At 47.3% G+C, this 72089-nt stretch overlaps 2 protein-coding genes across 2 annotated transcripts; both read right to left on the bottom strand.

Moving 5' to 3' along the window:
- Positions 1-3187: 3187 nt before the first annotated feature.
- Positions 3188-6336, bottom strand: TLR7 (toll like receptor 7). Its single transcript, XM_054715461.1, has one exon. It carries the CDS (start codon positions 6325-6327, stop codon positions 3193-3195), a length of 3135 nt encoding a protein of 1044 aa, XP_054571436.1. The 5' UTR covers positions 6328-6336; the 3' UTR covers positions 3188-3192.
- Positions 6337-36470: 30134 nt separating this feature from the next.
- On the bottom strand, positions 36471-71063 carry PRPS2 (phosphoribosyl pyrophosphate synthetase 2). The gene is made up of 7 exons (XM_008156581.3): positions 70840-71063; positions 63085-63268; positions 55262-55360; positions 54211-54335; positions 41917-42090; positions 40228-40387; positions 36471-38887 (listed from the first exon to the last, which is right to left on the bottom strand). The coding sequence occupies exons 1-7, from the start codon at positions 70959-70961 to the stop codon at positions 38795-38797; spliced, it is 957 nt and encodes a 318-aa protein (XP_008154803.1). The 5' UTR covers positions 70962-71063; the 3' UTR covers positions 36471-38794.
- Positions 71064-72089: the final 1026 nt, after the last annotated feature.

Here is a 72089-nt window from a genome sequence, read left to right as displayed (position 1 = left end):
TATTAAAGGGTCGCGGCATTAGAAAGGTTGAGAACCACTGAAGAGTGTTCAGACAGACAGAGCTAGAGAACCTGACTCAGGACCAGGGCTGTGATCAGACCCCTCCTACTCCCCTACAGTGGCAGACCTGTGCTTTGCCTCTTTATCAGCCATAGCATTGGCCCTGCCCAATGCCTCCCTTGTCTTGGACCCTAACAACGCCCGAGTCTTGCTGAGGTACAGCCTCTATCTGAGGAGGAAGCCACACCCTGGCCAGGTCCAGGGCTGAGAGGGGCTGGGGGCCCAGCCTGGATGGTGGAGTGGGATTTATGGAGAATCTGGAGTCCGTTCCAGAGCAGAGGCAACTAGAAGCGAGTCAGAGGATGAGCAGGACATTCCGAGGTTCGCAGGTGACCAGGCAGTCACCCTGTCCTGTAGCCTGACTTGGTGGCTTTGAACCGGAACCATCTATGAATGGCTCCAGTTGTTCAGAACTCCACAGGGGGCTCTCAGAAGGTTCAAGGAGTGACTAGTCAAGATTACTAAGGGCCCTAGGCGGTTTGGCTCAGTGGATAGAATGTGGGCCTGCAGGCTGAAGAGTCCCGGGTTTGATTCCGGTCAAGGGCACATGCCCGGGTTGCGGGCTTGATCCCCAGTGGGGAGTGGGGGGTGTGCAGGAGGCAGCCGATCCATGATTCTCTCTCATCATTGACGTTTCTCTCTCTCTCTCCCTTTCCCTTCCTTTCTGAAATAAAAATAAAAATACATTAAAAAAAGACTTATTGTTTTTTAAAAAAAGATTACAAAGGAATTAAAACTAAAACCATCTGTTCATGCACTTTGGGTTGTTTCCTACAACAAACCACTGTACTTGAACCCCATGCCAAAATGCGCTGTGGTTTCTAAGTTGCATTATTTTCTGTTTCCCTTCCTCTTTTTTTAAATATGTTTTTATTAATTTCAGGGAAGAAGGGAGAGGGAGAGAGAGAAACATCAATGATGAGAGAGTATCATGGATCAGCTGCCTCCTGCTCGCTCCCCACTGGAGATCGAGCCCACAACCTGGGCATGTGCCCTTGACCGGAATCGAACCTGGGACCCTTGAGTCCGCAGGTCGACGCTCTGGCCACTGAACCAAACAGGCTAGGGCTGTTTTCCTTCCTCTTGATGCCTTGCAGAAGATGTCTGAGTTGCCTTCAAGTGCTTTATGGTTTATAAATTGGCAAAATAGCTTCAACTTTATGTATCTGAAAGGAAGAAAATTTAGGATGGCCAAAAGCCAATGTTCTATGTTATTATCTCTGTTTTCACTGAAGAGGGAAGGCATCTATAAGTACAGCCGGCCCTGGCAATGTAACCATCCCTCCATTCTAAAGATTAATTTGGGAATTTGTGAGCCTTAGTAATTGATCACATGTCCTTTGGGAATAATTCATATGTTATGTATTTACAACCATACTTAAAACTTTTAGCATTTCCGTCTATGACAAAATACAGAACTAAATAACTCAGGTGAATTTCAACCCAGTTGAAACTATGTGTGTCTTCAGAATGTCTGGTCCTTTCTGTTGTTATTTGAGCTGTAAAGCTGAAGTTCAAGGTTGAAGCTCTCTCAGTGATAAGGTCTTTAAACCTCGGTTTTCCCTCCCCCTTCCTCCCTAATTTAAAGGAAGCCATACCATTGTCACCCTGCCTGATAACTACAAATAAATACATGCTTTGGCTCCTCTTTTAGAGTTTACCATCAAAGTCATCAAACGCTGATGGATCAAGGTTGCAGATACTTATAAATATACCGTAATAGTTAACAAAGCAGTTTGAAAGATCATTGGATAGGGCGATTTGAGACACAATACTTTGCAATACAGATAAAAATATTTATCTATGGCCGGGCCGGTGTGGCCCAGTGGTTGCGTGTCAACCCATGAACCAGGAGGTCAGGGTTTGATTCCTGGTCAGGACACGTGAGGGGGTTTCAGGCCCGATTCCCAGTAGGGGCCGTGCAGGAGGCAGCCGGTCCATGATTCTCTCTCATCATTGATATTTCTCTCCCTCCCCCTTCTTCTCTCGGAAATCAATAAAAATATATTTTAAAAAATATTTGTCTACGGCAGCTCGGGCTCCTATAATAAAGTACCGTAAACTGGGTGGGTGGCTTAAACAACAAACATTTATTTCTCACAGTTCTGGAGGGTGGAAGTCCAAGGTCAGAGTGCCCGGATGGTCTGGTTCCAGGAGGACCCTCTTCCGGGTGCAGGCTGTTGACTTGTCTTTGCATCCGCACATGGTGGAAAGGCAGCAAGCGAGTTCTCTGGCTTCTTCTTATCAAGGCACTAATCGGATCACGAAGACTCCACTTTCAGGGCCTTATCACCTCCCAGAGGCCCTCCCTCCTAACACCATCCCATTGAGGGTTAGGATTGCAACGAATGAATTGCGGGGGGGGGGGGGGGGGGGGGGGATGGGGAGCAAACAGAGTCCATACAATATCTAAGCAGGTAAATGATTATCAAAGGTAAAGAGCATCACCCGGTATGAAAACAGATCATTTTGCTTCCGTGTGTAAATAGACCGTGCCCATCAATGGGAAAGCTGCTCCTCACCATTCCCTCATGGAACCCAAGGGAAAAGAGCTAGTGGTATTTTGACAGGCAGCCAATACTCCGTCTGCACAGAAGGGGGCGCTAGATGACACTGAAGTAATTAGTTGAGGCGTTAAGGTTTTTACTTCACTATTTAACTCTGGTACATTCTGATGTCATGTAGATAGATGCCGGTTTTTTTGTGTGTTTTTTTTGTTTTGTTTTTTTGTTTTTTTACCCTATTTATATACATGCCAGTACTTCCTATGGGTGGAAGTGTAGTTCTTAATTTCATGATTGCGTGTGTACTTTGTAACCACAATTACAGGAGAATCAGAGCGAGCCCCATCTCCTCTACTTGCCACCCTCCTCCCAATAGGATTTCATCCAGGAGCAGAAGGGAGAGAATCAAATGGCAGCGGAGGCACAGAGAGATGAGAAAGACGACTCATTGCATTACATAAATCCCATTTCCCAATTCCTTTGTCATATATTGGTGGCGCCTTTCGGATGTTGGCAATCCCAAGTGTTAGAGAATTTAAAGCCACTCTTGGTGAGACATCTTTGAGAAAGTCTGGGCAGCCAAGCTTCTCCTTCGTAAGTTAGGCAGTCACATTTTTGCAGAGAAGAGCTAGACTGTCTCCTTGAACACCCGGCTATAGGTCACATGATTGTCTGTGGCCAGGGCATTCTTCAGACACTGCCAGAAGTACGGGTGAGCCTGTGGGTTTGTTGGCCACTCAAGGACAGAACTCCCACAGAGCCTCTTCCGGAGCTGGAGGAACTTGGACTTCTGAAGGGGCTTTTCAAGGAATATCAAGATAATCACATCCACTTTTTCATCTATGAGCCTCTGATGGGACAAGTAGAAGGCTATCTTAAAATTCTCAGTCTTTGCATACTTGTCTGTCATCACGAACACCGTCTTTTTGCTAAGCTGTATGCTCTGGGACAGGTTTTCCAGAACTGGCTGCCCTGGTAACCAGTCCCTTTCCTCGAGACATAAATTAAAATGTTTCTCTCTCGGGTCTTCCAATTTGGCTACCAGCTCATCCAAAACCCACTCTGTCACTGCTGGGTCTTTAGTGTCATATACAATGAAAGCATCATAGCAAGAGTCTGGGGATATCAGACGCTGATACCCCTTTATTTTGGCCTTGCAGAAATGGTAACTATACCACACATCCCAGAAATAGAGGTGGCTCGCTGTCATAACCACCATGAGAAAGAGAGCAGCCGACATGGAGAGCGAGAACAGAATCAGGTTGGTCAGATCTAACTCACAGGTATACAGATCCAGAGAGACCACACTTTGGCCCTTGTGTGTTCCTGGCCCCACACAAGTCACATCTGTGGCCAGGTGAGGAATAGTCACCTCTGTATGGTTAACCCACCAGACAAACCACACCGCATCACAGGTGCACAAGAACCGATTATGATGCAAAAGCAACATCTCCAGTTTATTGAGGACGTTTTCTGGAAAGCTAGTCTTTTGGATGATCTGTATTTTATTGGAGCTGAGGTCCAGATATCGCAACTGGAAAGCACCTTGTAGAAAATACTTTGTCAGATACCTGATTAGATTATTGTGAAGAATTAGTTTCTGGATGCTGCTGGAACAGTTGGATAATCTCCGAGGGACAGTCTTCAGCAGGTTGTAGCTGAGGTCCAAAGTTTCTAGATTCTTCAGATACTGGAGTCTCCCCCAGTTGAAAGACTTGAGCCCATTTTTGACCAAAATGAGAGTCTTTAGCCGTGGAGGCATACCATCAAAAACTCCAGGAGGCAAGAAACTCAGGGAATTTGCAGAGATATCCAATTCCTCCAAGTTTACCAGATTCTTGAAGAAATGTAGGTATCTGTCATCACCATCTCTCCATAAAATATCCAAATGATTTCCTCTGAATTCCAGAGTTCTCAGAGATTCGCTCTCCATGGTCCTGCTGGTGGAGGTAGAGATGTCATTGTCATTCATCATCAGTTTCTTGAGAAACTTGAGGTTCTTGGTAAAGTTTAGCATGTGAGTAATTCCTTCGGATTGAAAATAATGGCTGTTACTACTTATATCTAGAACTTCCAGGTTGTGTAACCCATCAAATGCTGTTGAGTAGAGTAAGTCAAGCCGGTTGTTAGAGAAATCCAAATATTGCAACTGCACTAGAGGCTGAAATTCACTCCCATTAAGACTTTGGCTGATGCTATTTCCGGACAAGTTTAGGCATTTGAGGAAAGAAAGATGCTGAAAGTCAGAGGACCTGATGAAAAATATGCTATTTTTACTTAGGTCCAAGGCCTGCCCATACTTGAAACACTCTTCATTAAAACTCAAGAAAGGAGGTTCTTTGTTTTTGTATCTGCAACTCCTTGCATCTTCATCATATTTGAAATAATGTAATTCTTCAAACAGCCGGGGCCCATGAGGTCCTACAGAAGTTCTGGTGTTTGAGCAGAAGCCAACTTCACTTGCATCTCCTGACGGTGATATTTTATTCACTGAAAGGTCGATCCTTTTCAATGTTTGAAATTGTTCGAATATGCTGAGGTTAGCAATTTTGATAAAATTGGTGCCCAGATCAAGAACTTCAAGCTTGGTAAGGCTATGTAATGGGGAGAGGTCAACGAATTTCAGCTCCTTAAAGACGTAGCCCCTGATCCGCAAAACTTGCAGGTTTTTCAGGGAAGAAAAGGCATCTGACAGTTTCATATACTCATGATAGACCTGAAGTTCATAATTGAAAGACAGATCCAACTGGACAAGGTTGGGAAGAAAATGTAAAAATTTGGCATCCCCAATTTCTCTGGCCAAGTAGTTTTGGGAAAGATCTAGCTCCTTCAGTTTGTTAAGGTTTTTAAACCATCTTTGGGGTACATTCCGAAGAGAGTTACTGTGTAGACGTAGAACTTGTAATTCTGTCAACGCGTCAAAAGCATTTGGATGGATCTGGAGGGGAGAATTATCTGCACAGGGTGTACAAGGAAATGGAACATTGTAACAGCGAGGGCAGTTTCCACTCAGGTCAAGAAATTGCAGTTGATTGAGGTTCTTAAAATCATCTTCTTGGATTTGTGTAATGATGTTGTTGTGAAGATAGAGTTTTGTTAAAGCAGATGGCAAAACAGCGGGGACGGCTGTAACATTGTTATCTTTTAGGGAGAGCAGTTTTAAATTGAGCAGTTTTCGGAAAGCATCTCTTTCGATGAAAAAGGAAACATTACAAGGATTGCGATAATAACAGTTTTGGCCCAGGTAGAGTTCCTCTAGGTTGGCCAGTTCCGTTAGATTACTCTTGTTGATGGAAAAGATGTTGTTGGCTTCAAGGCTCAGCAGCTGTAAGCTGGAGGGAAGACCCAGTGGTATTTCTAGAAGCTGGTTTCCATCCAGGTAAAGGGATCTTAGATAAGCGAGTCCACTAAAGCTTCCGGGTTTAACCTGCAGTTTCTTGGTGCAAATGTTGTCTTTTGGCCCCAGTCGAATAGGTACACAGTTGCATCTGAAGTCTATCTCTATCAGCTGGTCCAGCCGTTGGAAGGAGGCGGGGGAGATGTCCGGTATGTGGTTGATGGTGAGGGTGAGGTTGGTGGTGTTGGTGGGAATGCCTTCAGGAATCCCCGTCAAATGCTTGTCCGTGCAGTCCACAATCACTTGGGCGTTTGGATTATCCACACTGACATCGCAGGGCAAAGTTTTCGGAAACCACCTGGCCCCAAGTTTGGAAATTAGGATCATGTTAAAAAGGATAAGAAATTGTCTCTTCCAAGTCCGCATTGGAAACACCTGGAAGGTGAAGAAAGAACAAATCACCATTCGAAAATAGAACGAGAATCAGAACTGAAAATTCCCCTTTGCTGTCTCTCTTTTTAAAATAAACAACTCAGCCCTGGCCAGTGTCGCTCAGTTGGTTGGGCATCGCCCCATAACCAAAGGGTTATAGGTTCGATTCTCAGTCAGGGCACATTCCTGGGTTGCAGGCTCCATCTCCAGTCGGGGGCGTGGAGGAGGCAACCAATCAATGTTCCTCTCCCTCCCCCTTCCTCTTTCTCTGAAAATCAATAAACTATTCTTTCAAAAAATAATAAAATAAGCAACTCAGGTATTTTCTAACCTGTCTAAACAGCACCCCCACCCATGACTGTATTTGTCCCCATCACTGAGGTTCATAATACATATTTAGCTTTTAGCATCTTAGCTTTTCAGTTACCTAGCTTTTAAGGTGCTAGAAGCAGCATTCTCCTGTTCACCGTTATCTAAGTGCTACCATGGAAGATAAATCAATTAGCTGCCAAAGTGTGAAATTTTGGGGTGAAGGGATGTTAAAATGCAAATACATCTGGGAAGAAAAACACATTAAGACTTTAGTGTGGCCTGGTTAAGTAGCTCAGCTGGTTAGAGCACCATCCCAATACACCAAGGCTGTGGGCTCAATCCCAGGTCAGGGCACATACAAGAATCAACCAATGAATGCATTAAAAATAAGTGGAACAACAAATCAATGTTTCTTCTCTCTCTCTCTCTCTCTCTCTCTCTCTCTCTCTCCTTCCTTTCCTTCCTTCCTCTGTCTCTAAAATCAATAAATTCTTTAAAAAGACTTTAGTACAATTAATGTTTGCTTGCTAAGTTTGCTCTGGTACACATTACAAGAATCTTTCACAATATTTGAACCACTTAATATTTTAAGTAGGGAAACAGTTTACAGATTAAGACAGTTCAGCCATATTAGCTGATTTTCCAAGGTCAACCAACTCCTGCTATTTTGGCACTGACTTTCCTCTTGGATGAAAAATGATTTTTTAATCCTCACCTAAGGGTATGTTTTTATTGACTTTTAGAGGTAGAGGTAGAGATATATAGAGAGAGGGCTGGGGGAGGGAGAAACATTGATGTGAGAGAAACATCGATTGGTTGCTTCCCATACATGCCCCAACTGGGGATCCAACACACAATTTAGGTATGTGCCCTGACTGGGAATCAAACCCACAATCCTTTGGTGGATGGTATGACACTCCAACCAACTGAGTCACCTGGCCAGAGCTCCTCTTGGATGTTTTTTTGCAAATCATCTCCAAGGTGATTCTAGGATGAACATTTTCACAGTGAGTTTATATTACATAAATTTGGAAAGGAGTAGAGAGTCAGGCATTGCCTAGGGACCCCTAACTGATGGAACAGGATGGATACTGAGGCGAGTGAAGGCAGGAAAATGGGGATATCTGGAGACCTAACCTTAATGATGTTTCTTGGGCATTCGGGTTTAACACAAGAGACACTTAGACCCCGGGGAGAAAGACCTTACAAGGGAATACGGAAGCACTGAAGAACTTTACTAATCACCCTGTCACCTTGAAGCTGCCCTGCCTTTGAGGGTGGTTGAACCTAGGACTTGCTCTCAAGTTTTAGCATTTCTATCAATACTTCACTCCAGACAACTAGATTCCAGATGGGTCTGTCTCTCTGATTCCCCTTCTCCTCTACAATCCACTCATCAAATGGCATCAGAGCATTATTTTGTAAACATGAATCAGGTCAAGTACAATGACTTCCTACTACACGTTGAATGAAAATCAAAGTCTTTACCATAGCTTATATCATGAATATCCTGACTCCAGCCTATCTCTCTGACCTTGAACCATCTTTCCCCTTCTTTGACCACACACCAGACATCTGGCCTGCTTTCTGTTCTGCATTTAAGCCAGTTGTGACACTTGCTGTTCCCTCTTCCTGAAATGATCATTTTCTTCCTCTTCTCACAGCCAAGTCATTGCCATCTTTGAAGTGTCCGCTTCACTGACACCTTCAAAGAGGCTTTCTTTGGCCAAAAAATGACCTCTACCCCCCCCCCATGTAATAATAGTGATAATAACAATGACAGTAACATTTGTGAACTTAGGTAGCACCTACTGTATGCTGGGCATCATTTTCAGTGCTTTACATACGTTAACTCATTTAATCATCATCATAACTACATGAGGTGCTACTAAAGGTCCTCAATCCTTACCCCAAAACTTTGGAGCTCTATGTGTTTTGGAATTCAGACTTTTTCAGATTTTAGAAGATAATATGATGCATGTTCCCCATATGATGCAATACTCCTAACGTGGCCTGGGGCAGCATTCCTTAATCAAACACAACCATTTGTTCAGTGAGGCCCAACACTGCCACTTTAAGTGGGATTTTTTAAAAAAAGAAGAGAAAAGGAAGAACCAGCTCATTCAGTTCCGGTCAAGATTCGCCCTCACATGAGTTCAGATCGTGGTGTGTTTGCCATCCATGGAGTTAGGACACAGTTTTCAGCTTGGGGATTTGGGAGTCACAGACCTCTATCATTATCTCCATTTCACAGATGAGTCAACGGAGGCACAGAGAGGTATGTGTACTCTGTACTTGACGGCCCTGCTTGATTTCCTTCATAGCCCTTAGCACGATCAGAAATCACCCTGCTGATCATTTATGTGCTTATGATGGATATGCTGATTTGTGCAGTGTCCATTCTGCATGAGAATGTACGCTGAGAGAGAGAGAGAGAGAGAGAGAGAGAGAGAGAGAGAGAGAGAGAGAGCAGCGCTGTGCATATCCTTGTGTGGAACAATACCTGGGCAATTAATTAGTATGCTAAATGCATGAGTAGATGAATGGTAGAATAAAGCAAAATCCTTAAAAGACAGTTCTCCTTGAAGTAGGTTCCTTCAGGCTCTACCTCCAGACTCCCCAGGGTCATGTTCTGCTTCTTCTATTTGCCCCAGGATTCCTTGGAGGAAAGATCTAAGAATATCTGCTTTTATAATGCTCGGTTCAAGCCTGTCTTCTTTAAGAAGCCTTCTAGGATCAACCCAGACAGAAGTACTCCCCCTCCTCCCACATCTCCTATTGCAGTGATCACACGTGGGCTTGGGAAAAGAGCTCAGGATTGAGGGTTGGCAGAACTGGGTCCTCGTCCTGGCTCAGTAGTTCACTACCCTTGTCCCCTTCCGAGGCAGGCCCTGTGCTCAGAAGACCACCCCCTACAAGAAAATGACAGACACAGAAACAACGATATGGGCTACGCCACGGACCCAGACAACCCTCCTGGACCAAGACAATGGACCAGAACCAGAAAGTTCTGCAACAGTTCCTTAGCTAGGAATTGTACCAAGTATCTGTGAGAAAGAATTTATTTTAAGAAATCAGAATTCCACTGACGCATATTCATTCCTTCATTTGATAAATACTTATTGAATACCTACCAGGGGCAGCAGACATACTCTCTGCTCTTAAAGAGCTCAAAATCTAGCGGAGGAGAGGAATATAAAGATGTAAAATACATTGAAACAGCATGGAGGGATCTGGAGAGTATTATGCTAAGCGAAATAAGCCAGTCAGAGAAAGGTAAATATTACATGATCTCACTTAGAAGCGGAATCTAATGAACAAAATAAACTGACAAAATAGATCCAGAGACATGGAAGCATGGAACAGAGTGAGGATCCTCAGAGGGAATGGGGGGAGGGGGAGAGAAGAGATCAACTAAAGAACCTGTATGCATATATGCATAACCCATGGACACAGACAACAGTGGGGAGAAGGCGTGGAGAGGGGACAGTAGTGGGGAGGAGGGGGCCAATGGGGTGCAAATGGACATCTGTAATACTTTCAATAATAGGTAAATTTTAAAAATACAGTGTGGAAAGACCATTAGTTCTTTCCAGATAATATGCCAACACTTATATGCATGTAGCTTATATATATGTTGTTTTAATTCCATGTGGTATTTTCTGATACTTCCAATGAATTATTTTTATTATTCTCATAGAGTGCAGAGATTGTTATATATCTCCCAATATCTTTTCACCCTTTCTCACATCTCTTAGAGATAGAGTCTCCATTTGTATCTGGGCACATGCCACTCTGGGGGAAAAAAAAGATATTTTCCAGACTCCTTTGCACCTAAGGAAGACCAAGAGACTAAGTTACAGCCAATGTGAAATGAAAGGAAGTGAAATGTGCAATCTGGGACATGTCCTTTAACAGTGGGTCTGTTCCCTTTCCTCCTGTCTATTTCTCTTTTAAAAATATATTTTTATTTATTTCAGAGAGGAAGGGAGAAGGAAAGAGATAGAAACATCAATGATGAAAGAGAAACATTGATCAGCTGCCTCCTGCACACCCCACATTGGGGATCAAGCCTGCAACCCAGGCATGTGCCCTGACCGGGAGTTGAACTATGACTTTCTGGCTCATAGGTCGATGCTCAATAATGGCTCTGAACTGCCAACTTCCAGTTTATAAGAAATCATAAAATTGTATGCTAATCCAGTGTTAATTGGATTTTCTATGGCATTTTCTTTTTCTGTCTCTATTTTTAATTGGAAATTCTATTTCTATTGGATATAAATGCAAACCTAGTTTTAGCCAGTGTAGACTTTAGAACTGGGAAATAAATTGCTGCCCTGAGAGAATCTAAAATATGTGATATTGATGTCATCAGTCTATAAGCAAGAAAGACCCGGATATCGGAAGCTGGAAAGCTGGGCCCCAGTGATGCCATCACAATACACTTGACACAACCACCACCCATGTTGTCTTGGAAGGCAGAACATTCCAATTGTTACTGTTGTTTTTCCATTTTATTTAGATACGAGTGGCCCGGTGCATGCATTCGTGCACATTGAAAGGAAATTAATTAGAAGAAATATTTTAATAATGCTATTCACCCTTTCTCTATAATAGAAGTGTCAACCAAATTCACAATCAACAATGACAGATCAAAACACATGCGTGTAATTGGCACCAGCAAGAGCTTTATATGTATCACGCATGCACAAGCCAATTTAGCCTTTTATATATAGAATAAACTTGCTTAATTAGACCTGCTTTCTGATTTAGCTAAACTTTTTCCAGCCCAGTGAAGCACCCCAACTTCTCTTTCAGGTAATTGTAAGCAACACAGCAGTAAATATCAACATGAAGCAGATTATTATTGTAGATCACACAGGGAGAACAAAGGGTAAAATATTTAACTGCAGCAGTGTTTGACTATATTCTGTGCAGTGAGAAAACCTGAAGTCATTTTCAAGGTCCACCATTTCTTACTTCTTTTCAGTCAGGTCAAGTTTCTAAGCTTTCTAAATCTCTGTTTTCCGGCTAATGAAAAGACAACAGGATTCCACAGAGTCTCCTATCTACCTACTGCAGGACTTCTGTGAGGATCAAATGAGATGAGGCACGGGAAAATGCTTCACAGACATTTGATTAAAGTGTGAAATGTTTCCACCTGGTTATAAAGCAAGTCGTGTTACTGGGCTGAGGACACTCCAAGGAGGCTAGTCGCTAGGGAGAGGAAACCAGGTGTTGCTACGTGATATCATTACCCAGTGCCCACAGCAACCATTTCCAGGCTGGGCTGGGCTGTGGGCTACATTTTGCACCATGGAGTCTCGGCAGCATTGGCTGCGATTTGGTGGGCTGTTGCTCCAGGGTGGTGGCAGGGCCTGTGTCCCACTTGGGGGAAGCCGAGTGTTGCTTTGTGGGCACCAGGTCCCTGGTGCTGTTTCTCTGTAAATGGCCAGTGTGCATCATGGCTGCTCCTGCATTGAGCGTCTGCCCCCTGGTGATCAGTGTGCATCATAGTGACCAGTCGACGGTTGGACAGTTACCATATTAGCCTTTTATATATATAGAAAATTGACATAAATAACATTGTATTAGTTTAAGGTGGACAACATAATGTGTGTGTGTGTGTGTGTGTGTGTGTGTGTGTGCGTGTGTGTGTGTTGTGAAATGATTACCACAATAAGTCTATTTAACATCTATCACCTCAAGTAGTTATAATTTTTTTCTGGTGATGAGAACTTTTTAAAATATATATACATATATATATGTGTGTGTATATATATATATATATATATATATATATATATATATATACTAGTAGCCCATTTGCAGGAAAAATCCTGCAAGCGGCCGCTGCGGCCGCATGCGCTGCCGCTGCCACCGCTGTTGCGGCCACCGCACCTGCACCCACGTGCCTCTGCCACCCGCCCTGCTCCGCCCCGCCCCGCCCCGCCTGGGCTTTCCCTCTGGCAGCCATCTTGCTTTCCGCTTTTCCTCCGTCTTCCTTCTAAGTTGTCTTCAGTCTTCACTCCTCCCTCCCTCAGCGTATGCAAATTAACTGCCATATTTTTTGGGTAATTTGCATACTCTCCCTGATTGGCTGGTGGGCGTTGCTTTGTATGGTGGGCGTGGCTTGGACGTAGCGAAGGTGCGGTCAATTTGCATATTACTATTTTATTAGGTAGGATATATATATATATATATATATATATATATATATATATATACACACACACACACATTATTGATTTCAGAGAGGAAGGGAGAGGGAGAGAGAGATAGAAACATCAATGATGAGAGAGAATCATTGATAAGTGGCCTCTGCATGCCCCACATTGGGGATTAAGCCCACAACCCGGGCACATGCCTTGACCGAGAATTGAACCAAGACCTCCTGGTTCACAGGTTGACACTCAACCATTGAACCACACTGGCCAGGCGACACTAACTATATTTCAAGTGCTCAAAAGCCACAGGAGACTGGAGTCCAAGCGTTCAGATATGGGACGTTTTTTCCATTCCAGAAAATTCTATTAGAGAACATTGGCCTGGACCGGGGTTGGCAAACATTTCTGTAAAGGGCTGTATAGTAACCAACTTAGGCAACATTCTGTGGGTACTTAAATAACTTTTAGAATGTAACTAATTAAAGTCACAAAACACTCTTAGCTCACAAGCCCTACAAAAGCAGGTGGCGGGACAGATTTGGCCCACAAGCTGCAGTGTGCAGACAAAAATCTCAGGCTGCGGTCAACTTATCCATGGAATGAAGTCAAAGCAAAGTCTGTCCGAGACTGCCGAATCTTAGGAGAAATTCCATTACCTGCAAAGCCTGTAAGTCGGTTCACATGCCGCTAACGTCAACCAATAGCCTTTAGCCAAGCATTTCATCCTCATCCAAGTTCTAAGAGATTTGCAGGGAGGAAGCTGACACAGAGGCTATGGAACTGGCTGAACAAGAGACCTGGCAATTCAAGTAGAGCTGTGCTCTCGGCAGCCCCACTATACTCCCTTTCCAGAAGTCTCCACGTCAGCCCCCCTGAACATTCCTGGATCCAGAGCCCTGCTTGCCTTTACATGCACCCTATCAGTATACTGCCTCCCACATAGTAAACGCACAGCACATATTTGCTGCATAAACCAAGGCTTTGAAGTTCCTTCAAGTCCCATGGAAGAGTCACACTGAACGATCACAAAGAGTAAACTTTTCCCAAAGATCAGCTTCTTGACAAGGGCACAAGGAGAAACCAGAGGGCTTGGAGCCTCTAAAAAGAAGGGTTGAGCCTGGCCCGGTTGGCTCAGTGGACAGAGCATCGGCCTATGGACCGAACGATCCCAGGTTCAATTCCAGTCAAGGGCATGTACCTTGGTTGCAGGCTCCTCCCCAGCCCAGGCCCTGGATGAGGCACGTGCAGGAGGCAACCAATCGATGTGTTTCTCTCACATTGATGTTTCTCTCTGTCTTTCCCTTTCTCTTCCACTCTCTCTAAAAATCAATGGAAAACTATCCTCGGGTGAGGATTTTTTTTTTAAAGTAAATAAAAATAAAAAAATTTTAAAAAGGGTTGAGCTGGGCCAGTGTGACTCAGTTGGTTGAGCATCATCCCATGCACCAAGAGGTCGCCGATTCCATTCCTAGTTGGGGTGTGAAGGAGGCAGCCGATCGATGTTTTCCTCTCATCAATGTTTCTCTCTCTCTCTCCCTCTCCCTTACCCTCTCTCTAAAAATAAAAAACAAACAAACATTTTTTTAAAAAAGAAGAGGGGTTGATGTGGGGAAAGGGCCACAGAAGGAAGGGGTGTGTCAGAGGAAGGCCATGGGAAGTGGAGCTGCAGAAAGGCTCCTATAGATTAGCTTCCTCAGAAACACTGCCCCCTTGAACCTGAAACCCCAGCGAGAATGCGGAGCGTGGTGCTCATTAGTCTCTCCTGGGAATAGACACAGCCAGAATGGGACTGCCCCTGTCCTGTGCTCAATAGTTGAGCCCCAGCCCCGTTGGCCCTTGGGATGCTATATGCCAGACTAGACATCTCTTGGCTTTCTGCCAGCTGCATCGAAGGCTGGACCACAGAGAAAAGAGCATCCTATCTAATAAAAGAGTAATATGCAAATTGACTGTCACTCCAACACACAAGATGGCCACCACAAGATGGCCAGCAGGGGAGGGCAGTTGGGAAGGACCAGGCCTGCAAGGGAGGGCAGTTGGGGGCAATCAAGCCTGCAGGGGAGGGCAGTTAGGGTTTACCAGGCCAGCAGAAGAGGGAAGTTGGGGGTGACCAGGCCTGCAGGGGAGGGCAGTTAGAGGCAAACAGGCTGGCAAGGGAGCAGTTAGGCATCAATCAGGCTGGCAGGCAGAAGTGGTTAGGGGCAATCAGGAAGGCAGGCAGGTGAGCAGTTGGGAGCCAGCAGGTCCTGGATTGTCAGAGGGATGTCAGATTGGAGAGGGTGCAGGCTGGGCTGAGGGACACCGCCCCCCCCCCCCCGTGCACGAATTTCGTGCACTGGGCCTCTAGTTAACTATAACGAGATGGCTGGGTTCTGATTAAGCAGATGAGAGGGAAAACTGACTCAATAAATGGAACCTTTCTAAATGTGTTATTCAAAGAGAAATAATACCTTTGAGGCTACCTAACTTAAAAGATAATTTCACCTAGCCAGTGTGGCTCAGTGCTTGAGCATTGACCCATGAACCAAGAGGTCACTAGTTCCATTCCAAGTCAGGGCACATGCCTGGGTTTGGGGCTGGAGCCCCAGTAGGGAGCATGCAGGATGCAGTCGATTGATGTCTCTCTCTCATTGATGTTTCTATCTCTCTCTCCCTCTCTTTTCCTCTCTCTCTCAAGTCAATAAAAAAAAGATAGTCTTGAGAAGAAGATGGAAAATTGGGAAATATTTCTTGATTCCAATGGAAATGTTCTTAAGTGTGGAAATTTCCCCTTTTAAACCATTAGGAACTATGTGCTTCAGACTGAAGGTGGGACCTTAGCTTCAACCAGCATTATTTTTAAATGGAAGAGTTCATTCAGCATTGAGCTGCATCTCTTTTGTCATTTGATATAAACAATCCACATGATTTTGGTTTTGCCTGATGTTTGGGGCCACGATTGCCTAAAGACATGAGTCTTTCAAGAACGTGATATGTAAACTAGCATAATACACCATGACACAGGCCCAGCTTCGGTAATGAATCATAGCTAATTACACATGCAAACATACTGGATAAATTTGGATGCCCAATTAGCAAGCTAATTATGGTAAAAACGAGGATGTTTGATTTTGTATGCACAGGTGCTCTATTCTTTCAGTAAATCATCTCTTTTTGTTAAAATGGAAAATATAGAATCCACATTGAACAGTCTTCAGTCAGTCATGTTTTTGGTGTATTTTTTTTATAGGAGCTGCTTTTTATCACATATTTACTATGTGACAGGTGCTGAGGTAGACACACAGCTTTTTTAAAAATATAAAATATAAAAATATACTTAAAATATTAAAAAATATTTTTATTTATTTCAGAGTGGAAGGGAGAGAGAGAGAGAAAAACATCAATGATGAGACAGAATCATTGATTAGCTGCCTCCTGCAACCCCCACACTGGGGATTGAGCCCACAACCTGGGCATGTGCCCTACCGGAATTGAACCGTGACCTCCTAGTTCATTGGTTGACGCTCAACCACCGAGCCACACCAGCCAGGCAAGACACACTGTTTATATTACAGCATGGAGCCCGGACAATGAAATTAAGAACATGTAAATATTTCCATTTTGTTGATGAGGAAGCAGAGATTGGAGGGGCAGTTTCAAACCAAGATTCAAGCTCCTTTTTGACCAATCACCTTCAAGTTGTCTCCTATAGTTATAGCAAATGCACTTGGGATAATGTGAGTCTGCATCTTGGTTAATTTCCTTTGCAGTGAAATGGTTCTTGGTAATGTAATGTTTTGATGTTGTATTAGAGTTTTTATAAGAAAAGTTTCCAAATTAAAAAAGGTATTTATGATTTTGTAGGGATGCACGGGAGACTTGGTTGGAAAGTCAGTAAGGAGGAAATTCCAAAAAAGGAGTGGGCTGAAGGTGGCCTGCCCTGTTTATCGGAATTGCAGCTTAGGGGAATTTGGCTGAAGGTGGCCACTCCTAATTGTTCCTTGACCTTTCCAAACAAGTCTGTGTACATGCGGACCCTCGTGTGTTTACTGGAATCTTTACGCTTAATCTTTAGGTGTTCTTGTTTAGAGAACACTGCAGACACACGTGTCCTCCCAAGATTACTGACCCTACTGATTGTTTCTAAAAGATAAACTTGATCTCAAACTGCTGCTACAATAAAAGCCTAATGAGGCAGGTGATTGAGGCTGTCTGGTTCCTTTAGCCAGGCAGTCCCTTAACCTCTCTTTCACAGCAAACGTTGTATCAGAGTCATCATTCATCCATCGCTCAGGGTCTGCTGGTCAGCCCCGGCATGATTTGAGTGGGAAAAAGAGAAAGAGACTCTCTGAATGATTTTTTTTTTCCAGGAGTTCCCCAGATGTCATTCTAAACATACCATAGAAGCTAATATTCAAGACTCCCCGCTAGTTTCCTTCCTCATGCTTCCATACTCTCCAAGCTTATAACTTGGAAAGGATTCCCACTTTACTTTTTCCAAATTAATCTGTTTTCACTCACTTTTTGTAAGACAGTTCTCTCCCTCTATGCCTTTACTAAGGTGCTTGAGCTATCACAAAATGGATGATATATTTCTTTTTTCTGTTTTTTTTAATTTCTTTATTGATTAAGGTATTACATATTTGTCCTCACCCCCCCCCCCATTCCCATCCCAAACCCCTCCCCACGCATGCCCCCATCCCCTGTTGTCTGTGACCACTGGTTAGGCTCATATGCATGCACACAAGTCCTTTGGTTGATCCCTCCCCCTTCCCCCCACCCTCCCCTACCTTCCCTCTGAGGTTTGACAGTCTGATCGATGCTTCCCTGTCTCCGGGTCTGTTTTTGTTCATCGGTTTACGTTGTTGATTATTTCCCCTAGATGAGTGAGATACATTTCTTATGAATCGCATCTGATGCCCAGCAATGCTATGTCAGGATAGTTTATGAAGTTGCATATTTAAAGGCATGCTGAGCTCTACCTTCGTACTAAAAAATTCCATGCTCATGTAGTCACTCAACAAACATTACTGGGAACGTACTGGACGCAAGGCACTGTGCTAGGCAAAGTAGGGAACCGTGATGAGTCAGACACTGTTCCTGAGCAGTCGGGAAGCAAATGCCCTGTTGCCACATCTCAGGAGCCATGTGTATCTCCAAGGCACAGGGCTCTGCCACCAGGGCAACCCACGGTGAGAACAAGAAGTTGTAGGTCAAGGCCAGTCAGGCCTAAAGGGAATGTGCCCGCCCACCTTTCAAACAGCAGCTTGAAGTAACAGCCCTTCGGAGCGGCACAAGGTATCTTGGGTGCATCACTTTTGTGGCAGGACTCCAGCCTGCATTCCGAACTGATTTCTCCTGATTTTACATCCGTGTTAGATTTCCACCAGAATGCCTGTGGCCATAGAGCTGTGAGACTGAGAGCAAGACACAGTCACCAGGATGTCTCTAACTTTGCAGATCGTATTTTTATCTTCAAGACTTGGCAAGCTCACCACAGATGCACAGATGCAAGCTGAGGGCTCAGAAGGACAGATGGCAAGAGTGAGGAAGTGAGCTTCAGTGGTTTGCTTCTCACAATGAGTTAGAGGAAGCCCAGGATTAGTCTGACTTCTCATGTTTATTTTTTTCTGGGGGTTAGCACCCTCTGAACTGAAAGTCAGAAAGTCAGATCAGGAGTCAGCCACTCTGTCTGAGGCAGCGCTACGGACTAAAGCCTCCTAAATCTTGACTTTCTCATCCGCAAACGGTGGAGGTTGAACTAACTTACCTCAGTGGCCCTTTTCCTTTCTTTTCTTAAAATATATTTTTATTGATCTCAGAGAGGAAGGGAGAGAGAGGGGGAGAGAGAGAAAGAGAGAGAAGAGAGAGAGAGAGAGAGAGAGAGAGAGAGAGAGAGAGAGAGAGAGAAACATATCAATGATGAAAGAGAATCATAGATCTCCTGCTTCCTGCATGCCCCCATATCAGGGATCGAGCCCACAACCTGGGCATGTGCCCTTGACCAGAATCAAATCCGGAACCATTCAGTCCACAGGCTGATGTTCTATCCACTAAGCCACACTGGCTAGGGCAATGCGCCTTTTCTATTGTGGTTATTCTATAATGCCGAGGCCTGCCCTGGATCCCCCTGAAATTTCTCTGCCAGGATGTGGCCTCAGCTGGGTGCTTTCTGAGCCACCCAGAATCTCGGCCAACCAATGTCAGGCTGCCGATGCTAAGCAAAGCTTCCAATCACCATGAGCCTTCTAAGGATTTCACAGAAAGGGGAAACATGATGAGAAAAACTGGATGGCGGTCCCTCAATTTGGGGAAATGGTTGAAAATGGGAAACCACCAATAGTGCGACACACCTTTGGAAGGATGGTAGAGCTCTAGGTATTGAAATGAAAGGCTATGCAAGATATACTATGAAGCTGTAAAAATTTTAAATCAATTTTTAAAGGAGAATCACAATAACATATAGTGTATGATCCCTTTATGATGAATACACACACACACACACACACACACACACACACACACACACACACATTTGCTTTGTGTTGGCAGAGAAAAGTATGGGAGAACACGTAAGAAATTTTAACAGTGATTTCTATATCCTTCTCTACTCTGAGTTTGTTTGTTTTTTTTACAAGGAATATGTATGGTTTTTTAAAAAAAAAACATTCTAAAATTTACAGAGGAAGTACTAAAACCTCACCTCATCATAATAATGTAGAAGGAAATTGTGAAAAATGAAAAACTCAACAGGTATGTATTAATACTTGCTATGTACCAGGTACCTGCTTCTGTTTTTGTTGCTGTTGTTAATCCTCACTCGAGGATACTTTTTCCCATTGATTTCTAGACAGAGTGGAAGCGAGGGGGAGAGACAGAGAGAAACATCAATGTGAGAGAAACCTATCCATTGGTTGCCTCCCACATGCACAGCGGCCAGGGCCAGCGATGGAGCCTACAACCGAGGTACATGCCCTTGACAGGGAATCAACCCCACGACCCTTCAGTCCGAGGGCCAACACTAACCAATGAGCCAAACTGTCTAGGGCCAGGTACCTGCTTCTACATGTTGAGTCACATCCCTGGAGCAAACAGACAAGATCCCTGCTCTTCTGGAGCTTATGGTCTCCAAATACTAAACTCAAAATGCTATCTACACTAATAAAAGAGAAATATGCAAATTGCCCAATACCTCCGCAATGCCCACCAGCCAATCAGGAGTGAGTATGCAAATCACCCAACAAAGATGGTGGGTTAATTTGCATATGCAGGCATGGAGAGAAGACTGAAGACTGAAGAGGCTTGGCTTCTCTTCTCTTGGCCAGAGCAAAGGCCTGGGTCCCGGGTGCCAGAGGAAAACCGGTGCTGGCAGCCAGGGGAAGGAAGGCCTATTGCACGAATCTTAGTGCAACGGGCCTCTAGTAACTAATAAATGACGTGGGCTGTTAGGTGATATGTGTTATGGGGAGACAAAATGTAGGGCAGGGTGAGGGGGATCAGGAATGTGATATGAAGTTGAGACTATCAATAGGGTGGGTTGGGTGGGCATCGTTGAGAAATTGACATCTGAGCCAAGATCTCAAGGTGAGGAGGAAGCTGGCCATGCAGATCTATCCAACAAGGAAGCATTCCAAGCAGAGGGAAGAGATTAATGCAAAGGCCCCAAGGTGGAAACATGCTGGAACATTCATGAATATGGCAACAAGGCCGGCGGGTCTGGTGCAAGGGGAGAAGAATGATAGGAGATGAAGTCAAAGGCGGGGGAGGGGAGCAGCACCGCCGCTGAGAATGTAGGGCCTTCTCAACCATTCCAAGGATGGTGGCTTTTACTCCGAGGGGCATGAGGATCCACTCAAGGTTTTGAGCTGAAGAGTGACGTGGTCTGACTTAGATTTTCGAAGGATATGCTGCTTGCTGTGTTGAGAAGAAACAATGAGGGGCAGGGGTGGAAGCCCGGAGACCAGTCAAGAGGCTATTACAGCCCTGCTGGTTTGGCTCAGTGGTTAGAGCGTCAGCCTGGGGATTGAAGGGTCCCGGGTTTAATTCCAGTCAAGGGCACATGCCCAGGTTGCAGGCTCAATCCCCAGTAGGGGGCGTGCAGGAGGCAGCTGATGAATGATTCTCATCATTGATGTTTCTATCTCCCTCTCCCTTCCTCTCTGAAATCAATAATATATATATCTTAAGAGGCTATTATAGTAATTCAAGCAAAATACCCCGCTGGCAGGGGTGGAGGTGGAGAACTTGCCAGGTCCTGGATGTGTTTCAATGTGAAGCCAAAAAAAAATATGACTTCAAAGTTCTTGGAAGAATGTGAGGAGAGGGATTAGAGAGAGCGGACCTTTCTGGGAAGTTTCTTGCAAGGGGGGACAAAGTCCCTGGCAGTCGTTCCCAGGGCCAGTAGGGTCAAGTGAGTTTATTTTCGGATGGGAGAAATAAGAGCATGTTGTAATGCTGGTGCGAACGACACCCTTCAGGTCATGAGAGCAAATAATAATAATAAACTCCTAATAAAGAGGAGGATGCTGTCAGAGAGAAAGGGAAGGAGGCTGAGGTGCTGACCCTGCATAGGCGAGCAGGAAGGAGACCCCGTGCACCAGGGGGCCTCCTTAGCTGGGAGCATAGAAATGTCATCCTTAGTTTAAGAGTCCAGCCTGGTCGATGTGGCTCAGTGGTGGAGCCTCGACCTATGAACCAGGAGGTCATGGTTCGATTCCTGGCCAGGGCACATGCCCGGGTTGTGGGCTTGATCCCCAGTTCTGGGCGTGCAGGAGGCAGCCGATCCATGTCATTTCTCTCTCATCGATGTTTCTCTCTCTCCCTCTCCTTCCTCTCTCTCTCTCTCTCAAAATCAATTAAAGCTTATGTTTTAAAAAGCCAAGTTGCCCGAGTTGAAAAGGAAGTGTTGGGATATGCATTTCCGGTGGAGGAAGTCACTTGAGACAAATTGTGGAAGCGAGGGACTCTGCCATGGCTGGAGCCTGCACGCGAATGAGCTGGGCTGGCCTAGAGGTGATGGCTGGTGGAGGTGATGGCTGGCAGGAGAGTAAGGAGAAAGGGACAGGGAAGAGAGAAGGAGGGGGGAGCCATTGTTGGAAACGCTTCCATTTGAATTCACCAACCTTTCGCCATGTCGATCTGGCACCGAGCACCTGAGAACTAGACGTGCGTGGCATACACCCCCTCGGGGCTAACTGAGCACCTCCAATTAGGGGAGTTACTTAAGCGCTATTTGTTTTATAGACCAAACCTCCACTGGAAACTTCCCTAATAGATTTATGGCCAAATATCCTCTTCTTGCACATTTCGACATATTTCTAATCGTAGGCTAATCTCTGCAAAGTGTACTTACCATAAATGTCCAAGTCTCATTATCTAACACAAAATAAAGTACAAGGATATTACCCACTTACTTTGAAAAAAAAAAAGATTTTTGGTTATTGATTTCCCACCATTTTAGCCCAACAGACTTGGTTTTCAAAAGAAAAGAATAAAATGACATGAAGCAGGCTTACATAAGCTGGGAACTCAACAGCTGTCATGCATCACAAAAGATTTCAAAATTTCTTTGACCTTCCACCTTATCCACTTGTTTTCCATAAACCATGAGCAGCACCCTTCTTCCTGAAAGCCCCGTCAGCAAACAGCTTACATGTTACAGGCGACTGTCTTCTGTCACAACCACTCCACCCCCGCAGAAGTCTGCCATTGCAGTGCACACGCAGTTACAGACAATATACAGACAAACGACAACTATTTGTGGACACCGAAATTTGAGTTTAATCCAACTTTTACACGCGAGAAGCAATAGTCTTCCTTTAGCTTTTTCAATCATTTAAAACATAAACATTCTGACCTTGTGGGCTAGACAAGGATGGTGGCAGGCTGGATGTGGCCCACAGTCATAACGTGCCAAGCCCAGCCCTTAACATTGGGGGGAGGGGTGCTTCTAAGACATAAATGATCTATTCGTGGGGTCCTAACTGTTAAAGACACAAACCCACAGGTCCCAAATGGCATCACTCGTGCTAAAGGCCCATGCTACGAAGCTAGATTTAATTCCTGACCTGACTGCATTTCAGCCTCACCCAGAAACATCACCCTAATCACCCAGTCGTGAATTTGCTGGTCAAGCACCAGGGACGTAACCTGTGCTGGTGGGCGCTCTCCATCCGCCACAGGAAGAGGAGGCGATCTGCAGAGCAAAACCCTCCGCTTCTCCTCCCCTAAGAAAGGGTGCCTGGGCACAGGAACAGTCCTTTCACCCTGGCTGGGTAGTTTAGTTGGTTGGAGCAGTGGTCGGCAAACTGTGGCTCGTGAGCCACATGCAGCTCTTTGGCCCCTTGAGGGTGGCTCTGCCACAAAATACCACGGCCTGGGCGAGTCTATTTTGAAGAAGTGGCGTTAGAAGAAGTTTAAGTTTAAAAAATTTGGCTCTCAAAAAGAAATTTCAATCGTTGTACTGTTGATATTTGGCTCTGTTGACTAATGAGTTTGCCAACCACTGTAGTAAGTGGTCAACAAATATGAGCTTCCCTTTTTAAAAAATATATTTTTATTGATTTCAGAGAGGAAGGGAGAGGGAGAAAGAAACATCAATGATGAGAGAGAATCCTGGATCAGCTGCCTCCTGCATGACCCCCACTAGGGATCGAGCCCACAACTCAGGCATGTGCCCGGATCAGGAATTGAACCCTGACCTCCTGGTTCATAGGTCAATGCTCAACCACTGAGCCATGCCAGCTGGACCAAACACGAGCTGTCTATCAATCCTCCATGCCACCCCTCAAGGGGCAAAGACTGATGTGGGCATGGGTTTGCATAAAAATAGCCGCCTGAGTTTCTAGGAAACGAAACTATAAGCAGTTGTCTCCTCTGTAACATAATAAACCTGGGGTTACTCTTCATTAGACCTTAGACACACAGTGAGCCCTGGCGCCCACATTCAGAGCTCCAAGTCGGAGAGGGCTCCTGGTGAGTGTATTCTCTCACATCTAACTTGGGTGACAGAATCACTTCAGAAAAAGGCCACTGATGTGTTTTTCTGATAATACTTGGCAGACCTAATGACTCACACTGCTTGCAAAAGACTTGAACCTATACACTGAGTGGCCAGATTATGATGATCTCTGAACACATAATAATCTGGCCACTCTGTGTATTTCCTATATAATAAAAGGCTAATATGCAAACTGTCCCCTTGACCAGGAGTTTGACCAGCAGGCAGGCCGGCCAACTGCCCATGTCCCCTCCCCCTGGCCAGGCTGGCCGGACCCCACCCATGCACGAATTCATGCACCAGGCCTCTAATATATATATATATATATACTGAGTGGCCAGATTATGATGTGTTCAGAGATCATAATAATCTGGCCAGTCAGTGTACACTGTTATTTGAGCCTCACAGTGGCCCTAAAAGGCAACTGGAAAGGCATTACAATGCTCATTTGATAAACAGAGAAAGTGAGTTTCAGAGGGCTCGGGGGACAGGTCCCCCAGCTAGCAACTGAGTCAGTCAGCACGGAGAGAGGCTCACTGGGCAAATTTCTGTCAGGCTCCTCTGAGCCACCAGACCTTGACTTTGGGGCATCTGAGTCCATCCGCCCAGTTTTCACGAGATTCCTGCTAAAGCAGCTTAGTGAGAATTCCTCACCCTTGACATCTGGTCAACCTTGCTATCTGATCCCTACCGCATCCCTGCCACCTCCTGGCTGATAACTGGTCTCCCTGGCCTGCTCTCAGCGAGGACCCTGGCAACTAAGTTTATCCCACATGTCCCGAACCCTGATGCTTCCTCCTAGTAACTTTCCATCCAGCGAGCCTCACTCTGCTCCTGGCCGGTAAATCCCCACTCGTCTGCTGGCTTTGGAAGGAAGCCCAATTCTACGCCAACTTCTCTCTTCCCCTCTCGCCATAGTCCCTGGACAAAGTCTGTGTTCATAGCTTTAACTACTGGCCAGCTCTGGCTTTCTTTAATTTTTCAAACCCATTTTTTTAAATCCTCACCTGAGGATATTTTTTCTGTTGCTTTTCAGAGAGAGGGAGAGAGAAAGAGAGAAAGAGAGAGAGAGAGAGAGAGAGAGAGAGAGAGAGAGAGAGAGAGAGAGAGAGATATGAGAGAGACACATCAATTGGTTGCCTCCTATACTCACCCCAACCTGGGCTGGGATTGAACCTGCAACCCAGGCACATGCCCTTGACCCTTGACTGAGAAACAAACCTGTGACCCTTCGGTGAGCAGGCCAACGCTCTAACCATTGAGCCACTCTGGCCAGGGCTCAAATCCACTTTGGTTTTCTTTCTTCCTCTTCACACACAGAACTTCTCCACACACCCTTTTTTTGCAATTACCAACTCACTTTTATCCCTAAAACGCTGCTGGCATCAAAGTATGACAGCTAACCCGTGTGACACCCAGAACATGCTCACACAGCGCAGCACATGAAGCTTTACAGCTTGGCGCTGAAACGGCTAAAAGTAGGACAAGACCCACCTTCTCTGTGCTCAGAAGCAGGTGCTCTCAGACCCTGCTTGGCGACTGTACGAAAGGCAGTTACCTCAGACGACAGTGAACGCTGCGATCAGGGAGCCTGCTATGATGGGACCCCAATGTCATGTACCCCCACACACACACACACACACCTCTCAGGTGCTCTCATCATTCTAGAAAGTCAGGTCCAGCTGATACAAAATGAAGACACAAGCCTTAGCCGGTTGGGATCAGTGGATAGAGCGTCAGCCTGCAGACTGAAGGGTCCCGGGTTCCATTCCAGTCAAGGGCACATGCCCGGGTTGTGGGCTCAATCCTTGGTAGGGAGCGTGCAAGAGGCAGCCGATCAATGGCTCTCTCTCATCATTGATGTTTCTCTCTCTCTCCCTCTCCCTTCCTCTCTGAAATCAATAAAAATATTTAAATATATATATATGACATACAGCCTTTATCCTGGGGAGAGAGTTGACCCCTATGCTGGAAACCAAGATCAACAGTAATTAATATAAATGTGAGAAGTCTGGCAGAAGGCTGACCTGGACTTCCCTTTGAAATTCACAGGGTGAATTTCCATTTTATGACCTACTGCTAACTCAATGGCCTAAAGCAAACACCCCCAAACCTGATAATCTGACTGTTTACTATAAACATTACCATTGATATGTCTGTTTGCATTCCTAAAAGGCAGTTGTGTATTCTAGTAAATAAAAGCAGCTGGGTAAAGGAGACTCAGTGGAACTTGACTGCCCTAGTCAAGTTTGCCCTGGCCTCCCCCCATAATAATCAAAATTAATTTTGTCTTGTGTGTATCATTTGTGTGTCAGCTCTTTCTCCAAGCCTTTGAATCCGAAAGCCACGCTGGCTGTGGCCTTTCACACCCCTACCACGCATGCACTGTGATTTTGAACATACCGTATTTTCCGGCGTATAAGACGACTTTTTAACCCAGGAAAATCTTATACGCCCAGTCGTCTTATATGCCGGAAAATACGGTAACTCCTCCTAAAAGTCTTCCATGACTGAAGTATGGTAGCAACCATACTTAGGTAAAAACTGCTGTTTGAATTTTAACCCTGCTATTCTGGCTGCTGCACCCACTTACTTGCTTAAACAATAGGGTGGTTACCTCAGCTTCCAGACTGAGACCTGGAGACTCACAGAGGTAATTTTCCTGTGCCTGTGGACCAGAACCACAGGAGAGTGATTCCCACTGACTCATTAACTCCAGGAGTAGAAACTGTAGATAACCTTTAGCGATTACTGACTCTGCTTGGGTCTGCTTCTGTAAAACTGCTTTCGCAAGATAGGGCCACATTCCAATGTCCAGCAGGATGTGGCTGGGAGCCCCCCTGTGGGCTGTTCCCAGCATTTAGAATTTAGAATTTAGAACAAAGGAAATTTTTTGTGGTTTGGACCTTTAAAAGGACTGCCTACACCTGGGACAGCGCGGGTCGTGAGGGTGGACTCCACCTGTGTGTGGTGCTCTCACGGCCGTCCTGGCCAGCTCAGTAAATCCTTGCCTGCTTTTTTTAATCAATCAGCAGCCTCCGGTGGTCTTATTCTGACTCCAGGGTTCGACCCCACAACAATGACCATCATGGTTTTTCAGGTTGGGTGATCCAACAATCTCACACGGACTGTTCCTTCTTTAGGGATGTGGCCCAGCCATGGCCCTGCTTTCCTTAGCACGCACGCCCGGCTCTCCCAGCCTGGTCCCAGGTGAGTCCCGATAATGTGCTCGCTCCGGTGACACCAGAGACCAGGAAAGCACACAGTAACCTCAGCCACCTGTTCGGCTTTAAAGCCAAACCCCAGGGCTTGGCTGGCGTGGCTCAGTGGTTGAGCGTTGACCTATGAACCAGGAGGTCATGGTTCGATTCCCGGTCAGGGCTCATGCCAGGATTGCAGGCGCCTGATCCGTGATTCTCTCCCTCTCCCTTCCTCTCTGAAATCCATAACAATCTATCCGTAGGATGAAAAAAAATTGGACCCAGAGAAGCTGTCTTCCCCAACGCAAAAATCTGCCCCTCCTCGGACAGAGCAAGTGTTGATTAATCTGAAATTACGACATGCCCTGTGCTTAATATTGATGATGAACTATCACCGAGAACTTTCCCCCAGCAAATAGCCAAAGTACAGATTCCTCGCTGTGCCTCATGCCAACTCATTTCAGCTCTTCCCACAGAGATGACAGATAACACATTTTAGGGATCTCTAAGCTCTTCTTACCATGTTTAGTCTTCTCCCAGAAGAAGTATAGACACCTGGTTGAAGAGAGCAGGCCACGAGAGGTGTCCAGATCAGCCTGAGATGCGCCCCATAGCATCAACTACGAGAAAGAGAAAACACCAAACCGTGCCCTTAAAATGCCAGCCTGGCACTGCCGCCTCAAACAGGCTGGCAGCACTGCTCCACCATGTGCTGTGGGAGCTCCTCGTAATGGCATTGACTTCCTCCAAGTCACACAGATCAGAGACAAACTCCAGAGACCCCCTACCCCCCCCCCATGTCTGACATTATGAGAAATCTGACTTTCTCTTTGAAGAACTGATCTTGGAGACGACTGACATTTCTCTTTCAGTTCTAGATCAAATTGTTTGGCCTATGACTTGGGTTCCCTGTCCTCCCCGCTCCCTGAGAATGAATGGCTCCTATATCCAGTTACTTAAATGACCCCCCAAGTTTCCCATACCTTTCTTGGTTGCATGGAGTGGGTCCCCGTCTGGAGTCTTCTGGCTGAAGAGGAACAGGAGGTGTAAAGTCACAGAGGCTGGGCTGCCAGACCTGGACTTTCCAAGTGCAAAGACAAGGTTGGTGGGTAGAGGGAGGAGCATGACTATTCAAGCCACCCCAGACATGAGATTTGCAGAAATACCAGGTTCCTCTTATTTCCACCTCCATAACCGGGGTGAGGTCGTCTCTAAATCTGCACATCCTGGGGGGCTGATCATTCTTCTTCTTTTTAAAAATAATTTCTATTTAATTCCTTTATGCTGCTTCTTTTTTTAAAATATATTTTATTGTTTCAGAGAGGAAGGGAGAGGGAGCGATAGAAACACCAATGATGAGAGAGAATCATGGTTCGGCTGCCTCCTGCATGTCTCCTACCAGGGATCAAGCCCACAACCCAGGCATGTGCCCTTGACAGGAATTGAACCTGGGACCCTTCAGTCAGCAGGCCGACACTCTATCCACTGAGCCAAACCGGCTAGGGCTGATCATTCTTCTTTTTTACAGTAGAGTTTCTCACCCTCAGTGCTACTGGCATTTTCTGAGACCCTCTGTGGCATTGTAAGATGCTTAGCAGCATCCCTGACCGGTCCCACTAGATCAGTGGTTCTCCACCTTCCTAATGCCATGACCCTTTAATACAGTTCCTCATGTTGTGGTGACCCCCAACCATAACATCATTTTCGTTGCTACTTCATAACTGTCATTTTGCTACCGTTAATGAATCGTAATGTAAATATCTGTGTTTTCCGATGGTCTTAGAGCTCTACAGCAGACAGGTTGACCCACAGGTTGAGAACCGCTAGCAGGGTCGCCTAAGACCATCGGAAAACACAGATATTTACATTACGATTCATTAACAGTAGCAAAATGACAGTTATGAAGTAGCAACGAAAATGATGTTATGGTTGGGGGTCACCACAACATGAGGAACTGTATTAAAGGGTCATGGCATTAGGAAGGTGGAGAACCACTACATTAAATGCTAGTAGCATGACCCCCTTCCAGCTGTAATAACCACAGATGTCTCCAGACATTGCACAATAGCCCTGGGGCGGGGGAGGGGGGAGGCAAAAGCGCCCCAGATTGAAAACCACTGTTCCATAGCTACCTCAGAGATGTTCCAATTGAGCTGGTGGGGTCACACACCCACCCGAAAGGAACTCTGGGTTCCAAGCAGGGGCAAAGCTTCCAGTGGGTTCCATCGCCAGTTAGAAATGCCCAGCTGTGCTTGCAGTCCGCTGTCATCGAAAGCCTTGCTTCTCAAAGTGGGGTCCCCAAGGGCATTGTTCCCTTCCTAACTGCTTACTGGGCCTTTTGTAGGTAGAGTCAAAATACCCAGTTCTGGCCCTGGTCAGCTTGGCTCAGTGGTTAGAGCGTCGGCCTGGGGACTGAAGGGTCCCGGGTTCGATTCCAGTCAAGGACACATGCCCAGGTTGCGGGCTCGATCCCCAGTAGGGGGCGTGCAGGGGACACAGCCATCAATGATTCTCTCTCATCATTGATGTTTCTCTCTCTCTCTCCCTCTCCCTTCCTCTCTGAAATCAATAAAAATATATTTTTTAAAAAGACCCAGTTCTGTTTGAAATCCTTCACCCAGTCCATCTGGGGAGAATTTGAAAAATGCAGTTTGGCGTGGGAAATCAGCTGATAATGATCAGGGTTAATATGCTGAATGGAAAAGCCCCAAATCAGCTGAAAAGTATTAGATATAATAATAATAATAATAATGGGTGATCTTTCCTGAGGATTTGTTATGAGGCAGACACTGTTTTGACTGCTTTATATGTATTATCTCCTTAAATACTAAAAAACTATAATGTATTACCCTTTTTTTGTTTTTTACACAAATGATGGAATTAATGCAGGAAAGATAATGGACATTCCCCAGGTCCCATATGATATTCACACAGGCAGTAAAAATCAAATGCCTTCTTAGCAAAGCACTTGGCTACGCAAACAATTTGTCAAAATCAGTAGCCTTCTTGCATATAAACAGTCATTGATCCAGATTGGTCGTAGAAGGACGGATCCCATTCCACGCAGTAACAAAGCTCTGAAATACTTGGGAAGAAAACTGACATGAAATGGTGGGAAGGAAGGGCGTGGGGTGAGGGGGGGAGGCTATGATGCTTTACCTAGAGGCTGCGTGGGGGCCATTCCCCTCCAGATCCACTCTGTAGGCCTTCCCACCCTGCTCTGCGTCCCTGGAGGCTGAGCTGTAAGAACTTCATCAACAGCTTCCGGTTGGGTTCGAGTATTTAACTCCTTGGCTCCCTCCCCGCCCCCCTCTCCCCCGTGCTAGCTATGGGATGGCTGCGACCCACTAATGAAACTCCTTTCAGCTGATGCCCTCCTAATGGCTACTCTTCCCAAATTCCACTAATCACCCCTTCCCTTTGCCATTTTAGCTCTGGGGTTGTAAGGACTCTGCGGTGAACTGCTGTAGCATCCTTTCTGATTTCCCTAAATCCTGTCCACTGTCACTAACAGTCACTTTGCTAAACTTATCAATTTCTTACTTGATTGTGCTGCCTGTTTCCTGCCAGGACCCTGGAGGATGCAATGAAGACGTAAATAAATGAAGGAAAATACACAGAGTAGCCAGATGATGATGATCTCTGAACGCATAATAATCTGGCCACTCAGTGTATAGCCTATATAATAAAAGGCTAATATGCAAATTGTCCCCTCGACCAGGAGTTCGACCAGCAGGCAGGCCGGCCAACTGCCCATGTCCCCCCAACCTGGCCAGGCTGGCCAGACCTCACCCATGCACGAATTCATGCACTGGGCCTCTATTCAGAGATCATAATAATCTGGCCACTCAGTGTATATCATTATCAGGGCTGAAGGGCACAACACTAAAAAATGAAAATTTTGGCCAGGTGGGCGTGGCTCAGTGCTTGAGTGTTGACCTATGAAACAGGAAGTCACGGTTTGATTCCCAATCAGGGCACATGCCCGGGTTGCGGGTCCCATCTCGTGTGGGGCACGCAGGAGGCAGCCAATCAATGATTCTCTCTCATCATTGATGTTTCTATCTCTCCCTCTCCCTCTCTGAAATCAATAAAAATATATTTTAAAAAAATTTAAATGCAGACATTCAACATTAAAAGTACTAGAAGAAACCAATCTTTCTTCATATAAAAACTTCTTTAATGTGTGATATCCCCCACCCCCAAAGGTGACTTTAAGTGTTGTGATGAAAATGTTCTAAATGGCAGGCCTGTATTTCCAGTTATGTGCTGGATTGTTCTATATGTACCAAGAGGGACACATTCTTCTAGAACAAAGCCCTAAGATTTTGAAACATTACTGTGTAAAAGCTGAAAAAAAGGTTTTTTTGGGGAAAAACTAACACTGCCATTTAAAAGCTACATGAATTTGGTCTCCTTATAGATTGAGGCAGTGAAATGTGTTGCATTCTTTGTTCCTTTCATTTCTCTTGCTATCTCTCTCTGTCTCACTCTCTGTTTCTATTTCTCTCTCTGAAAGCATTTCAAATGGGGCTTTTAGTTAGGAAAATAAAAAGTGAAGGACTTTCATTTTTCTTTTCTTTTCATAGATAATATACATGTGGTATAGATAGATATAGATAGATAATAGATGGATAGATAGATGATAGATTAGATGATAGATAGAGATAGATGATGATAGATAGATAGAGATAGATGAGATAGATAGATAGATAGATAGATAGATAGATAGATAGATAGAGGTAGATAGAGATAGATATAGATGAGATAGATGATAGATAGATATAGATAGATGATAGATAGATAGATAGATATAGATATAGATATAGATAGATGATAGATAGATAGATAGATAGATGATAGATAGATAGATAGATAGATGATAGATAGATATAGATAGGTAAATAGATGATAGATATAGATAGATATAAATAGATAGATGATAGATATAAAGGTAGATAGATGATAGATATAGATAGATAGATATAGATAGATAGATAGATGATAGATATAGATAGATAGATGATAGATAGATAGATAGATAGATAGATAGATAGATAGATGATAGATGATAGATAATAGTTGATAGATAGATGAGAGCTGTCAGGGGTACCCGGAAGCATCCCTCGTTTAGTGATTCACTAGGGAGACTCCCAGCTGTGTGGGGCAGTGAAAAGATACAAACCAAAATGAGCACCCAGGAGAGGTCCATGGAGCAATGATGGAGGGAGCCAGGCACAAGCTCAGGGCGCACTCAATCCCCAGCACCAGGGAAGACACACAGGAAATGCTGCCTTCCGGGGCAGCTCATTAGAGACTCGGCACCTGGGTTTTTAGTGGGGCCGGTCACGTGGGCATCCTCTGCCTGACTCGCACCCAGATTCCAGACTCCCAGGAGGAAAGCAGGTGTTCGGTATAAGTCATACCGTTTGCAAACACTCATATGGTTAGCCACAGCGAGCCCCTCTCTTCCCAGCAAGTTCCCAGCAGCCAGTCAAAGGCCAGCCTTGGATCCAGCCCTTTGTAATGACAGCAGCCTCAGGCCTGCTGTGAACTCTTGTCTGCTCAGATATAGACACACACGCATGCGTAGATGGACACAGAATGAACACATCGTCACCTCCTCACGCGCCATTTGTCCAATTCCACCCCTGCCCCATGCCCACGAGGAACCATTGTTATCAGTTGTCTTTCCAGAGGTTTTTTTAATCCTTCCCCTCCTTTCCCCCCCGCCCTACTTTGTTCCTCGCTTGTCTTTTCTTATGGAGTTCCTTCTACACCTTCTATAGGGGCACCCTCTCTTCCTCACAGCTAGAATGCCTTCGCTGTCTGGATAATCCACAATTGACGGATGCATCCCTCTGTTGATGGGCAGCTGGGTTGTTTCAGATCTCTGGTATCACCGGCAGCAGTGCAGTGACTAACCTTGAACCCATGGGAGACCTTCTGCTGAAGAGTTAGTTGATGGCCCAGAAGATGGCCACAGCCTGGGCCCAGTCTCCTGCAGGTTAGCTAGCTCAAGAGCAAACATTGGAGGCAGAGCCGGGAGTTCTGCTATGCACCTTATGAAAACGGGCCTCTCATTGGCTGGGCTGCCTCGTGCTTGGTTTTCTGCGTCTCATTGCATTTTCCTTTTTCTTTTTGGTGGGTCAGGAACCGCCCTCGGTGAGTAGTTAAGGTTTAGTGTGGGGTTGCTAAATTTGACAAATTGGGACATGCTTATACTAACAAAGAATTAGCTGTTTATCTAAAATCCAAATTTAGCCCTCACTGGTTTGGCTCAGTGGATAGAGCGTTGGCCTGCAGATCAAAGGGTCCCAGGTTCGATTCTGATCAAGAGCATGTACCTTGGTTGCAGGCTCCTCCCCAGCCCGGGCCCTGGTTGGGGCTCATGCAAGAGGCAACCCATCGATGTGTTTCTCTCACATCGATGTTTCTCTCTGACTTTCCCTCTCTCTTCCAATCTCCCTAAAAAAAAAAAACACAATGGAAAAATATCCTCGGGTGAGGATTAACAACAAAAATTCAAATTTAATTGGGCTTCCTGTATTTAATCTGGCAGCCCTAGGTTAGTGTCATGTTCGTCTAGAGATTTAAACATTGAAGGACTCTTGGGATTAAGTCTCTGAAATAAAAAAGAAGCCAGAGTTGAGCCAGCATCCACAGTGGTGGTTGAACAAGTCCACAGCTGGGGACGGAAGCCCAAGTTGGAGTCCCATCTCTGCCATTTGACTCCAGCATAGACATCAAAGTGGTTCAGCAGAGCCACTTACTGGCACATACTCGCCTGCAGCTGATGGGAACCTAAATAAATCCCTTAAGGCAGTGGTCGGCAAACTCACTAGTCCACAGAGCCAAATAGCAACAGGACAACGATTGAAATTTCTTTGGAGAGCCACATTTTTAAAACTTCAACTTCTTCTAACGCCACTTCTTCAACATAGACTCGCCCAGACTGTGGTATTTGGTGGAAGAGCCACACTCAAGGGGCCAAAGAGCCGCATGTGGCTCGAGAGCCGCAGTTTGCCGACCACAGCCTTAAGCAAAATATCCTGGTCCGCCAATGCCACGCTTCTGGCTTGGGGAAGAAGAATGCGCCGTATTGTTTCTCTATGCAAGTTGCTGGATTGGGGTGAGCCTGAGAAGTAGGTATTAACCCCACCGGTTCCCCAATTCCCGCTGCCTGTTTCCACTCTGAGATCCTGAAAGTCAGGGCCTGCTTGATGAAAAGGAGGGAGGACTTTAATGGCATTTTCATAACCAGGCCGCAGTGTTAACCCTCTTAGTTGGAACCAATCATATTCTTTGTTAGAAATGCGCAGGTGCCAGGAGTCTGCTTTGTCAATGCCATGTGGACACAGAACAGGCTACATAGTTCCTTGGTATGGAGGATGTTCTTAGCAGTGCAAAGCCCCCGTCACAATTAACCTTGTCTTTTGAGAATTGTTGTTGTTGTTGTTGTTAATCCTCACTTGAGGATATTTCTTTCCCATTGATTTTTAGAGAGAGTGGAAGGGAGGGGGACTGAGACAGAGAGAGAGAAATATCCATGTGAGACAGACACATCGATTGGTTGCCTCCTGCACGCCCCTAACCCGGACCAGGGATGGAACCTGCAACCCAGGCATGTGCCCTTGACTGGACTTGACCCTGGGACCCTTCAGTCTGTAGGCCGATACTCTTAACCACTGAGCAAACCGGCCAGCGCTAACCTTGTCTTCTGTTTCTCATGCCCCCTTTTAAAGTGAATTGTGGAGCATCTCTCTGCTCAGGGCTGTAAGTTTCATTTTACCTTGAAATGAAAGTGTGCTGAAGGTGTCCTTGACAGGATATGCAAATTCATGTGACAAAAATCTTCTTTACTGTTGAGGACGTGAGTATCAAGAGTTAGCCAGAAGAGTCCTAAGGGTCAGATGCTTTGGAACAAAAGCCCCCGATGCAAATAATAGAGGAGATGACTTGCTTAAAAAGAGAAAAGGCTATTTATGGTTGCAATGGGCTCCAACAGTCTGCCCGCTGCCTTGGCAAATCCAAAGCAGTTCTGCCAGGTGGGCATTACAGAGTCTGTCTGGCCATCTGGCTTGGGTAGACCCAGGAAGTAAATTCATTAGGAGTCAGGTAGAGTGGAAAGAATGGCCTCTTGTGTTTGAGGGACGTGACTTCCTAGTCAAAACGTTAACTCACACCTGTACATTCCTTCATTCTATTCACGATTCCATTGCGTTAGAAGCACCCTCACTCACAAAGCTGAAGGATAAAACACCTGCGAGGGAGCTGGTATGCAAGCCGGATTGGCCCGCAAGGAAGCTGATATTCTAAGAAGTCATAGATCTAGTAATATGCAAAACTGGGTTCCAGTTCATGTTTTGTTTTTTTTTACTCCACTGCCCATGTTCTTTCTGCAAGTCATCTAATCTGCCAGGTCCTCAGCCACTGAACTAGAAAATAGCAAAAAGTCTTTTTTGAATTTGTGATTCTAAAGATTGATTTTCCTATTTGATGCAACTATTCGGATTGGATGCTGTCATGTTTCAATTACCTATTGCTGAGTAACAAACCACTGCGAAACTTATCGGCTTCAACAGCTGCCGTTTTGTGTGTTCACCGTTCTGTGAGTTGGCAGGGCTCTGCTGGGCGGTTCTTCTGTTGGTCTCAGTTGGGGGTCTCATGAGGTTGAAGTCAGATGGCTTTGTTCACATGTCTGGTGCCCCGGTGGGGAAGGTTGGGAGCCTATGACCTTTTTCTTTTTTTTCTTAATCCTCACCCAAGGATATTTTTCCATTTATTTTTAGAGAGAGTGGGAGAGAGAGGAAAAGACAGAGAGAAATATCGATGTGAGAGAAACACATCAATTGGTTGCCTCCTGCACGCGCTCTGACCAGGGCCCGGGCCGGGGAGGAGCCTGCAACCCAGGTATGTGCCCTTTCTGATCACCCTCACCTGATTGGCCCTCTGAACCTCTATGTCATCTTTCCCTGTCACTTGGCCTGTCCATCCTGTAGCATAGCGGATTTGGTGAGACCTGTCACAAGCAATGAAACACTCCCAAAGGTGTGACAGCATTGCTAGGTGGAATTGAAGTGCTTTTGGTGTTTCCAGCACTCCTTCATGTTCTCCCTCCCTTCTAGTACATTCTATCACATCCTCTCTTAAATAGATCTGCCCGGATCGACCTGGTTTTAGTTCCTTCTATTTCATTGGGACTTTAAGACAAAAGGTTGCCACGCTCTGTTGTCCACACTTTAAAGCTGAGTGTCACTGGGCAAACGTAATTATAAATCTTTGTCCCCACAAGGGTAACGTAAAGCATCAGTGAACAGTTGTTTTTAGAGAGCAGGACACTGCTGGGCACTTCTGAATTCTGGCTTTTCTGTCCTTTTCTATGGCGGGCGACAGTCGGGAAGCAGCACACACATTTGCAGAAAACGCATCACTCCGCCCAAACACATCACTCCACAGTGAGTATACACACCATGAAAGAAAGGAGAAGTAGGACTTTATTGAAATGTTTCAGTACAGCGTTGGAAGATCTTCAAATCGCATGTTCTAAACCAAGCCAAACACTGCAAGTGATATGTGCCCCATCTAGCTACATCTCACCTAACGAAGGACAGTTCTCATGAGTTAGCGTATGAATAGAGATGAAGTTGGAGGCTGAGCGGTTCTGGTATGTTCACATTTCTCTGCCCCCCTTTTTGGCTGGATGTACACCAAGGCAGCCTCCACTTTTGCAGGGCTGGGCAGGACCCACCTCCCCAGTGTTTTCACTTCAATGCTTCTGCACCAGCAGCAAAAAAAGCGAGTGCTGGGGTGAACTGAAACCAAATAGCTCATGTCCACACCGCCACTGTATGTGGCCTAGTCTAGTCTAATGAGCTAATCAATGTATCAGAAGCACTTCCACACACACACACACGTGGTGCTAAAGCATGTAACAAACAATCAGTTCCTAGTTCAGAGAATTACAAGAGATTTTCTATCATGTTTTAATCTTCAGATCACTATTTGAAAATTAACTCTATGTTACTATCAACGTTAGATAAAACGATTGCCTTCAAATCAACTGGTTTTAGCCATGTCAACATGTCCACACTTGTATTCCAAGCTGTCTACATACGCATGTTCGTAACTACATTTTCACTTCTCTATGCGTAGAGATTCCAAGAAATGCAGGTATCACTCATTTATCAAAAATTAAAACTACATAGCATCTACATAAACTCTTTACATCTCTCAAGTCGGCTCTTTTTAGAGACAGGCATCTGTAGCCCATAGCTGGCTTTCCCAAGCTATGTCACTGCCCCTCCCAAAACATTTAAAGGTGCAAAAAAAATGCTAGTTTCTGCAATGACCAAAATGATACTCTTTCACCTCCATCCCACCTCTGCTGCAATGAAGCTCGAGGCCTTAAAGACTGCTCTACTGGCTAATGGCTTCAATACGTTTCACGTCTGCACCCCGCAGAATTTAAACAATTGATTCCAATTTCCCAGTTTTAAGATTCAGCAGAGGAAGGGGGAAGACTGCTGCTTATTATTCTATGTGGGCAAGTTCTCCTCTTCCGGGGTTGGAGAATCCAGTTGATTGCACACCAATGGGCACGCAATGAAATTCACAAAGAGACAAGCATGCCTTCCGCAGAGTCGGGGAGGCGCCTCACGTAGGAGGATGTCATGAAGGGCCATCTTGGGGAGCAAGCAATCTTCCCTCCACCGCCATTCCTGGGCCCCCATTTGAATATCATCTCAATGCAGGAACTAAAGCTTACGTATTGGTACCTTTTGCGGGGGTCTTTCTTGCCCCCCTTTTTCATGTAGTGGCTTTAGCTGAAATAATCAGTTGCCTAGACTTGCTGCTTCTGACTAGGAACAACAAAAGAACATTCAAAAATCACAACGAATGACGTGGAAATAGGCATTTGGTGTAACTCGCCCAAATCTACCTTTTTATTTAGGCCAAAAGCAAAATGATGATCTGATTCGTCCATTTGAGGGGGCTTTAAACAGTTTTGTTTTGGGGGAAATTATTGGGAAAAAGGCCAAGTAAAAGCTAGAGCTAAAAATGTCACCTAAGACAAGACGATGACAGGACAAGAGATGCCCAAAGAACCATCCGTCTGGGCTGGACAGAGGCAAGCGTGGCTGTGACCGTGAGCACAGACACTCTCTCAACAACGGGTTCTACATCCGATGGACCACTGACCATCCTTCTGGAATTTGAGAACATGACATTTCTAAAATGTGACCGTTACATGTTTTTCAGAAGTGGCAACAGTAACTGGCCATCTTCAACGACATAAAATTTGGTCCCAATTAAGCACAATAACAAAAAAAAAAAAAAATCACCGTATTAGACATTTTCTAAAGTATTCTTAAAAGGGCTCATTCTATACCCGAATGACCATAAGCATTATCACTGTATGCCTGCATAGAAGTCTTTATCCTAACGATATCGCTGGCAAACCCGGAAATATATAAATTATGAACTTCCACACGTTGGAATTATACACTTGAAAGTTGTGGCCTGAAACTATTGACAGGACAAAGGAAAATGTCACCTGTGAGAACAAGTCAAGATGACAGGAATATTTCTGCTCTATGACAGTGCACAGATCAATTACCCCCGCCCTCACCCCAATCTGGAAAGAAACGGTCTCGAGGTACAGAGGAGGAAGCAGTGGGTCTTGGGGGGGGGGTACAAAGATCTGATGTCTTGCGTTCTAACTGCTGAGTCCTAAAGCTAAGAATCAGGTAAAAACACACTCGTCAGAAGCCAGCAGGCTCGCTCCGCGCTGCCGTCTGGGTTTACAGCGGGACGTGGCTGAACAGGTAAGACACGGATTCACCATTGTGGGTCCTGCGGATGGCCTCGGCCAAGATCATGGAAATGTCAATAACCTAAGTGCCAAAAACAGAGAAGGGGCCGGGAAAGGGAGGCATCAGATTTCATTAAAAACATAAAAGCCCCCAAACCGACACTATTTCTCTGCCTGCAAGATGAGCTGCTATCAAGACCTCCCACACCCATTTTCAAGGACAGACAGCGTTGGGCCAGGCTCCAAATGTACAACCTGTTACACCAAACCCTACGGGATCCTGGAAGCAAGACTTTCAGGGCAGACACGCAAAAGCTCTGCAGGGCCGTGGCTAACCAAAAACACCCTTTTCTCGGGTGTTTGTTAATTTATATTTTTTATTGATGTCAGAGAGGAAGGGAGAGGGAGAGAGAGATAGAAACATCAATGATGAGAGAGAATCATTGATCGGCTGCCTCCTGCACGCCCCACACTGGGGATCGAGCCCTCAACCGGGGCACGTGCCCTGACTGGGAATCAAACCCGGGACCCTTCAGTCCGCAGGCCGACGCTCTAGCCACTGGGCCAAACCGGCAGGGACCGTTTGTTGTTTTTAAATATAATTGATTTTATTCAATGACATGGAAGGTTTCTCTCTCTTGGTTTCAGAAAATGCAGTGACTGTATAACGTAAGAGCACAGCTATCATGATTCTAACTCAAGGACCAGTCAATAAACTGCTTTTTCTGCGAAGGGCTCGGTAGTAAGTATTTTCTACTTTGTAGGCCAGACTCAACTCAGTTGTTGTGAGAACAGCCAGACAATATATAAATGAACGGGTGTGGCTATGTTCCAATAAAACTTTATTTACAAAAGCAGATGGTGGGCCGGACTGGGCCCGTGGGCCATTGCTTGCAGACTCTCAACTGCGGCTAATCAGGTGGATTTACTGGCCATATGTTAATTCTGTTTAGCTTCAGCACAGCCTGTTTCCTACTGTTTTTCTTTAAATATGTTTTTACTGATTTCAGAGAGGGGGAGAGAGAGAGAGAGAAACATCAATGATGAGAGAGAATCATGGATCAGCTGCCTCCTGCATGCCTCACACTGGGGACGGAGCCTGCAACCTGGGCATGTGCCTTAATCAGGAATCAAACTGTGACCTCCTGATTCATAGGTCGACGCTCAACCACTGAGCCACACCGGCTGGGCCCTACTGTTTTTCTATTGTGGTTTTATTCACTTACTATTTCTGACTTTGACCTCTGCCAGCCCCAGCCTTTCTCAGAGACCTAACGTGCATTAGGCCCTCCCACGGGAGAAGCTGCGACCTCTGCTGGCAGTGGCCTCAGTGAGCAGTCACACCCAGAAGACGCGATGCTGTTTTTTGGGATCTAAGATAGGGGCCTGGCTGCCTGGCTCTGCCTGCAGTGTAGACAGTACCTGGATCTTGGAGCAGTGAATCATTTTGTCCTCTTGAGGGATTGTGTTTGTGACCACAACGGCCTCAAAGGCGGCGCTATTTATTCTGGAAATAGCCGGCCCAGAGAAGATCCCATGGGTAAGGATGGCATAAACTTTGGTGGCTCCTGCCGAGATCAGCCTATAAAACAGAAGACAAAAAAACAACAAACAAACAAAAAAACAACTGCAAAACAAACAGTCTCTTCTTAGTGGGAATTTAAAAGGAGAAAGTGTGTTCCATAAAGGAAAGCATGAAACCAATTTCATTCCCATTTATTAGCCGAAAATGATCTTTAAGGTATATGCTGGCAACGTACTGGGTCTGCCTTGAACCCAGAACTACTGACCTTGGCCTTGGGCCCGGGGAATTCTCTGTTGCGCTTCACCCCTGGATTGCACTGTGGCAATTCCTCCCACCCCTCAGCTGGGACAACCCAAAATGTCTCTCAGGGGGCAAGACTGCCCTTAGCTGAGAGCCACTGGTTTAAACCCAAACAGCCAGGATACCATCATTTTGACATCCTACCTAATAATAGACAAATATGCAAATTGACCGTACCTTCGCTATGCTCGCGATTGGCCAGGAGGCACAGGGGGGCGGGACTCGGGGTGGCCGGGGTGGCCGACTGGGCCGACGGGACGCTGAGCTCGTGTCGCCAGCGGCGGCTCGAGCTCAGCGTCTGCGCCATGGCTGTGCTGCGGCACAGAAGGGGCCTCTGGGGCAGCGAGCTCATGTCCCGCCGCTGACCATCAAAAGTGGGGGAGCTGGGTGCCTGTCTGCTCAGGCACCAGGCCTTTCAGAAGCCTCCGCTGCGCTGGAGGCTTCTGAAAGGCCTGGTGCACCAGTGGACAGGCACCCAGCTCCCCCGCGATCGAAAGCAAAAGCGTGTAGGGGACCCTACACGTGCATGATTCAATCATGCACTGGGCCTCTAGTATAAATATATTAAAAAAAAAATCATTGATTTTGCTTCGTTAATCCTCACCCGAGGATATTTCGCCATTGATTTTTACAGAGAGTGAAAGGGGAGGGAGAGAGAGAGAGACACATCGATGGGTTGCCCGGGGATCAAGCCTGCAAACCAAAGTATGTGCCCCCAACTGGAATCAAACCCGGATCCTTCAGTCCTCAGGCTGACACTCTATCCACTGGGCCACACCGGCTAGGGCCCACTGAGAGACTTTATGTTCTTTGTTTCATGCTGCCTTTGAAGGCTGCAGTGAAGGCTGAACAGAAGGAAGTGGGGCCCAAGAAAGCCCGCAAAATGGTCTCTTTCCTTCTGTGCTGTTTCCGGGGAAAATAAATGGGCCTACAATCTTCTTTGGTCTGAAACGCCACTGCTAAGCAAACCGAAATAATTAAGAAAAATAGTGCCCAGCCTGCGTGGCTCAGTGGTTGAGCATCGACCTATGAGCCAGGAGGTCATGGTTCGATTCCCGGTCAGGGCACCTGCCTGGGTTGTGGACTCGATCCCCAGTGGGGGGGGGGCGTGCAGGAGGCAGCCGATCCATGATTCTCTCTCATCGGTGATGTTTCTCTCTCTCCAGTCCTCTCTGGAATCAATAAAAATATACTTAAAAAAAGAAAAACAGGCCCGATTTTTTAAAGCTGAAATTGTCCCCTTCTTAATGAGATAGCCTAACACTTCCCCAAACTGCCCCTCGTACTTGTCAGCAGCGTGGCAGATGGTGCCACACGTGTCGGCCATGTCATCCACGAGGATGGCCACGCGGTTCTTCACGTCGCCCACCAACACCATCCGGTCCACTTCGTTCGCCTTCTTCCTCTCCTTGTGGATCAAAGCAAATTCCACGTTCAACCTGTCCGCTATTGATGTGACCCTGCGCAGACGCAAAAGGACTTGTTAACGGTCAATGAGCACATCTCGTTCTTTCCAGTTGTATGTTAGCAATGTCCTAACCCAGTGGTCGGCAAACTCATTCGTCAACAGAGCCAAATAGCAACAGTACAACGATTGAAATTTCTTTGGAGAGCCACATTTTATAAACTTAAAACTTTTTCGAACACCACTTCTTCCAAACAGACTCGCCCAGGCCGTGGTATTTTGTGGGAGAGCCACACTCAAGGGGCCAAAGAGCCGCATGTGGCTCGCGAGCCGCAGTTTGCCGACCACGGTCTTTGTAAAGGCATCAGGGAGCTGGGAGAGCAGGGGGAATCCGCAGAAGCAGAGCCTGGAAAAGCAGGTGATCCTGAGAAGCTGGAATGCAGCTAAATTCTTGCCCTGAGGGTGTCTGCGGAACCTTAAATCATCGATGGCGGAGATAAGGGGGGTGTGAGAGAGAGAGCCTCCGGCTCAGCTGAGAGGACAGTGTAATGGGAGACTCTGTATAACCCCGGGATGATGGAGGTTAGCTCTTCAGAGTAAGGAGTAAAGGTTAACCTGCTGCCCAGGTGGGGACAGGGAGGACACATGTGTCAAACTCCATGCTTAGTGGAGAGAGAGTTGCAAACTACATGTAGGCAGTCCTGAGGGTTATTGGTCCAACCCCCCATGCATCATGTGTGTAATGAAAACCCTCAAGTGGAGAATTTAATTCAAAGTGACACTTCGGGGTAGCACTCCAAGGAAAATGGTAACAGATGCATTGAGATGCTGTAATATGTAGACAGCCCTAACCGGTTTGGCTCAGTGGATAGAGTGTCGGCCTGTGGACTGAAAGGTCCCAGGTTCGATTCCAGTCAAGGGCATGTGCCTTGGTTGTGGGCACATCCCCAGTGGGGGGTGTGCAGGAGGCAGCTGATTGCTGTTTCTCTCTCATCAATGTTTCTAACTCTCTATCCTTCTCCCTTCCTCTCGTAAAAAATCAATAAAATATATTTAAAAAATATGTGGACAGATCTAAATAAATGTTGATTGTGTAAAACCACAATAATAATGTCTAATTTGTGTGTGTGTGTGTGGGGGGGGCGGGGCGGGATTACAGTGGACAACTTTAAAGCACAAAAGATGGTGGTCATTGCCCTGACTGGTTTGGCTCAGTGGATAGAGCGTCAGCCTGCGGACTCAAGGGTCCCAGGTTCGATTCCGGTCAAGGGCATGTGCCTTGGTTGTGGGCACATCCCCATTGAGGGGTGTGCAGGAGGCAGCTGATGGATGTTTCACTCTCATCGATGCTTCTGGCTCTCTGTCCCTCTCCCTTCCTCTCTGTGAAAAATCAATAGAATATATATATATTTTTTAAAATATGGTGGTCACAAATCAAAATGCCAGTAATCGGAACAGACCAAGGCCCAAAGTTTCCAGTTAAATCCAAAGACCGTTAGATTCCCTAAGAGAAGACACCAGCCTCACGGAGCAGAGGGAAGCGTTACCATGGAGGTCCATGTTCTTTCTACCTTCAAAGCATGCATCCTCCCGCCTCCAACCCAAACCGAACTGCACTCGCTCCACCCTTCATTTCTAAATCTATTGACCACCGGTTTCCGAATTGAGCAAAAATTTTACTTTCGAGTACTGACAAAGATGTGGCCCCATAATCACCTTAAAACATATACTACTATCTCTATGCCAATTTCCTAAAAGAGGAGCCCTTTAAACTCAAATTCAAGAAAGCTAGTTTCTCAGAAAACAAGACAGATTTTCCCAAGAAAAGACTCCCGAACTCCTTATACACAATGGGTACATACACTGAGTGGCCAGATTGTTATGACCACCCCATCAGTACTTCGTGGGGCCACCTTTTGCCTTCAGTACTGCGGCGATTCTTCTTGGCATTGACTCCATGAGATGTTGCAGGTGATGCGAGGGATCTGACGCCATGCCTGATGGATGGCACTGTCCAGTTCTGTGAGATTTGATGGTTGTGGAACCAGCTGCCTGGTGGCTCTTTTAACTTCGTCCCACAATGCTCAGTCGGATTGAGATCTGGTGATTGTGGGGGCCACCTAAGCAAGGTAAAGTCTCCCTCATGTTCTGGAAACCACTCCTGCACAATACGAGCACCGTGGCATGGCGCATTGTCTTGTTGGAAGAGGCCATCTCCATTGGGATACGCCATCAACATGATAGGATGAACTTGATCAGCAATGATACTTAGGTATGTTGTGCTATTCAGACGTTGTTCCACACGAATTAAAGGGCCCATATCATGCCAGGAAAACATGCCCAAACCATAACACTGCCCCCAACAGCTTGAAGGGTTGAACTCATGCATGTGGGGTGCATGCTTTCATGCTGTTTCCATGAAATTCTCACTCTGCCATCTGCATGATGCAACTGGAAATGTGATTCATCAGATCACATGACTTTTTTCCAATGCTCGACTGTCCAATCCTCGTGTTCCTGTGCGAATTGGAGACGTTTTATCTTGGTAACTGCAGACAGCAAAGGTATTCGAACAGGCCTTCGGCTTCCATATCCCATACGATGCAGGGTACGGCTAATTTGCCTACAAACGTCAGGTGGGCATAATAATCTGGCCACTCAGTGTAGATCACAGTGTTGGTTTATTTGTAAGGACCAGGAAGATCTCAGCAGGGCAGGGCCCTGGGCCACAGCCCACCACCACTATCGTGGCCTAACTCTCCGCCCATGTGGCTGTGAAGTCCAAGTTTAACCTGCAGCCACACCTCTGCCAGGTGACCCCGCTCTCCTGCCCTGTGAACAAGCAGACCAGCAGGGAGACCCAGAGGCGGGGTGGGGAAGAAGCTGAGCGATGAGGCTTTGTAGGGATGGGGGTGACATGAGTGGGGAACCCCTACCATTTCAGGTGCCCAATGCTAATGCCAGAAGCAGGAAATAAAGGAAACTATCCCTGCAAAAAGCCTCAGTTGCTAGAACATTCCTATTCCTAAATAGCTCACAACTCTTCCTTTGCATGTATGTAACTGAGACTTAAAATATATAATCCTAACAAATAATGTTGAAAAATGTATCACTCAGAAATCTTAAGCGGAAAAAGCCAGAAGAAAAAGAATGCATAGTATGATTTTCGTTTCTTCTAGATACATTTACACTCTTTCCAAAAGAAAAACAAAAATTAAATCTGGCCCAACCGGTGTGGCTCAGTGGTCACAGTTCGATTCGCAGTCGGGGCACATGCCCGGGTTGCGGGCTTGATCCCCAGTAGGAGGCGTGCAGGAGGCAGCCGATCTGTGATTCTCTCATCATTGTTGTTTCTATTTCTCTCCCCCATCTTCTCTGAGGTCAGTAAAATATTTTTTTAATTAAACCTGAACTACTTTGTTTCACCATCTTCACGTACCAGTTTTGGTTAATATTGACTATCTCAACAGTGGCAGGCAGGTGTGTTTCCTTCTAAGGTTTATTTGTTCTTAGCTGTCAACCCAATGACGCTTTGAAAACTACCCAAGGGCGACCTCTTGTGGCGACATTAAGTAGTTTTTGACTGGGAACCAGTCAAGCCTCGAAGCTTTTTCTAAGGCAGCAAATTCCCGTTTGTGGGATAGATATACACTGAGTGGCCAGATTATGATGATCTCTGAACGCATAATAATCGGGCCACTCAGTGTCTATCCTATATAATAAAAGGCTAATATGCAAATTGCCCCCTCGACCAGGAGTTCGACCAGCAGGCAGGCCGGCCAACCGCCCATGTCCCCTCCCTCTGGCCAGGCTGACCGGACCCCACCCATGCACGAATTCATGCACCGGGCCTCTCTAACATATATGTGTGTGTGTGTGTGTGTACAGATTATTATGTGTTCAGAGATCATAATAATCTGGCCACTCAGTGTATATGTTCCTTGGTAAAATACGACTTTTTGCATCAAGTAAAGAAGCCACAGGTAATGTTAGCTGCACAGATCATGTGTTACCCGCGAGGTTGTTCTGCCAGTTGGGAAGTAGCCGAGTCCAGCATATGAGGATGACAACGTGTAGCAGAAACTGGGGAAAGGGGGAAAGGGAGTGGCAAACACTTCCAACGGAACAGCCCTGCAAACCTCCGACTCTGCCGGCAGAGGGAGCCGGGGTGGGGCTGCAGGGGCTGTGAGCAAACAGCCTTTCCATGCCGGCCCCTTACTCTGACAGCTCAGTCTGCCCTTTGTATTTTCTTCTTCTTTTCTTTTTTTTGAGAGAGAGAGCGTGGAAGGGAGAGGCAGAGACAGACAGAGAAACATCGATGTGAGAGAGACACATTGATTGGTGGCCTCTTGCATGTGCCCCGACTAGGGCCAGGGATTGCCCTTGACCAGAATCGAATCCGGGACCCTTCAGTCCACAGGCCGACGCTCTACCCACTGAGCCAAACTGGCTAGGGCTGATTCTGCCCTTTTCAAAGCAGGAGTTGACGGGGACTTTCCATAAAAGACGGTGTTTCATGTCAATTAGGGCGAGTTGGATTATTTAATCAGTAGTTTTAGAACAACTAGATGGCTGAGGGGAAAAAAGAGAGTTGGATTCTTATTTCACTCTTTATTCTAAAAACAATTTTCAGGTCAAAGAAAATTGGACCATTAAAAAAGAAAAGAATGACTTGGGGTGGTGAACACAATACAATACACAGATGAAGGATTGTAGAACTGTACACCTGAAACATATATAATTTTATTAACCGTCACCCCAATCTAATCTAATAATAGACAAATATGCAAATTGACCATACCTCCGACACACCCACAAGCCACGCCCACAAGCCACGCCCACCATCCAATCAGAGCAAGTATGCAAATTAACCCAAACCAAGATGGCTACAGCCACAGAGAGCAAGGTTCCCTAGGTAACAGAGGAGGCCAAGCTTTCCGCCTGCCATTTCCAGGCCTAAGCCTCCACTCAAGCTACAAAGTTTAAATTATAGAAGGTAAACAAATTCAAACAAATGGCGGCAGAATGGAGCTTGAGAGAGCAGGCCAGGGTTGCTGCCGGCAACAGGGGAAGCAAAGCTTTCCACACACCCTGGCCGGGCCCACCCACTTAAGGCAACAAAGTTTCAATTATAACCCCAACACAAATGGCTTAGGGCCTCGGAGGGATCCCCAGGCTTGGCTCTGCTCCAGGCTACGAAGTTTCAATTGTAGAAGGAAAATAAATTCCAGATACCAGGGCCTCTGCTTGCGTTGCCAGGGGGCGTGGCCGGCCTGCAAACCACCACAGGCCCCTCGCTCAGGCCACCCCACGCCCCCAGGGTACCCCACCCTGATCTGAGACACCCTTCAGGGCAAACCAGCTGGCCCCCACCCCTGTACCAGGCCTCTATCCTATCTAATAAAAGAGTAATCTGCAGATTGATCATCACTGCAACACACAATATAGCTGCCCCCATGTGGTCAAAGATCCTGCCCCCATGTGGACACAAGATGGCCACCACAAGATGGCCAGCAGGAGAGGGCAGTTGGAAGGCACCTGGCCTGCAAGGGAGGGCAGTTGAGAGGGACCAAGCCTGCAAGGGAGGGCAGTTGGAGGTGATCAACCCTGCAGGAGAGGGCAGTTAGGGGTGACCAGGCCAGCAGAGGAGGGAATTTGGGGGCAAACAGGCTGGAAGCAGAGTGGTTAGGGGGTGATCAGGCTGGCAGGCAGAAGCGATTAGGGGCAATCAGGAAGGCAGGCAGGCAAGCAGTTGGGAGCCAGCGGTCCTGGATTGTGAGAGGCAGGCAGAAGCGGTTAGGGGCAATCAGGAAGGCAGGCAGGCAAGCAGCTGGGAGCCAGCAGTCCTGGATTGTGAGAGGGATGCCCGACTGCCCGTTTAGGCCCGATCCTAGGGATCGGGCCTAAACGGGCAGTCGGACATCCCTTGGGGGGTCCCAGATTGGAGAGGGTACAGGCTGGGCTAAGGGACAACCCCCCCTCCGTGCACGAATTTCGTGCACTGGGCCTCTAGTAAATTCAATAAAAAATAAAAATTAAAAAAAAACCTTAAAATAAACAAGATCATGGGAGAAGAAAAATGTTGCTAGAGGGCGAATCCTTCAGAAACCCAGGAGCCATAATTGAAGAAGAGATAGATAGGACTACATAAGAATGCTTTAAAAGTCCTGCAGAGAATAAAAATACACAAAGGGGAGAAATGAAAAACTTGGGGAAATATCAGCCCCCCTTCCCCTCCCTCCCCCCCCTCCCCCCCCCCCCCCCCCAAACCAAGCACACAAGGAACAAAGGCGTGACCTCTCCCTGGGCCGCACTCCTTACAATCCAAACTAAAGGCCTCCAGCCAAGAGAACAATAGGTAACAGGTAGGAACAGACCTTCGTGGAAAATAAACATGCCCTTTTTCGGGCGCTTGACCTTATCCACAGCAGCCCAAGGAGCAAAGGTTTTCACTGACAGAGAGGAAGGCTCACGCACATACAGCGCCTCAGGCAGGTTCCAGAAGGCCTTGTTGTCACAGGAGATGAAGCTCTTCCAGTGGGACAAGATGTGGAGGTGGTGCCCTGGCCGGTGTGGCTCAATGGACAGAGCATCAGCCTGTGGACTGAAGAGTCCCAGGTTCGATTCTGGTCAGGGCACATGTCCGGGTTGCAGGCTCAATCCCCAGTAGGGGGCGTGCAGGAGGTAGCCGATCAATGATTCTCTCTCATCATGGATGTTTCTCTCTCTCTATCCCTCTCCCTTCCTCTCTAAAATCAATAAAAAAAAATATTTTTTTAAAAGAGGATGGCTTTAGGGCTGTTAAAAAAAAAAAGGATGTGGAGGTGGGCCTGGCCGGTGTGGCTCAGTGGTTGAGCATCAACCTATAACCCAGGAGGTCATGGTTCAATTCCCAGTCAGGGCACATGCCCGGGTTGTGGGCTCTATCCCCAGGGTGGGGTGTGCAGGAGGCAGCTGATCCATGATTCTCTCTCATCATTGATTTTTCTCTCTCTCCCTCTCCCTTCCTCTCTGAATGCAATAAAAAAAATATATTTAAAAAAGATGTGGAGTGGAAGACAGTGATATTGATGATCCAGACCCTGTGCAGGCCTAGGCTAATAATGTGGGTGTGTCTTAATTTCTAACAAGAAAGTTTAGTAAAAAAAATTTTTTTTAATAGTAAAAGCCTATAGAATAAGGAGGATGTCCCTCAAAAATGTATACAAACTTTAACAGTGGGTAGCTCAATTTTGACAATGAAATGTATTTTTAATAAACACTGCCTTTATAATTATTCAAAGTGTGTGTATACATTCTTTGGGACACCCTATATTTTTGTACAATGTGTTTGTTTCAAGCTAAGTGTTATTACAAAAGAGTCAAGAAGTTAAAAGGAATTTTAAAGTTTATAAAAAATTACAGTAAGCTAAGATTAATTTATGATGGAAGACAGTTTAAATATATATTTAACTGTACAGTGGACTACAGCAATGTACAGTGTTGTCCTAGGCCTTCTCATGCACTAACCCTCACTCACTGAGCCCCCCAGAGCAGCTTCCGGTCCTGCAAGCTGCATCATGGGAAGTGCCCCATACAGCTGCACCATTTGTATCTTTCATGCTGTATTTCTACTGTGCCTTTTCTTACCATTGTGTTACAATTGCCTACAGCATTCAAGTATAGTGACATGCTGTACAGGCTTATAGCCTAGGAGCCACAGGTTACATCATGTAGCCTAGGTGTGTAGCAAGCTATACCATCTAGGTTTGTGCAAGTACACTCTGTGATGTTCACACAACAACGGAATCGCCTAATGACGCATTTCTCAGAACATATTCCCGTTGTTAAGCAACACATGACAGCACAAATACCTAGGAACTGGTTGAAGGAATCATAACATATACACACGATGGGATATTACTCAGCGGCAAAAAAACAACGGAGCAAATGAAGTCTTAATAAAAGCACAGTGAAGGAGTCTGTACAGCAACGTTACCATTTGTGTGAAATAAAAAGGGAGATTAATGTCATTCTGACATGGGAAAGAATACAGGTCTCTAAAGAAGGGAACAGGGCACAAAGGTTTCTGGACTCTATTATTCTTTTGGCTTACCAGCTGCCAATGTAATTTTTCTTTTGTTAAAAAAAAAAAAGAATTATGAGACACAAAAGCCACATATTGTATGATCCCATTTATATGAAACTAGTGGCCCGGTGCATGAAATTCGTGCACGGGGGGGGGGGGGGGGGGCGGTGTTCCTCAGCCCAGCCTGCACCCTCTCCAATCTGGGACCCCTCGAAGGATGTCCTGCTGCCAGTTTACAGGGATCAGGCCTAAACCGGCAGTTGGACATCCCTCTTGCAACCCGGGACTGCTGGCTCCTAACCGCTCACCTGCCTGCCTGCCAGAGAGTCCATTCCATAGGCAGGAAGTAGATGAGTGGTTGCCAGGCTACAGGGAGAGGGAATGGGGAGTGACTGCTAATGGGCATGGCGTTTCCTTTGGGGGTGATGGAAATGTTCTGGAAGTAGATAGCAATGACGATGCACAAATCTGTGAATATACTGAAAACCACTAAACTGTGCACTTTATTTTTAATGTTTTTTAGAGAGGAAGGGAGAGGGAGAGAGAGAGAGAAACACTGAGAGAGGAACATCATCTAGAGGCTGCCTATTGCACGGCCCCCACTGGGGATCGAGCCCGCAACACGGCACACGCCCTGACCGGGAATCGAACCGGTGAACTCTTGGTTCCTGGGTAGATGCTCAACCGCTGAGCCACACAGGTTGGGCTAAACTGTGAACTTTAAATGGGCAAACTGTAGGTATGGGAATTATCTCTCAAGAAAGGTGTTATTATTTTTTTAAATATATTTTTATTGATTTCAGAGAGGAAGGGAGAGAGGGAGAAAGGGAGAGAGAGATAGAAACATCCACGATGAGAGAGAATCATTGATCGGCTGCCTCCTGCACGCCCCCTACTGGGGACAGAGCCCGCAACCCAGGCATATGCCCTTGACCGGAATCGAACCCGGGACCCTTCAGTCCACAGGCCGACGCTCTATCCACTGAGCCAAACCAGCCAGGGCAAGAAAGGTGTTATTATTAATAACAGTTTCATCTCATGTAACATGTGCCCCTTGGCCCACTTATTCCCCTCTAACCTTGCATCAGGCCCGGGGGCTTGCCATATTGAACACAGATTGCGCTGGGTGCCTGAAGTCAGTTCCAAGTACACTGCAAACCATTCCACTGGAGATCACTCCCCAGTGTCGCTCCCATTCCCGTCTTCGTAACCAGACAGCACACCGTGTCTTGCACCTGGAGGGCCTGGCTGGGGGCGCGTTTGTGAGCATGGCACCCTGTGCGGGGCTGACCCGGGGCTGCTCCCGCCCTGTCGCTGCCCGGCTGGGGTCTGTGCCAGCTGACTTTCTGCTTCTGCCTTTGACGCATGTGTGATCGCCTTCCATGGCCACCTCCTGCTGCTGCCGGGGACGCATCCCCAGCTGCGCTGTCACTAAGCAGCAGTGACACGTAGGGCACAAAGGGGCTCTCCCAGGAGTTGGGACCTGCACTTTCTGGGCGCTCCTCGGAAGCTTGGAGCTTCAATCCTAGGGGCCCAGTCGGGCGGCAGGTGGACGAGAGAGGCAAATGAAGGACAGGCATTTGCATTTTAAACGTGCCCCGCCCTAGCCGGTTTGGCTCAGTGGATAGAGCATCGGCCTGCAGACTCAAGGGTCCCAGGTTCGATTCCGGTCAAGGGCATGTACCTGGGTTGTGGGCACATCCCCAGCAGGGGGTGTGCAGGAGGCAGCTGATCGATGTTTCTCTCTCATCGATGTTTCTAACTCTCTATCCCTCTCCCTTCCTCTCTGTAAAAAAATCAATAAAAAATTTTAAAAATAAATAAACATGCCCCAAAGCTCGGTGGTCACGGTCTCCCCCGGCACAATTATCTCCCCTGCTTTCCCACCGGGCGTGGACAGCGGCCTCTTCTAGGATATCTTCCCATTGATTTTTAAAGAGAGTGGAAGGGGCGGGGGAGGGAGAGAAACAGGGATGTGAGAGAGACATGTCGATTGGTTGCCTCCTGCACGTGCCCCGACCCAGACCTGGGATCAAGCCCGCAACCCACGTGCGTGCCCTTGATCGGAATCGAACCCGCGACTCTTCAGTCCGAGGGCTGACGCTCTCTCCATGGAGCCACACCAGCTAGGGCCGGAGGTCTCTCTTCCCTCCCCCTTCCTGATGGAGGCACCTGCCTGGGCGGTAAAACTCCACTCCACTTTTTCTCCCTTCCCAGGAAGCAGCTGCAGTCCTCCAAGGTCACCTTGAGCTCCTGGCCCTGGCAGGCAGGCGCACCCCCTGTACCGACTGCTCCTTCATTGCCGGAGTCTGCAGAGCCTTCCAGATCTTCTGTAGATCTTCTGTTCCGCGCCGTCTCCTGATGTCACTCAGTGCTCCCGCACCCTGATGCTATCAGGGCCATGGCAGCTTCTGGCCCACTTCCTCGCCTGACAGCAGGCAGCTGTCCTGGCACCCCCAGGCCTGGCTGGCTGCTGCCCGGCGTGACCTGGACTGGCAGGCGCGCTGAGGGCGACTTCAGCCGGGAGTGTTTAGTGGGATTGTCGCTCTGCGGTGGCTTTGCAGTCTGGGACCCATTTCAATGGGAATTTTCTCAGCGTGGGGGTTCCCGCACCATGGGGAGAGGGGTATCTCATTGTACACCCACCTGTGGCCCAGGCCTCCGGTTTGATGTCTCCCCCCATTCAAAGGCCCTGGTACATTAAGCCTGGCCTTCCTGCAGGCTGCAGGGGAGAGGTCACCCTTTCTGCCCCCTTCTCTCTGGAAGCTTCCATGTGGGTGCCAACACCCGAGCCGCCACCCTCTTCCTGGATCTGACACGTGGCCTCCCAGGCCACCAGAGCACAGCTTTCAGCATTTCTTTCTTGGCCCCACATAGCCCCCCGTCTTTCTTTTTTTAAAAAATATGTTTTTATTGATTTTGAGAGAGAGGGGAAGGGAGAGGGAAAGGGAGAAACATGCATGACAGAGGATCATTGATCGGCTGCCTCCTACACGCCCCCTACTGGGGGATTGAGCCTGCAACTTAGCATGTGCCCTGATGGGGAATCGAACCAGCAACCTCTTGGAGCATGGGACAATGCTCAACCACTGAACAACACTGGCCAGGGCATCCCTTTCTTTCTTGGTGTTCCATGAACACCTATTGCTTCTTTAAGGTTTTATTCTGTTTTGGCTACCATTTCCAAGTGTTTGTAGTAGGAAGGATCAGCTTAGTCAATCGTGTTGTTAATTAAAAGTCTTATTTTCCAATTAGGCTATTGCTTTTATTAATATATTAGAAGCCTGTGGGGTCCCTCAGCCTGGCCTGTGGGGATTGGGCCTAAACTGGCTCTCCGACATCCCCCGAGGGGTCCCAGATTGCAAAAGGGCACAGGCCAGGCCGAGGGACCCCACTGGGACATGGATGCACCAGGCCTCTAGTATGCATATAAGATCTTTGGTTAATCTCTTCCCGCCCTCCCCCTTCCCTCTGAGATTCATCAGTCTGTTCCATGTTTCCATGCCAGTGGTTTCCGCTCCTGCATTGAGCGTCTGCCCCCTGGTGGTCAGTGCGCATCATAGCTACCGGCTAGTCAGCTAGTTGGCTGGTCGCTTAGGCTTTTATATATGTAGATTTTTATTGATTTCAGAGAGGAAGGGAGAGGGAAAGGGAGAGACAGAAACATCAATGATGAGAGAATAATTGGCTGCTTCCTGCGCTCCCCACACTGAGGATCAAGCCTGCAACCCAGGCACGTGCCCTTGACCAGAATCGAACCCGGGACCTTTCAGTCCGCAGGCCAATGCTCTATCCACTGAGCCAAACCAGCTAGGGCAAGGCTATTGCTTTTATAATCAGAAAAAAAAAAAAACCTTATTAAAAACTCAAGACATACTCTTTGCTAAAAACAAATACAAGTGTATGAATTTCTTTTCTCTCACGAGTGATGAAATGTTGACAAAGAGGACAGCTCTCTGCTCCGGAGGCGAAGCCTGTTGCTCCGTACTTGCTCATTTGCAAAATAAAGTATTCAGTCACTTTGAATACGCTTCCTTATCTGAGGCACAGGAGCGGGGAGAAGCCATCAGCAAATGCAGACACCTGCCTGCTGTGGCCCATGCCTACCTTTTGGCTCCGCCCGCATCCGGGGACACGATGATACAGTTCCGCCAATCCGCGATGTTCTCCCGAATCCACTGCAGGACCGCGGGCTCCGCATACAAGTTATCCACAGGGATGTCAAAGAACCCCTGCGGGAGAAGGGAGCGTCAGGGGCGTGCCTTTTGAAAAGATGATCTTCGTTACATAGAACTTGAATTTTTAAAAATATATTCATTATTGATTTCAGAGAGGAAGGGTGGGGGGAGAGAGAGAGAGAAACATCCACGATGAGAGAGAATCAGGGATTGGCTGCCTCCCGCACGCCCCCTACTGGGGATCGAGCCCGCAACCCTGGCATGTGCCCTTGACCGGAATTGACCCTGGGACCCTTCAGTCTGCAGGCCGACGCTCTATCCACTGAGCCACACCGGCTAGGGTTAAAGCTTAAATTTTTCATTTAAAGGAAGCCTTATCAACAGACCTCCCTTTTCTTCATTTTAACAGAATTAAATCAAAAGACACTTATGTTCCAGGAGCATATTTCAGTCCCATCTGTTCCCTGTGGGGACACTTCTATCACCTTCTGAGCGCCTATATTCTCAGGAATACAGGACAGGTGCAGAGCAGTGGGGGAGGTTTGTTGCTTCTTCAGTTCCTTCTGATGAAGCTAAACATACTTCACATTCGTTCGATGACAGAGCAGGCCCAGGACAAGTGGGCCGCCTTGCTAGCTGACGGAACTAAGTTATGAAGAGGTTAACAGACACACATTACGACTCTGCCATTCTCATGATTTTTCCCAACGTTGAGATGGAATGAGAGCATTTGCTCCCAGGAAGGACATGCCCACTCCTCCAGAACAGACTGGAGACACGGGGGTGCTGGAGACAGCAATAGCAGCATGAAATTCTATTTCCAATTTGGTCCAGATGAAAAGCAAGAGAGTCGCCACAGACCAACTCAAACACGAGTCACGTTAGCTCCTTCAGAAATGATTTCCCTTAACAGGTAGGATTTAAGCACTTGCATTAAGCCCCCCCATCACGACCAAGGGCAAGAAAGAAAATGCCAGAACCTGGATCTGAGAGGCGTGCAGGTCCATGGTGATGATGTGGTCTGCGCCAGCGACCGACAGCATATTGGCCACAAGTTTCGCAGAAATCGGAGCGCGACTCTAAAACATAAACACATGGATGTTATCACAGGAAAAGATTCCTCCCTTGAGGCTTACATGAGGAAGCTCACTCACAGCTGATGTATAACATGGTAATAAAGAAAATCAACAACCGGTTTCAACTATGAAATTATTTCGTTAATAATAATGCGGAAAACTACATGTTATAACAACAAAAAACATTCACCCCATTCAGTTCACCAAAGATTTACTATTTACATATACTGTTGAGAAACAATGTGCTTGACACTGGGTATAGAGAACACATGTCACCCGGCCGGCGTGGCTCAGTGGTTGAAGGTCGACCTGTGAACGGGGAGGTCATGGTTCAATTCCTGGTCAGGGCACATGCCCGGGCTGTTGGCTCGATCCCCAGGGCGGGGTGTGCAGGAGGCAGCCGATCAATGATTCTCTCTCATCATTGATGTTTCTCTCTCTCTCTCTCTCTCTCTCTCTCTCTCTCTCCCCCTCCCTTCCTCTCTGAAATCAATAAAAATATTTTTTAAATGTCAAAGAAGCCAATGATTAAACTGTTCAGTGCGGTAGCATAAATTGAATAATTCAAATCGCGACAAGTGTGTAGAATAGGTACCCAGAGAGACACCAGCATGAAGGACCTCAAGTTTAAGGAGACTGGCTGTCAGAGGCCCTCTGAGGAAGCCGCTTTTAAGGCTGGCGGAGGCAGGCAGACCAGTGTTCCAGGAAGAGCGGCCTGTGGGACATCACCCAGGCTCACAGGTCACATCCAGGAACTGAACGAAGTCCAATGTGGTCACAGGCAGTGGCCCAGGGGACAGCGCCAATGCGGGCCGGCGAGGGAGGCAGGGCTCCTCCCTGCACAGCCCTGAAGGCCAAAGCCAGCTCCTAACCTAACGAAGTTTATGTTCCGCAGCTGGGAGCTCATGTTCAATGTCACAGATGAAACAAAAAACAGGCAGAAGGCAGAACCCCTCAAGGTGATTAATCATGTAACATTTAGAGGAGCAGCTGCATTGTGGTTCACGGACTGTGTCTCCTTCTTAAAATGACCTGACTTCTCCAGAGCTTCAGGGGCCATGTCATAACCTGTGGACAATCACTCTGTCCACATAAAAAAAAAAAAAATCCAAGAGACTAAACAGACGTGATTAGACCTAGAAAAAAAGTACAGCATTTTGCTGTAAGCAACAGTATTCCTATTACCAGCCACAAAGAAGAAAACATAAGCTTAAATAATTTCATTCAAACTTACACAGTTATATGGCATTTATATTTCAATAAAGCTGAAAAAGACTTCATTCACAAGAGTAAAAAAAAAAATCAATGATCCCTGTTAAATACACACACACACACACACACACACACACACACAGCGTATGTTCATGCAAAAACACACAGATAGGAATTACATCACAATGTTAACAGATAATTTGTATTTTCTCTAATACACCATTCTTTTTTTAGAAAAAGAAACATTGCTTTAGAATAATATAAACATATATACAAATATATATACACACACAATTCTCTTTACACACAAATTGGAGAATATGCGTCAAAATATTAACAGAGGATGCTTCTAGATAGTGAGATTATGGGAAAATATTTTTGTCATTTTTAAAAGTTTTTCAACGTTTTCAACTAACTACGTATTATCATTCAAGTCTTCACTGTTTACACCCCTGTTGTGTCCCATGGTCAGTCTGCCTCTCACGTCCTCCACAGACGTGCCTCTGCCACGTGGGTGCCCCCTGCACTGTGCCCGCGGCCTGCTCTCCCTCTCTGGAGGCCACTTCAGTGCTATCTACACCCACACACCTGCCACCCCTCCACTCCACCCCGTCTCTGCTGAGCCAATGTGTTTGATCTCCAGATCTGGTTCAAATCTCCTCTAAGGCGCTGAGGACGCCGGAAAGAAATGATCTGTTCCTTCTAAAGGGACAGGGCAGCCCTAGCTGGTTTGGCTCAGTAGATAGAGTGCCGGCCTGCAGACTGAAGGGTCCTGGGTTCGATTCCAGTCAAGGGCATGTACCTTAGTTGCAGGCTCAATCTCCGGCCCTGGTCAGGGCGAGTATGGGAGGCAACCAACCAATCCATGTGTCTCTCACATCAATGTTTCTCTTTCTCTGTCTCTCCTCCCCACCCTTCCACTCTCTCTCTAAAAAATCAATGGAAAAATATACTCAGGTGAGGATTAACACACACACACACACACACACACACACACACACACACAAATTAATCAATATATCCTTTCTAAAAAATAAACAAATAAAGGAACAGGGCACTAGCTACGCAGCTGGTCCCCAGCATTTAGGACCGCCTGCTGAAAGACTGACATGAGAAGATGTTATGTATACGGATGTCAGAGTTCCCTGTCTATGCGGTCCCCAAGGACAAAGAATCGGTTTTAGAGGTTTTTACATTACCTACAGCACATAGCTCTGTACCTCGCATACGATGTGTACCTTTGATAAATACTTCATAGTAGACGCTCTATAACACCACGCTTCCAAGGCTTCATCATTAGCCTCACTGACTGTGAAAGCTATTGTTGAACAAAATCTCGGGATATTTAAGAGGGTCAACTGATCACTGGGACTTCATTATAACAGAATCTGACCCGCAACACTAGTCCATTTGGGGCGCTTCCTGTCATTTATAAGCGGCAAAAGGACTCCTCCGTTCATCTCGCCCAGTGGCATCACGCATTTGTTACTTCTGAGATCCACACCACGTGACCTCGCTGCTGGATTTGGCTTTTGTGCTGCTTTTCATAATCTGGCCTAATACCCAACTGGATCTCGCAGGAAAAACGACTTACACGTTCACCGACTTTACAGCCAATAAAAAGAAAAATGACTCTGACATTTCACCAGAGGCAGAGTCCAAGTACAGTCATCAAAAATAAAACACTCGCCTACCCTATGAAAAATGGATAAGGGCCAAATGTTCTGTGGGCCAGCCCAACCACAAGAAAAGACTCTCCGGCTATTCAGATCTTATTCAACGTAGCAGATGCCAACCTGCTGAAGAAATTTGACATCCTTGAAAAATAGGCAAGCTTGCAGAAATTCCTGTCAGGACAACGGTCCTCAGTTCTTTCAGTTAAAAAATAAAAAGCTCCCGGCCGGCGTGGCTCAGTGGTTGAGCATCAACCTATGAGCCAGGACACATGCCTGGGTTGCGGGCTCCATCCCAGTGTGGGGCGTGCAGGAGGCAGCCGATCAATGATTCTCTCTCATCAGTGATGTCTCTCTCTCTCTCTCTCTCTCTCTCTCTCTCTCTCTCTCTCTTCCTTCCTCTCTGAAATCAATAAAATTTATTAAATTAAAATAAATAAAAACCTCAAATGACAGACAAAATTAAGAATTGCCCTTTTGACCACTTTGGTGATAGAATGAAACTGCCTCCCAAATTTGTGCAAGGGGCTCGGCCCTCCCAGCCCTGGCTGCCACCACCCTCAGTAGGGTGATTGATCGTGGAGTTCCCACCTCCCCCCCCCCACCCCCCCCCCCCCACCTCACCCCATCCCCAATTCGCGCCACAGAGGGCGATGGCCCCGGCTGCCTCCTGGCCCCGCCCCCCACCCACTGGTAGGTCCGCTGTCTGGTCTAATTAGCATATTAGCTCTTTATCATATAGGATGAGTCACACTGACCACACAGACATGACAGTAACGGTGCCAGAACAATCTGTACGTCTTGGCCAGCTCCAAGGTCAGTCCCAGAGCTAGAGGCCCACAGAAGGGTGGCCGTGGGTCAGAATCCCCCGGGACAGGCGGGGTGGATGCTTGTGTCCTGGGACAATTAATCCTAGAGCTCCCTCCAAGCTCTCAAGTGTCCTGGCTACGATGACAAATGGTGTAATACTGACACTACCTCAAAGCCTGAACTGCCTTAGAATGTCCACTTATTAACACACCGGGGACTTCCCCCAACATGCCCCAAAGACATCGGGCCCCAATCCCCGCAACCTGGGGAGCCGCTGCCTTATTTGGAAAGAGGACTTTGCAGATGGGATGGATGAAGGGTTCTGAGACAGGGCAGTTACCCCGCAGGGCGGGGATGCTGTCACTCGGGCCCTTAAAGAGGCTGGACGGAGCACGGCCCCACCTTGATTTTTTATTTCTGCCCTCGTGAGTGGGAGAGAACATACGTCTGGGGTTTTTGTATGTTTGTGTGTGCTTTTTTAAAAATATATTTTTATTGATATCAGAGAGGAAGTGAGAGGGAGAAGGAGAGAAACATTAATGATGAGAATCATTGATCAACTGCCTCCTGCATACCCCCTACTGGGGATCGAGCCCACAACCTGGGCATGTGCCCTGACCCGGAATGGAACCTTAACCTCCTGGCTCATAGGTCGACGCTCAACCACTGAGCCACACCGGCCGGGCTATACTTGTTGTTTCAGTCCACCCAGTTTGGGGCAATTGATAATGGCCGCAACAGGCAATTCGTACAGCCCTCTATGATGCCTTCTTTTCTACCGGTTCCTCTAACAGGAAACACAAGAACAGCACAGTGATGAAGAAAGGGTGAAGGGAGGGGGAAAAAATGGGTACAATGGCTCCAAATAGCAAACCCACATATATGCCCCACAATGGGGGGAAAAGGATAAAGCGCAAGTCAGACGCAGTCCCGCAGAACCCCCAGGGTCTGCAGGATTCTGTGGGGCTCTTTTTTTTTTTTTCTTTTCTCTTTAAAAATACACTGAGTGGCCAGATTATGATGATCTCTGAACGCATAATAATCTGGCCACTCAGTGTATATCCTATATAATAAAAGGCTAATATGCAAATTGTCCCCTCGACCAGGAGTTTGACCAGCAGGCAGGCCGGCCAACCGCCCATGTCCCCTCCCCCTGGCCAGGCTGGCCGGACCCCACCCATGCACGAATTCATGCACTGGGCCTCTAATATATACACACATACATATATATATATATATATATATATATATATATATATACATACATATACATATATACTGAGTGGCCAGATTATATGCATTCAGAGATCATAATAATCTGGCCACTCAGTGTAATTGATTCCAGAGAGGAAGGGAGAGGAAGAGAGATGGAAACATCAACGATGACAGAGAATCAGATCGGCTGCCTCCTGCACACCCCCTACTGGGGATCGAGCCTGCAACCTGGGCATGTGCCCTGGCCAGGAATCGAACCGGCGACCTCTTGCTTCATGGGCCGATGCTCCACCCCTGAGCCACGCCGGCCGGGCTGTGGGGCTCCTTTTGTCAGCATAGCGCAAGGGCCGCTGCTGGCCATGACAAGCCCGAGGCCAGGAGCGCATCCCCGCCCCTGAGGCGGGAGACCAGGCGATGCCCGCTTCGCTATGCAACAAAGACCGCATTATGAACGCACAGAGAAACGAGGCTTGGAAATGCGACCTTGGGGACAGTGGCAAACTGGATACTTGCAAACAAAGAATGTGGGAGTCTCAATATTTTGATCAGTGAAAGAAGACGTTTGTTCGGTTACCAATCGGTGGAAAGGGCCCGGCACTGATAGAAGGAACCATTGAAGAAGATACAATTACCAAATATTTCAGCCCCAAATCCAAAAGCTACTAGAAGGGAAAGGAGGAGCAGATGACACATTACAGAATACGTTTCCTAAACCTCTTGCCACACGGAAGAGACCAGCAGCAGAATATTAGTTCCGTTATGCCACTGGCAAGGATGCAGTGCTAAACCAGTGGTCGGCAAACCGCGGCTCTTTGGCCCACTGAGTGTGGCTCTTCCACAAAATACCACGGCCTGGGCGAGTCTATGTTGAAGAAGTGGTGTTAGAAGAAGTTGAAGTTTAAACAATTTGGCTCTCCAAAGAAATGTCAATCGTTGTCCTGTTGGTATTTGGCTCTGTTGACTAATGAGTTTGCCGACCACTGGTCTAGACCATCCCGTGGAAGCACAGATGGGAGGAGGAGCTAAAACAACAGACTACACTGATGGGACAGAATAAACTGAAATTTAGCAACTAAAAATGCACATAAAACTTGCAAATCAAGTCTACAATAGCCCTAGCAGGTTTGGCTCAGTGGGTAGAGCATCGGCCTGTGCATTGAAGAGTCCTGGGTTCAATTCCCTGTCAGGGCACATGCCCGGGTTGCAGGCTCGATCCCCAGTAGGGGGCGTGAAGGAGGCAGTGAATCATTGATGTTTCTTTTTTTTCTTTTTTTAATATATCTTTATTGATTTCAGAGAGGAAGGGAGAGGGAAGAGAGAGATAGAAACATCAATGATGAGAGAGAATCAATGATTGACTGCCTCCTGCACGTCCCCCACTGGGGATCAAGCCCACAACCTAGGTATGTGCCCTTGACCAGAATCGAACCTGGGACCCTTCAGTCCACAGGCTGATGCTCTATCCACTGACCCAAACCAGCTAGGGCCATCATTGATGTTTCTATCTCTCTCTCCTCCCTTCATCTCTGAAATCAATAAAAATACATATATTTTTAAAAGTCTAGAATAAAAGAAGCTCCATAGCCCAGCCCGCGTGGCTCCATGATTGAGCGTCAACCTATGAACCAGGAGGTCACGGTTCGATTCCCAGTCAGGGCACATGCCCAGGTTTCAGGCTCGATCCCCAGTGTGGGGCATGCAGGAGGCAGCCGATCAATGTTGATGTTTCTCTTTCATCGATGTTTCTCTCTCTCTCCCCTCTCCCTTCCTCTCGGAAATTAATAAAAGTATTTTTTTTAAAAAAAGAAACTCCATAAATAATAAGTGGGAGGTCATATGCTTCACAGCAGCATATGTTCCGGTTGCCCTGAGCTAAAGCTAACTGATGATGTGACAGGCACACACACAACCAATGGATGCTCTAATCCGGGGGTCCCCAAACTATGGCCCGCGGGCCATATCCGGCCAGCCACTTGTGTTGGTATTCCTTGTGAGCTACTAGTAAGCATGGTTTTTACATGACTAAATAGCTGGGGGAAAAGATCAGAAGAACATTTCATGGCATATGACAGTTACATGAAATTCACATTTCAGTGCCCATAAGTATGTTTTATTGGAATCCAGCCACGCCAATCATTTCTCATTGTCTGTCTCTGTCTGAGATATCACCAGAGTAAGTAGTTACCACAGAGACCATGCAGCCTTCGCAACAATAGCCGCCCGTGGGAATGAATCAAAAGCATGCCTATTTTTTGTCAGATGAGCAAAATATATGTTTTTTGGGGGTGGCGCTGCATTTTAGTAGTTAGTTTATGCGTTCTGTGAGACGAAAAAGGTTGAAAATCACTGCTATCGGCCTGTAATGGTATCTTAATACCGGCAAAAATATGCTTTATCGCTTTCCCTATCTCTAACTAGTAACACGATGGCTGGGTCAAAGGCAGACTGTGCCAAAGCCAAGGTGAAAAAGCATGTGTACTCGATCATTAAAATAGAAGGCAAACATTTTCTAGATATTCTAAGGCGGTGGTCGGCAAACTCATTAGTCAACAGAGCCAAATCTCAACAGGACAACGATTGAAATTTCTTTGGAGAGCCACATTTTTTAAACTTCAACTTCTTCTAACGCCACTTCTTCCAAATAAGACTCGCCCAGGCCGTGGTGTTTTGTGGAAGAGCCACACTCAAGGGGCCAAAGAGCCGCATGTGGCTCGCGAGCCGCAGTTTGCCGACCACTGTTCAAAGGCAACGTGAGGGAAAAGAAAATGTCAGCATTAACCCAGAGCGGGTTCGGCCGATGGGGCGCCGCCCTCGTACCCGGTCCTTCTTATCCTGGCGGGCGTAGGGGAAGCACGGGATCACGGCGGTCACCCGGGAGGACGACGCGATCTTGCAGGCGTTGATCATGATGAGGAGCTCCATCAGGTTGTCGTTGATCTCCCCGCAGCCGCTCTGGATGATGTACACATCTTCCCCTCTCACGCTTTCACCGATCTCCACGCTAGGAGAAAAACGCCGTCTGTTAGTACGCAAGCGTATCTGCCCTGGCCGGTGTGGCTCAGTGGATAGAGCGTCCGCCTGCAGACAGAAGGGTCTCAGATTCAATTCCAGTCCAGGGCACATGCCTGGGTTGCGGGGCTTCATGCCCAGCAGGGGGCATGCAGGAGGCAGCTGATCAGTGATTCTCTCCCATCATTGATGTTTCTATGTCTTTCTCCCTCTCCCTTGCTCTGTGAAATCAATAGAAATATACACTGAGTGGCCAGATTATTATGATCTCTGAACGCATAATCATCTGGCCACTCAGTGTGTGTATATCTATATTAGAGGCCCAGTGCATGAATTCGTGCATGGGCCAGCCTGGCCAGAGGGAGGGGACATGGGTGGTTGGCCAGCCTGCCTGCTGGTCGAACTCCTGGTCGAGGGGACAGTTTGCATATTAGCCTTTTATTCTATAGGATAGACACTGAGTGGCCAGATTATTATGCGTTCAGAGATCATACTAATCTGGCCACTCAGTGTATAATATAAATTCTAAAGCATATTTGATGACTGGCCAGGACCACAGACAGCTGTTCTCAGGGCTAAGATTTATCACAGCGAGAGGGCACAGAGCACCGTGAGCCAAGGGGAAAGGCGCCCGGGCGGATCCAGGTGGGAGCTTCCAAGAGTTGTCCCCAGGGGATCACACAGGTCGCGCTCAATTCCCCCAGCAATGAGCTGTGACAATGAGCTGTGAGGTGCTGGCTGTCTACCAAGGAAGCTCATTAGAGACTCAGTGCCTGGGGGGTTTGTTGGGGGGGCTGGTGACGTAGTTACCTTCTGCCTGGCACATACCAGACTCGCGGGCACCAGCATCCAGCATGCTGTTAGACAGTGAGCCCCTCCCATGAGGGAGAGGAGGGAACCCTGGGTAAAGCTAAGTTCCCAGCGGCCGGCCTTGCAAGCAGGCCGTTTTCCCATATGAGGGGAATCTTATATGCTCCTTAGAAATTGGTCTCAATCTTGCTATTGCTTATGTTAGCTCTTTTCTGCTAAATATTATATTTAATTATTTATGTTTATTAAAGTTACATGTGCACATTGCTTTAAAAATTCAGATCACTCTGTAAGCCTTATAACAAACAGCCCAGAGGCAACCAATTTCAATTCTTTTCTTTTTTAAATACATTTTTATTGATTTCAGAGAGGAAGGGAGAGAAACATCCATGATGAGAGAGAATCATGGATCGCTGCCTCCTGCCTGCCCCCTACTGGGGATCGAGCCTGCAACCCGGGCATGTGCCCTGACCGGAATTGAACCTAGGACACTCCAGTCCGCAGGCTGACACTCTAGCCACTGAGCCAAACCAGCTAGGGCCCATTTCAACTCTTAACATGGTTTTTTGATATTTATCTTCGAGCCTCGAGCTAATGTTTGTACGGCTTCATCTTGATTTCTTATCTAGGCATCACCTGTTGACTCTTCGCTGTGAAGATGAGGATTTAACTCTATTTCCTCCCTGTCCCATCACCCGCTTCCTATGCAACCTCCCGACCTCCTCCGGCCTTCATCCCAACATAGGTCAACATTCTAACCAAACACGAGCGCTCCATGCAACCGTGTCAATGCTGCTCAGAGCTGAGCCCGTCTAGTTAACTTAAAGCCAAGTTTATAGTTTTTCCCTTTTATGCAGCATTTTGCGGGGTTTGTTTGCCCTGGAGGAAATGATCCTATCTTTTCATCTGCTAAGTGTTCTAAGCACTCACTACAAATTCCAGTCTAAACACTTGACTAACATAACAGCAGTATCCACTTCATCTCCCTGCTCACCTCGCCCAGGCTGTCTGACCTGGGCCCTTCCGGCCAGTGCGCAGCTGCCCCCCCCCCCCCCCCCGGGGATTCCCTCCACCCCCAGCCACCCCGTTTCCCACTTTCTGTACTCTTTCTTGGCGTACTTCCTTGTTTTGCTGACCAGCACCATCCAGTAGCATCTTTTTAAAATATATATACCGTATTTTCCGGTGTATAAGACGACTGGGCATATAGAAGATTTTCCTGGGTTAAAAAGTCGTCTTATACGCCGGAAAATACGGTATCTATCTTATTGATTTCAGAGATGAAGGGAGAGGGAAAGAGAGAAACATCAATGGTGAGAATCACTGATTCTCACCAGAGGGCTGCCGAGGGCCTGGGAGAGGCCTGGGCCCGCCTCAGAGCTGCTACAATGTTGGCTTTCCAAAGGCAAATCTCTTCCGGTGGCTGATGTATCAGCACCAACTGGAGCAGAACATGAATGTTGCATTTGCTCTCCCACCGCCTCTCATCCTGAGCCGAGAAAGCGGACTGCACCCAGCACACAGAGACACTGAGAAATACTCCCAGTACCCCCCCACCCCCCCGCGCAACAGCAGCCACCCGCACCCGCACCTGCTGTGGCAACTCCCCCCACCCCCAATTCAGATCGCCTTCCTTCCAACTCAAGCTGCAACCCTTCCGAGACCCACTTCGTCAAGCAGGCTGCAGGTCTGCTTCAACAGAAAGTGTCATATTTACTGTAGTATTTATGCTTTTTTAAAAATATACATATGCACGTTGCTTTAAAAATTCAGATCACTCTGTAAGCCTTATAACAAACAGCCCAGAGGCAACCAATTTCAATTCTTTTTTTTAATACATTTTTATTGATTTCAGAGAGAGGAGAGAGAGAGAAACATCAGTGATGAGAGAGAATCATGGGATCGGCTGCCTCCTGCACGCCCCCTACTGGAGATCAAGCCTGCAACTTGGGCAGGTGCCCTGACCAGGAATCCAACTGAGACCTCCTGGTTCGTGGGTCAATGCTCAACCAACTGAGCCATGCCGGCCGGGCTATTTATGTATTTTTTTTAAACAAGTGATTTTGGGGAGACCATCTAGTTAAGACTACCGGAATCAACAGAAGCTTCTCTCCAACGTCAAGTAGATCAGAAGACAAAAAATGAAGTTTTCCGAGTTGACATGATCTGCAAATGAATTTGGGAACTAGGGGGTCATATTCTCGCATGTGCTCAGCTATGGATGGAGACGGCGCAATGCCAACCTCAGGGTGAGAGGGACAGCAGAATTCTATGTGCTCCCTCCGATCTCGGGTACAAAGGAGCTCCATGGAGTTCCTTGTGGACCTCACATCAACTGTGGGACGAAGTCAATTTGGAAGTCACATTATTACATCGCTCGTGGGCCAGCGATCTAGCCCATGGGCTGAGAATGATGAGGGAGGCAGGGCAACGACCCCCTAAAGACATCTTGCTCTTACTACCCTGGACCTGTGTATCGATAAGTTTACCAGGCAACGGGGAAGCCAGGTGGCAGATGGAATTAAGGTACTCATCAGCTGACCTCAAATAGGGAGCCTGTTCTGGATTGTTCTAGTTGATCAATGGAATCACAAGGGCCCATGTAAGTTGGGAAACCATAAACATCCTGGAAGAAACCAGAGGCAGCAAAATCTCAGACGTCTCTCGTAGCAACGTGTTTACAGAGACATCTCCCAGGGCAGAGGAAACTAAGGAGAAAAGGAACAAACGGGACTCCCGCAAAACAAAAAGCTCTGCCCAGCAAGAGAGACAATCAACGAAATGAAAAGGAAGCCCACTGTACGGGAGAAGATGAGACATCGGATGAGGGGCTAATATCTAAGAACGATGTGAAGGCTGAAGTGGGGTCAGGAAGATCCTTTGTTGCCCTGGCCGGTTTGGCTCAGTGGATAGAGCGTCAGCCTGTGGACTGGAGGGTCCCAGGTTCGATTCCTGTCAAGGGCACGTGCCTTGGTTGCGGGCACATCCCCAGTAGGGGGTGTGCAGGAGGCAGCTGATCGATGTTTCTCTCCCATTGATGTTTCTAGCTCTCTCTCCCTCTCCCTTCCTCTCTGTAAAATATCAATAAAATATATTAAAAAAAAAAAAAGAAAGATACTTTGATGCTGCCTTCGGCCTATTTCTCCTCAGAACTTCAATCCCCGTATGACTAGTTCAGGGCAGGACAGAGAATACTATTACCATGGCAACGTTTTTCCCCAAGCTATTCCTGCGTCTACTCATAAAGATGATCACGACTAATCTTTATTCTAGGACTTTTTAAAAAAATATATTCTTTTATTGATTTATTTAGAGAGAGAGAAACATCGTTGTGAGAGCAAAACATCTATCGGCTGCCTCCCGCACCCGGGCAAGTGCCCTGACCGGGAATCGAACCGGCAACCTTTCAGTGCAAGGGATGATGCCCAACCAATTGAGCCACACTGGCCAGGGCTATTCTAGGACGCTTAAAAACGGTGGGCAGAAGGCAGCATCCATTTGCTCTTCAGATAAAGGATCTTTACTGACCCTGAAATAAGAAGGTGCATGCGTTTATCTGAGTCAACAATGAATGGATGTGCAAGTTAACAGATGGCCTCAGACCCTTTAACACTTTCCCATCAAGAAGACTCCCCTTGCCTTAACCGGTTTGGCTCAGTGGATAGAGCGTCGGCCTGGGGACTGAAGGGTCCCAGGTTCGATTCCGGTCAAGGGCATGTACCTTGGTTGCGGGCACATCCCCAGTAGGTGTGCAAAGAGGCGGCTGATCGATGTTTCTCTCCCATCGATGTTTCGATGTTTCTAACTCTCTATCCCTCTCCCTTCATCTCTGTAAAATATCAATAAAATATATTTAAAAAAGAAAGAGAGACAGCCAGAACTTTGGGTCATACAACACAGCTAACGACTCTGTGGGCAGGTGAACTTCCAGGAGGAAATGCTACAACAGCCGCTCAGACACATCATCAGTGCTGTCCCAGGACATCATCATGGCCTATGGTCGAGCTGGGACAGAATCTCCCTCTATGTGAGTGACTCAGAGATGACGATGTAAAATCAGGAGGCTCTGTGTCCAATTCGGTGGTGTTTGAAAAATGGGGAATGGGCCCTGGCCGGTTTGCTCAGTGGATAGAGCGTCGGCCTGCGGACTGAAGGGTCCTGGGTTCGATTCCAGTCAAGGGCACATGCCCGGGTTGCGGGCTTGATCCCCAGTGGGGGGCGTGCAGGAGGCAGCCGATCCATGATTCTCTCTCATCATTGATGTTTCTCTCTCTCTCTCTCTCTCCTTCTCCCTTCCTCTCCGAAACCAATAAAAATATAAGAAAAGAAGAGGAAAATGGGGAATGACGAAGAGACAGCGAGCAGGCTTTCTGGTCCGGGCTCAGTGAGAGATTGAGGAAGGGGCCTCTTAGAGGAAATGAATCAGTTCTCTCTTCCTGTTGCCCTTGCATCTGGTCTTAGGGGCGCACAGTGAAAACTGGGTCACTAGCACAGCGCCTGGGAGGAGAGGACTTTGGGATACATCAACCTCTGGACCTCCACAGTTCACGGAGAGAAAAGTCAAGAAGTTAACCTTTAGAGTCCAGATATTAAAAACAAAATGTAACTAGATAAGCAATTCCAAGACTTCACGGTAGCGTGGTTTTTGAGACCTCGTGACTTCTAATGATCAAGGGGTAGCTATACAAATACTCAAAAGCAAATGACATCGAGTCCGCTTGAATACATCAATGTCTGAGGAAGTTCCACCAACAGAAATCCAACCCTGACTTCACCATGGACTTCAGATCTAGATTAACCACGCAGTCGGCTGCACTGAGGTAACACGTAAGAACGACACATTCCCTTTGGTTGATCGCTTACCCGCCCCCCCCCCCTGCCTTCCCTCTGAGGTTTGATGGTCTGTTTGATGCTTCTCTGTCTCTGGATCTATTTCTGTTCATCAGTTTATGTTGTTCATTATATTCCACAAATGAGTGAGATCATGTGATATTTGTCTTTCTCCGACTGGCTTATTTTGCTTAGCATAATGCTCTCCAGGTCCCTCCATGCTGTTGCGAATGATAAGAGTTCTTTTTCTTTTTTTTTTTTTTTTTACAGCAGCGCAGTGTTTCAAAGTGCACCTCACCCAGAAATTTCTCCTTTACTGATATGACATCACCTCCTGAACAAAAACCATGATCCCATTCTTCTCCTGCTCTAAGGCTACTGAAACTTAAATAGGACTGGCTATCTTTCCCCGAGTTCCCGACATCCTCCTGGTCCTCTTTATTAAATCTGCAAAGACACGCCCAGCCAGTGTGGCTCAGTGGTTGAGCGTTCAATTCCACATCAGGGCACATACCCGGGGTTGCCCGATCCCCGGTGTGGGGTGTGCAGGAGGCAGCCGATCAATAATTCTCTCTCATCACTGATGTTTCACTCTCTGAAATGCATAAAAATATATTTTTTTAAAAATCTGCAAAGACAAATTCTTTAGCCAGAGGACTCCCAGCATTAATACCACCTGCTCCTCAGTCACAAATGTTTGTTCACTTATCACCAGGGCCGTGGGATTACAATTGTCCACCAGGAAGAAGACTCAACTATCCTAAAAAAACTGCCACCACCACCTTCCCCGTATGCATTCACTCACCACCTCAGTATCTAAGAAATGTGTTGCCTAACCAAGATCATCAAGATCGCCCCCCATGTTCTCATCTAGAAATGTTTAGTTCTAGGTTTTACATTGAGGTCTATAATCAAGTTAATTTTTGAAACAGCGGGAAGTGCGGATAGAGGTTGTTTTGTTTTGTTTTGTTTTGTTTTGTTTTGTTTTGTTTTGCAGCTGGCACCAACTGTTCCAGCGCTTGTTGAAAATGCTGAAGTGGGTCTTGGCCAAAGATAAGAAATGATCAGTAACCGTGTGCAGCGCTACACATTTAAAGGGAGGGGGCGGGGGGGAATGAGACCAACTTGAACTTGATCAGGGAGCTCTGAGGACTCAGGCAGGTGGGAAAAGGAGCCCCTGGCCGGGCCCCTGAGGTGAGGGCTCCCGCCTGGCCGCGCGCGGCGCAGGGGCGAGCGCTTCTGGTGGACCGGAGACGTGGCCGGCGCTTCCACTCCAGCCGCGGCCTGGTGGCTGGACACGGCAGAGTCTCAGAACCGCGAAGGAGCTGCGAGTCCATCATCGCGGAGGCAGAAAAAAATTAGAGGCAGCGCAGGGCAACCCAGCACGTGCGCCCCCAGAGTTCCCACGCTTTGGAAAAACCTCTGCGCAGCCACACCTGCTGGTTAACCTAAACGTTTGCGCCCCAAAGTCATCTGGCGGTTTTCACCACGCTGCTCCCGGCCCGTGGGCTCCGACCTTCCGGGGCCGGGCGGGGAAGTGGCGTCGGAAACCGCCGCAGGTGAATCCAGCGCGCAGCCCCGGCGGGGGCGGGGGCGTGGGCGGACCCTTCCCGAGCACGCGGGGTTCGGGATGAGCCCGGCAGGGGCCACGCAACCCCGGCGATCGCAGCCAGGGCGGCCCTCCCCGCGTGCCCTGCACCTGGGCGGCTACCGCCGGCGGTGCCCACCGCGCCCCGAGACGCTGTGACCGCCCCCCCCCCCCCCCACGTCGCCCTTCCGGGCTGGGGCCGCCCTCGGCTTTCCGGGGCGCCGCGGCGGTGGCGCGGAGGCCGCGTCGTGACCGGCCCGCCCCGGAAGGGGGAGCGCCCGGCCCGGCCCCGCAGCCGTGCGCCCGGCGCCCTCCCCGGCCCCACGCGTCCCCACCTGGTCTCCTGGTTGCTGAACTTCTTGGTGACCACCTTGCCCAGCTCCAGGCCCAGCCGGTCGGCCACCCGCTGGGACAGGTCCTGGTGAGAGCTGCCGCTGAACAGCACGATGTTGGTCATCTTGCGGCTCGACGGGTGCGCGGCGGAGACGGAGGCGGCGGGGGCACCAGAGCCTGCAGCGGGAGCGGGAAAGCGCGCAGCCGGCGGACGGATGAGCCGGCCGGGTAGCTGCGGGGGGCGGAGCTACGGGAGGCGGAGCTGGAGGGGCGGGGCGTGGTGGGCGGGGATAGCTCAGTGGCTGGATCCGGTTGGTGCAGCGGGGGTGGTGGGGAGGAGCAACGTGGGAAGGGGCGGAGCAAGGGAGTTGCTGAGGGTGGGGGGAACGGGGGTGGAGGGGAAGCAGGAGGGTGCTGGGAGGCAGGGGCTGACCCCTGGCCGAGGGCGTCAGCTCCGAAGCTCTGGCTGGTCCTGAAGCATTGAGGAGAGCTCCAGAGCACAAATATTTTTTTAAAAATATAATTTTATTGATTTCAGAGAGGAAGGGAGAGGGAAAGAGAGAGAAACATCAGTGATGAGAGAGAATCATTGATTGGCCGCCTCCTGCAGGCCCCCTACTGGGGATCGAGCCTGCAACCCTAGCATGGGCCCTTGATCAGAATCGAACCTGCAGGCCAACGCTCTATCCACTGAGCCAAACCAGTCAGGGAACAGACCACAAATCTTGACTACTGGGTCCTGCCTCCTGGGGGAAAGGAAATGAACCAGATTAACTGGGCACTGAGGAAGGTGCTGGAAGAGGCGATGGACTGCCTCGCAACCAGGCGTGGAATTCCCCCCAAACTCGTTGCCTACCAAGGGGTTCAACGAAAGAGGTTTGCAAACTGTGGGCCAGGGCCAGACACACAGCGCTGCCTGTGACCCTGAGAGCCGAGCATGCTTTGCACATGGGAACATTTGCAGTGGATGTGATAACAGTCCACTACCTGTGAACTCCCCTGAAGAGAAATGCCCCCCCCCCCCCCAAGAGAGAACACCTTTCCTCTCACGGGTGTGTACTGCAAAAAATGTACTCAATGATTACTATCTGTGGCATTTGTCCCGATTCAAATTTGCGAGGCTGTGCCTTATACCTGCAGCCCATCTCGGGTTCTGGACTCTTTCAAGCGCTCAACAGCCACATGTGGCTAGAAGCTGCCATATTAGAGTGAGAAGCTCTAAGAGCAGTGCGAAGACGCCCTGATTCATTCA

This window comes from Eptesicus fuscus, chromosome 1 (assembly GCF_027574615.1).
Source record: "Eptesicus fuscus isolate TK198812 chromosome 1, DD_ASM_mEF_20220401, whole genome shotgun sequence".
Classification (NCBI taxonomy): domain Eukaryota; kingdom Metazoa; phylum Chordata; class Mammalia; order Chiroptera; family Vespertilionidae; genus Eptesicus; species Eptesicus fuscus.
This window is presented reverse-complemented; position numbering and strand designations above follow the sequence as displayed.

Excerpts from the sequence above, each read along its gene's own strand:
- TLR7 (XM_054715461.1), bottom strand. The coding sequence starts at position 6,327 with ATGCGGACTTGGAAGAGACAATTTCTTATCCTTTTTAACATGATCCTA.
- PRPS2 (XM_008156581.3), bottom strand. The coding sequence starts at position 70,961 with ATGACCAACATCGTGCTGTTCAGCGGCAGCTCTCACCAGGACCTGTCC. Across the intron at positions 55,361-63,084 it reads GCCAGGATAAGAAGGACCGG|AGTCGCGCTCCGATTTCTGC; the intron begins GTACGAGGGCGG and ends TTTATGTTTTAG. Across the intron at positions 40,388-41,916 it reads ATCTGCCACGCTGCTGACAA|GCTGATCTCGGCAGGAGCCA; the intron begins GTACGAGGGGCA and ends TCTGTTTTATAG.